Source organism: Helianthus annuus, chromosome 11 (assembly GCF_002127325.2).
Source record: "Helianthus annuus cultivar XRQ/B chromosome 11, HanXRQr2.0-SUNRISE, whole genome shotgun sequence".
Classification (NCBI taxonomy): domain Eukaryota; kingdom Viridiplantae; phylum Streptophyta; class Magnoliopsida; order Asterales; family Asteraceae; genus Helianthus; species Helianthus annuus.
This window is the reverse complement of record NC_035443.2, coordinates 117569698-117641786: the sequence shown is the minus strand read 5'-3', so window position 1 is coordinate 117641786 and position 72089 is coordinate 117569698. Positions and strand designations below refer to the sequence as shown.

General features: G+C 37.7%; 1 protein-coding gene and 2 long non-coding RNA genes across 27 annotated transcripts; 1 reads left to right on the top strand and 2 right to left on the bottom strand.

The window, feature by feature from the left end:
* Positions 1-20177: 20177 nt before the first annotated feature.
* Positions 20178-25488, bottom strand: LOC110869786. 21 transcript variants are annotated; one of them, XR_004871630.1, is made up of 9 exons: positions 25292-25487; positions 23220-24883; positions 23069-23131; positions 22768-22975; positions 22614-22692; positions 22245-22516; positions 22069-22168; positions 21649-21690; positions 20178-21534 (listed from the first exon to the last, which is right to left on the bottom strand). It is a non-coding gene; the product is annotated as an uncharacterized LOC110869786 (long non-coding RNA). The 21 variants fall into 21 exon arrangements; XR_004871633.1 differs by having other exon boundaries at positions 21649-21687; XR_004871636.1 differs by lacking the exon at positions 22069-22168 and having other exon boundaries at positions 21649-21687; positions 25292-25488.
* A 19757-nt stretch (positions 25489-45245) lies between these two features.
* Positions 45246-46919, bottom strand: LOC110937399. The gene is made up of 3 exons (XR_002590769.2): positions 46777-46919; positions 46133-46198; positions 45246-45457 (listed from the first exon to the last, which is right to left on the bottom strand). It is a non-coding gene; the product is annotated as an uncharacterized LOC110937399 (long non-coding RNA).
* A 20493-nt stretch (positions 46920-67412) lies between these two features.
* On the top strand, positions 67413-71417 carry LOC110895983. Of its 5 annotated transcripts, none has more exons than XM_022143384.2 (6): positions 67416-67609; positions 67699-67820; positions 68696-68777; positions 69278-70085; positions 70164-70262; positions 70865-71417. In XM_022143384.2, the coding sequence occupies exons 4-6, from the start codon at positions 69669-69671 to the stop codon at positions 71270-71272; spliced, it is 924 nt and encodes a 307-aa protein (XP_021999076.1). In that variant the 5' UTR covers positions 67416-67609; positions 67699-67820; positions 68696-68777; positions 69278-69668; the 3' UTR covers positions 71273-71417. The 5 variants fall into 5 exon arrangements, 4 of the variants coding, with proteins under 4 accessions (XP_021999075.1, XP_021999076.1, XP_021999074.1 ...); XM_022143382.2 differs by having other exon boundaries at positions 69197-70085; XR_004871617.1 differs by having other exon boundaries at positions 67413-67609; positions 67699-68777; positions 69197-70085; positions 70860-71407.
* The last annotated feature ends 672 nt before the right edge of the window (positions 71418-72089 follow it).

Here is a 72089-nt window from a genome sequence, read left to right as displayed (position 1 = left end):
CAGCCCTGCCCTAAGACTCGAACTAAGATGTAGTCGACAGACAACTGCACCAACACTGTGGGAAGTCAGGTCATCTTACCGATGTTTGTCGGTTTGCTCAAAATCGCGCAGTTCAGAACCCGGCTCAACAAGTTGCTCAGCCTCCTGCTCAGCAACAGGGTCAAGCTGCACAACCACACTACCTACCAGGTGCTTGTTATAATTGTGGGGATCTGACCCACTACAGAAATCGGTGCCCAAGGCTAGCCAACCAGAATCAGAATGCCAATCAGAATCAGGCTCAGGCTCGAGGTCGAGTCTTCAACATGAACGCACAAGAGGCACAAGCAGATGATAATGTGGTGAACGGTACGTTCTTTATAAATAATCGGCCAGCATCTGTTCTTTTTGATTCGGGTGCCGGTAAGAGTTTTGTGTCGTTATCTTTTGAGCCATTGCTTCGCGTGTCTAGAACGAAACTAGGTAAACCATTGACAGTAGAAGTGGCGAGCGGTGAACCCATTGTTCTTGATTCTGTTCTCCGCAACTGCCAGTTGAACCTTAACAACCATCTTTTTCCTATTGACCTCACGCCTATGCAACTTGGAAGCTTTGACGTTATTGTGGGTATGGATTGGTTAGCCAAGTATCGCGCAGAGATAGTTTGTTTTGAGAAGATCATTCGCATGCCACTTTCGTCAGGTGAGATCCTATAGGTTCGTGGTGAGAAACCTGCTGGTGGTCTCAAACTCATGTCTTGTTTTAAAGCTCGGAAGTATCTGCGAAAGAACTATGTGGTATTTTTGGCACATGTGGTAGCAGATAAGGGCAAAGGTAAGTCTATTCAAGATATTCCTGTCGTTCGGGATTATTCAGAGGTTTTCCCTGAAGAGTTACCTGGTCTACCCCCAGCACGCCAAGTCGAGTTCCGTATTGATCTCGTACCTGGTGCAAATCCCATTGCCAGAGCTCCATATCGTCTTGTACCGTCTGAGATGCAAGAGTTGTCTAAGCAGCTACAGGAACTCTCTAACAAAGGTTGTATCCGTCATAGCTTTTCACCTTGGGGTGCTCCCGTTCTCTTTGTCAAGAAGAAGGATGGATCTTTTAGGATGTGTATCGATTATCGTGAGCTTAACAAGCTTACCATCAAGAATCGATATCCCCTACCTCGCATTGATGATCTCTTTGATCAATTGCAAGGCGCTTCTTATTTTTCAAAGATTGATCTGCGATCTGGATATCATCAACTCCGTGTGCATGAAGAAGATATTCCAAAGACAGCATTCCGCACTCGTTATGGACATTATGAGTTCACAGTCATGCCATTCGGTTTGACTAATGCTCCTGCTGTTTTCATGGACTTGATGAATAGGGTCTGCAAACCTTATTTGGATAAGTTCATCATCGTTTTCATTGATGACATTTTGATATATTCTAAGACGCGAGCCGATCATGAGCAACATCTTCGTCTTACGTTGGAACTCCTAAAGAAAGAGCAACTTTTCGCGAAATTCTCCAAGTGTGAATTCTGGCTTAAAGAGGTTCAATTCTTAGGATATATTGTCAACGAACAAGGTATTCATGTAGATCCCTCCAAGATCAGTGCGATTAGGGATTGGGATACGCCAACTACTCCTACTGAAGTTCGTTCTTTTCTTGGTCTAGCGGGTTATTATCGCCGCTTCATTGAAAACTTCTCAAAGATTGCAGTTCCTCTAACTGCCCTAACTCAGAAGAACAAGCCATTTGATTGTGGAGTCAAGCAAGAGGAAGCGTTTCTGACTTTGAAACAAAAACTTTGCGACGCGCCTGTTCTAACTTTGCCCGAGGGCAATGATGATTTCGTCGTTTATTGCGACGCATCTAAATTAGGTCTTGGTTGCGTCCTGATGCAAAGAAACAAAGTCATAGCATACACATCGAGGCAGTTAAAGGTACATGAGAAGAACTACACCACTCATGATCTTGAGTTGGGTGCAGTTATCTTCGCTTTTAAGATTTGGAGACACTATTTGTACGGTACAAAATGTGTGGTTTTCACGGACCACAAAAGTCTTCAGCATATCTTCAATCAGAAAGAACTCAACATGAGGCAACGACGTTGGGTGGAGCTTCTAAACGACTATGACTGCGAAATTCGCTACCATCCTGGTAAGGCGAATGTCGTAGCCGATGCTTTGAGTTGTAAGGAACGTACTAAGCTTCATTGTGTTCGTGTCCAGTCTGTTATTCAAGCTCAATCTGATATCCAAGCCCGTATTTCTCAGGCTCAACAATCTTGTGTTTCACAAGGTTTGATGGATAAGGAATTTCCTTATCACATAACTCCTGCTCTAGAACTGAAGGACAATGGATCGTATTACTTCATTGGCCGTTTGTAGGTCCCAAGCCAAGATAATCTTCGTACCTTGCTTATGGATGAAGCCCATAAGTCTCGTTATTCTGTTCATCCTGGCTCAGATAAGATGTATAAGGATCTTCGTATTCAGTATTGGTGGCCTGCTATGAAGAAAGACATTGCCTTATATGTATCGAAATGCCTTACTTGTCTAAAGGTTAAGGCTGAACATCAGCGTCCTTCTGGCTTATTGGAGCAACCATAGATCCCAGTTTGGAAGTGGGAAAACATTACCATGGATCTCATTACTAAACTCCCGCGCACAAAGAAAGGTCACGATGCCATCTGGGTAGTTGTTGATCGTCTTACTAAATCAGCGCATTTCTTGCCAATCCGTGAGGATTTTTCGACTGACAAACTTGCTCAAATCTACGTGGATGAAATTGTAGCTCGACATGGTATTCCTTTGAACATTATTTCCGACAGAGATGCTCGTTTCACTTCTTATTTTTGGAGAACCATGCAATCTGCTATGGGGTCCCAACTTAATCTGAGCACAGCTTATCATCCGCAAACGGATGGTCAATCTGAAAGAACAATCCAGACACTGGAGGATATGCTTAGAGCTTGTGTGATCGATTTTGGTGGTAGTTGGGATTCACATCTTCCATTGATTGAATTCTCCTACAACAACAGTTATCACTCCAACATCAACATGGCTCCTTTCGAGGCACTCTATGGTCGAAAATGTCGTTTACCAGTCTGCTGGAATGAGATCGGGGAGGCTCAGCTTACTGGACCTGCCCTCTTTTTAGAGACAACAGATAAGGTTAAGAAAGTTCGTGATAACCTTCAGACAGCTAGAAGCCGTCAAAAGAGTTACGCGGACCTAAAACGCAAGCCCTTGGATTTTCAAGTCGGTGATCGTGTATTACTTAAGGTCTCACCTTGGAAAGGTGTGATCAGATTAGGAAAGAAAGGAAAACTTGCACCTAGATACGTTGGACCATTCAAGATCGTCGAAAGAATCGGTAAGGTAGCCTACAGACTTGAGTTACCTCCTGAACTTGGAAATGTTCATCCAACCTTTCACGTGTCCAATCTCAAGAGGTGTTTAGCTGATGAGAACCTCCACATACCGCTTGACGAAATTCGTGTTGATAAAACACTGAAATTTGTTGAAAAATCAGTAGAAATCATGGAACGTGAAGTCAAGTGGCTTAAACGCAAGCGCATTCCTTTGGTCAAGGTTCGCTGGGTACCGTAAAGATAGTGTCTCCATATTTTCAACGCAAAAATAACTGCGCCTAGCTCGAGGTCGTGGGTTGTATAGTTCTTCTCGTGGATCTTGAGCTGACGAGATGCGTAAGCAATAACCTTGTCTCGTTGCATGAGAACACAACCAAGACCAAGGTTCGAGGCATCACAATAGACAATGAAGTCATCGTTTCTGTCGGGTAAAGCGAGAACGGGAGCATTGCAGAGCATATGCTTGAGAGTTTGAAAGGCAGTCTCTTGTTCAGTTCCCCAAACAAAAAGCTTGTCTTTATGCTTCAAGGAAGTAAGCGGGACAGTGATTTTCGAGAAGTCAATAATGAATCGACGGTAATAGCCCGCCAATCCGAGGAACGAACGAACATCGGATGGTGATTTTGGAGTAACCCAACTCTTAACAGCTTCGATCTTCACGGGGTCGACATGAATACCTTGACTATTGACGATGTGACCGAGGAATTGAATCTCCTCTAGCCAGAATTCACACTTGGAGAACTTGGCATAGAGTCGATTCCCTTGGAGTAGCTCGAGAACCAAACTGTAACATTTGTGCTCGAAATCATTATGAACAGTTCAATTATCAATAAAACAATGTTATTTGATCCCAATGTTTGTTTGGTTGTGTTTTACATTTTTCATGTTTTGACTTTTGTTCGATTTTAAACTCTACATCGCTTTCTGGAGAATTATACGCAAACTGGTGCGTAAACGTACTCAGTTTAATGCGACAAATACTCCGGAACATCAACATATACTCAACATACCTCAAATAACCTTTACATAACTTAGAAATAAGTTTTGAAGGCTTTGGTATGGCAAAAACAAGTTAATTCGCTTACAGGGACTAAACTTGACAAACTGCGAAAGTATGCCAATTTGAACTGTAACAAACATTCCGGAACATGTCCATAAGTTAAACATACCATAAATATCCTTTACATAGCTTAGAAATAGGCTTTGAGGGGTTTGGTATGCTAAAACAAACTTTTGGATCATTCAGGGGCTAAAAGTGTCAAAAAGTGTACAAGTTTGCACTTTTGCGCATAACTTACGTTCTGACTACATCCGGACATCCAAAAATTTATGTAAGCATCCTTATATTATGCTTTAGTGTTTGGCATGAGAAAAATCCATTCGTCGTGCAATTTGGATCATTTTACGCGCTTATGCGCATTCCGTCGTAATTAAGCGAACATCGCGTTCGTACGACCAAACGAACTGACATCCGGAATATTTTTGAGCATGCTTCATGTCCACAATGTTTAGGCATCATTTTAGGGCCTTAAAGTTGTCTTTACGGGCCTTAGAAGTGTTGGAAATGGCTTAAATATGCAACAGGGACTAAAACTGTCATTTCTGAAAGTTTATGCAGATCAGACAAGGCCAGGCGGCCCGCCTGAGTTTTGTCTGTATCCTGACGCGGGCCGCATGAGCCCTGCAGATGCAGAAACTCGTTTTTTGATGATTTTGGCCTTTCAATCACTCCAAAGGGCAATGCCCTTTCACAATCTCTGGAGTTAGGGTCATTATATGATACCACAACATCTTGACAAGTGTACGCATGAGATCGTGGCACGATATTCAAGAAACGATCCTAACGGTCTTGCTTTTCCTATAAATACCCCCCCCATTTGTGTTAAAACCCACAAAACTGATCAAAGAGCTCTAAGTTGATGTCATTGCTTCATACCTGAGCTCCTGGATCAAGTTTAGCTTTCGGGGACCCTTCGTAAGTGTTCTTTCGTTCTTTTAATCGCTTTTTAGTGCTAAAGTCAAACTTTGTTTGACTTTCTGCGTTGACCAGCTTATGGTCAACACGAAGTTCGTTGGAACTTCATAACGTGAGTGTGATCACGATGGTTATAGTCCTTAGTGACTACACCTACTGATTACCACATTATCTAGGCTCAGTGACGAGTCGTAGTTTCGGCCAAAATGCGCATTCTTGCGTATTTTGTAACCAAACTACTCGTGGGTGTCAAAACCGTTTGTTTTGATACCAAACCTGTTTTCTAAACTTAGTTAAGCATGTTTTATGATGCTTAGCTCGTCACTTTTAGTTTAGTGCTTATATAGGGTCGTAAGGTAAGCGATCTAAACAATCGCTTACACTTTCGAACCCGACCCATTTGGTCGATCATTAGGATCCGACCAAACACATTAGGTGACCATAGCTGTAACCTTCCGAGGTTATACCTTATGGTCACGACGTTAGGCGTTCCAAGCGCGTTTTACGCGAACGACGCGTTAAAGTAGCATAAGCTACCTAAACGGCTCGTAATGAGTCGTAAGCACTTAGGTTAGGTTTCATTTTAGTATGTAGGCTTTGTTAAATCATATTACACGAGTCTCCATACTCGTTTGCTTTACATTACATTTCATGCTATGTATGCCCATTGTGTGCGTACTTTGTACAATGTTTCACATTACATTTCATGCTATTTATGCCCATTGTGAGCATACTTAGTACAATTGTTTACATCACATGCCTTCATTTTGGTATGACATTTGGTTTGCTTAACATGGAACAATACATTCATTAACATTAGCTACGCCGTTCGTTAGTAGGTAGTGGTACCATAGGAATTGACAACTCCCGTTCCGGACATCCTAGGTTGGTTTGGATGAAAGGAATTACCGAATTTGATACATATAACTTAGATAAACCTTTAATTTGTTTAAGGGTTTATCGCCACAGTCTCAAGGCTTGGATGTATGCATTTTCACAATACCGCATAAATGTTTGTATCAGTATAGCATGCATTTGTTCCACAAAACATAACTTTGATTTAAACCATGTTTTACTTCAATACCTTGTTTTTGTGCATTTTACATATGGTTTAGTTAATATATTTCACTTACCATACATGATATATTTTGGGTACACATTACATGATCTACATTAAACATAAACATTTTAACATTGATATACACATTTGGTGGTTTACATTGAACATAGACATTTCGATATGGTTTACACAATAACACTTGACAATTGATTTTTACATGAACAATTTACATGGTGGTTGGTTTGGGTAAATGGTTTGAGTAACGTGGCGTATGTAATATGATATAAGAATGGTGGATACGCCGCTGGTACTTCCTATATATAAATGTTTGTATAATATTACCTATCGTAGCATTATTTAAATCATTTCAGTATAGACATGTTACCTTTTTTCACAAATAACAAATTCTTCACAAGACATTGTTTTACAAATAAACTTATCTTATACAAATCTCATTTTTTTACTCTCATTTAACCTTACGTTTCACTTATACATATCATATGATCTTATCGTTTCTCATAAGATTTACAAGACTAAACAATTTACAAGGTTCATGACTGACTGTTATTAAACTTTTTCTTTAAACTCATGTCATGAATCCCATTTTCACAAAACCTATGTATCTCACAGGCATTTTTATGCTGACGTACCTACTTTCGCATGTGTTTTCAGGAGCTGTTGCTTAGTATGATGACTGTGATACTAGGGCGGACTTGTGCCTTAGAGACATAAAACGAAGATAGACTAGTTTAATTTTGTTATAAACTCTTTATTTCCTGTTTAAAGACAATGTAATACGCTTGTTTGATAAATAAAATGTAACTTTAATTTCCATGGGTATGAAACAATTAATTCTATCCCAACACTCCCCGGCATTTCCGCCGCGGTTGCATGTTATACGCGGCCGGGGTGTGACACAAACGTAGATGTTGCGCATGTTTGGTTTTCGACTTCGAATAGATAAGGATATCATCGATGAACACGATGACAAAGCAGTCAAGAAATGGTTTGCATACACGGTTCATCCAATCCATGAAAACCGCGGGTGCATTGTTAAACCAAAGGGCATTACGATGGATTCATAATGGCCATAGCGGGTTCGAAAAGCGGTTTTCGGAATATCTTCCTCCTGAATGCGTAAATGGTGATAACCTGAGTGTAAATCGAACTTCGAAAAACATGTAGCACCTTGCACTTGATCAAACAAATCATCGACTCGGGGCAGGGGATAACGATTCTTGATTGTCAGCTTATTCAACTCCCTATAGTCGATGCACATCCGGAACGACCCATCCTTCTTTTTGACGAAAAGGACTGGTGCGCCCCAAGGAGAAGTGCTAGGGCGAATAAAGCCTTTGTCAAGTAATTCCTGGAGTTGACTCGAGAGTTCGCGCATTTCGGACGGAGCGAGGCGATAAGGAGATTTAGCAACAGGGTTGGCTCCAGGAATGAGGTCGATACGAAAATCAATATCATGACTCGGGGTAAACCAGGTAGATCATCAGGAAAGACATTAGGAAAATCACGAACTACAGGCACCTTATCGATTGCCTTAACTTCCTTTTTCTCCGCTACTACTCGTGAGCCAAGAAGGCTTGATATTCTTTGCGGAGATACTTGCTAGCTTGGACACACGACATGAGTTGGAGTTTCTTCGACGCGACTTCACCGTAGACACACAATAGATCACCATTAGTGAGCGAGAAGCGAATCATCTTATCGAAAAAAACAACATCAGCACGATTCTCACGAAGAAAATCCATGCCTACTATGATGTCATAACTACCGAGCTGCATCGGAATAAGGTCGATAGGAAAGATGTGATTGTTGAGTTCGAGAGTACAATCACGAAGAACAGAATTTACAGCGACGGTTCTTCTGGTGGCAACTTCAACATTGAATGACGAGGGGAGATGGGCGTGCTTATGATTAAGGAGCTTTTCGAATTCTAACGACACAAAACAGTTATCGGCTCCAGTATCAAATGAACATGAAGCATATATACCATTCACAGGGAACGTACCATTAACCACATTGTTGTCGACTTGAGCTTGACGGATGTTGATGTTGAAAGTACGTCCGTGTGCTGCTGCTGCTGTTGTTGGGGTTGCTGTTGTTATGGCTCTTGTTTCACCACTTGGTTTGGGCACATGTTTGCGAAGTGGTTGGGATCACCACACGCAAAGCAAGCTCTAGCATGGATCACGGGTGTAGGAGCCGCATGTTGGCCTTGAGGAGCGGGAAGTCGAGCTTGTTGAGCATGAGCTTAACCTTGAGCTGGAGCTGGAGCTTGACGTGGACCTGTACGGCAGTTGGCGCTGAAATGGTCGTACATGTTGCAATGTACACAGTATCTGCAAGCGATTCCCACTGGGTGGTGATAAGTACAAGTAGGGCAAGCCGGGTGAGGACCAGCATATGCACGCTTGGCCAGCGGTGCATGGGTAACCAGTGCCACTACTTGTCGGTGTTCAGGCTGCTGCTGGGTAGGTACTGCTTGGAGAGGAGTGGCAGCGGTGACAGCACAATTTTTGCTACTGTTGTTGTTCTTCCTCTTGCGAGGAGAGGACTTTGAAGACTGCGGTGCGGCGGCGGTTTCCGCGGCTGAAGCAACGGTAACTTGATGGAGATTCTTGGAGGCTTTTTCCCAGTAACCAGCCTTGACTAGCTTGTCGTTTATCTCAGAAGCGAGTAAGAGAGTTTCCTCAATCGTTGACGTCTTCGCAGCTTGAACGAAATCAGCCACGCAATCCGGAAGAGCACGGATATACTTCTTGATGGTGATTTCGGGCGTAGAAACTTGGCCTGGACAGATTATGCTTAGCTGCTTGAAGCAAGCAGTCAAACCAGCGTTGTCGCCATCCTTCTTCTTGAGATGCCAGAACCCGTCCTCCAACTTTTGGAGCTCTTGGGGAGGGCAGAACTCTTTCATCATCAAGTCCTTCAACTCGTCCCACGTTAACCCGTAAGCTGCATCATTCCCTCGTTTGTTTCTCTTGGTCGTACACCAATCTAAAGCGCGGGATTGGAAGATGCCGGTGGCGTTAACAGTTCGGAGATTATCAGGACAGTTGCTCTTACGCAGGGTGACTTCAATAGAATCAAACCATTGAAACATGGCCGTAGGACCATCTTCCCCGGTAAATTCTTTCGGACCGCAAGCTTTGAACTGCTTGAAGCTAAAAGTAGCTTTGGGCGAATCCGTCCGGGACTCTTCAGACGACTTGCTAGTGTTTTCATTCAACTCACTAACAATATGTGGGATAACTTTCGCAATCTGCTTAGCGACCAAAGAGGCGATGCTTTTGTCATCATGATTGCGGCGAGCTGATCAGGAGTGTAACGATCCAAATGACGACATTGTCTGCAACAGACAGCGCCATAGGATTCAAAACGCTATAAAATCGGATCTCACCTCACATGTACTACCACTAAAGCTCAGGAACACAACCATTCACATAATCACACAGGCACGTATTCACAGAAACATAGAAGCACTTAAAGCACATAAGGTACATAAAAACATGTATGGCATCGAAGCACATGAGGCAGTCAGAACACAGAAACCATACTATATTTTGCACGTACTCACCTATCATTCAAAGTCCGCGAGTTCGAGAATAGCGATTGCGATTAGCGAGTACACAGTAAGTATTATAGCATATGCGAGTAACATGCTATGCGATTATCCACAAGTACCAACGATTTGTTAGCGTATTGAGGTAGATGGGTAGTGCGATTCGTGTGTGTCGATCAAAGCGAGTAGCGAAAAGCGTATAAATCACCAAAATCGTAACATACATAAAAAAGCATAAAATCTCACATAAAACGACAAATATCAGAGTCAGCAGTTGCGGGCTCAGAATCGAAACACATAGAATTAGTGATTGCGAGCTTGAAATCGAAAGTAGATTGTCTAAGGCTTGATAGACATTGACTACCCAAAGTGATTTGACTATTCTCAATGACTACAAGTATACGTTTTGGCCTAATAAACTGTGCTCTATCACCGACATACGGTGAATGGCACACATCCTTTTGGTTATTTTCGCAACTCAAGTCGTTGGAATCCATCGAGACTTTGGTGAGAGTTTGTAAAATCAAATTGAAGAACGGAACGAGTCATCAAGATTCGGGTTTCACCCCTAACTTAGCGACTACTTTCCTGTTTGTGTGATGAAATTACGAGATTGAGAGACGAATATGCGTCGAAGTACGGATTTCACTCCCGATTCCACGTAAATTCTCGTGTTTTTAGTAAAAAAAATGTGGGTCGAACAAGCGATTTAATTGAGAGTTTGTGGTTTTCACACCTAATCTCGATCTAATCACTCGTTCATTTTCGAAAACAGTGCAGTGCGACTGCCTTAGGAAAGTAGTGTGATAGTATAGCGTGAGTGCGAGTCGTTCGAGGGATAGCAATATGCTCGTACGTAACCCCTAACGAGTTCGCACAAGGCAGTCTGTTGGTACTTAGACTATAGACTAGGTCGTTTCTAAGACATCGACCTGGACTAGGTCGAGTCTTGCCTAATTCCCTATAGTTATGGCTATGATACCAATCTGTCACACCCCAACCGATGACGGAAACATCGGGGCGTGGCACTGAGCGAAACAGATTGTCCATGAGAATCTATAACAACTATTAGTTATAATATATTAAAGATTCATGTCCCATACCACAAACAATAAAATAAAAACAGTTATTACAAACGATGTTCTCATAGACAAATATCCATTCCGACAACTCAGATTTATTTAGGTTTGTTTCAAAGACTCCACCCTAGCTTGATTCCCACATAGCAGCAATACACAAGCATCCTAAACACCTGTCACATACGTTAAAATAGAGGTCAATACAAATAGTGTAAAGGTGAGCATACAAGTTTAATAGTATAATAGAGTTCGAAATCGTTTACGCATAACCAGCATGTAACATGTACAAAGTGAAGGCAAGTAGGTTATCAACAGAGAAATATGCACAGACGTGACTGCGAGTTGTAGAATGCGCAACACATATCTCCACTGGGACACATGAAGTAAAGCCCTTAACAACCCATGTCTATGACAGGTGCTGAGTCCCAACTATAGTACTATCGTTGCTAAGGTGTCAGGCAACAATCACTGTGTTAACATAACATACAAGTATTCATCGAATAATACGTAGCATGCAATAACGGTCAGCGTATAAATAGTGTTTGCATTGTGTGTCGATTGTGATTTAGAATAAGTAACGTATGTAACACCCAAAAGTGCGTAAAGCAAAAAAAAAGGGTTCGAGTATACTCATAGATAACGTTTAAGTTAATAAACACTGTCTTGGATTGAAGGGGGCACTGAGAGATTAGCCTGAACAGTTAACGATCGCATAAGAGATGAACGACGCGTAAGACGGTGAACAGTGACTAAGTGTCGAGTGGCAACCCGATCGGATGGCCATTCGATTGGATTGACATTCGTTTGGTAAGGATGTGTTTGTGTATGATGCCTTTGAAGTTTTTATTGTAGCATTTTTAAAACAGAGAGGTATCTCTACCCTTCAGGTCGATCGATCGAACGGTCGTTCGATCGGATAGCGATCCGATTGGCAGGACACTTAGTGAGAACAAGCTCACAGCAGGATGGTCACTTGATTGGATAGCAATCTGATCAGTTGGTAGTCCGTTAGTTACTGTTGATCTTTGAAAATTAAGAAAATGATTAAGTGTCGAAGTTCCAAATGCCATATCATCGGATGGTCGTTCGATCGGATGGCTATCCGATCGAGTGGCAATCCGTTCGACCTTCAGATCTTTGAATGTTTGAATAAAAAGTTTAAGTGTGGAACCAAGTGCAGGCCAATCGGATAGTCGTTCAATCGGATGGCTATCCGATCGGGCGGCAATCCGTCCCAACGAATCTGATCGTCTTGAACCTGATTATTTTTGAAAGTTTTGCAGTTTGCTCGAGACGGTATGACAACGTACTAAACAACGGAACCTCGCCCGATCGGATAGCCGTTCGATCGAACAGGGATCACCCCAATCCGATCGGTTGACTGTTCTTTGACAGTTGTTCATGTTTATCCCGAAATCGGTTGTGTAACAACCGGTAGTTTACGCCCTTAATTACGTGATTAACAGGCGATCAATGCGATAGTAAATAGTGTTTAAGACGTAAATAAACTTAATTAGGCCCTTAGCGAGCTTAGGAATATTCTACGAATAGTTTATATTTATGAATTTAATGTGCGTGTGACGATCTGCGTATAGATTGCGGAATATTAAACGATTACGAAACGAAACCGTACGAAATACTGACAACGCCGACAAATACGGATTTTCTACGAATAGTTTATATTTATGAATTTAATGTTGTGAATTTATTGCGCTTCCGTACATCGCAAAACGCAAACAGGAACGAGAAACGCGACTGCAGGAAACGCACCGGTAACGAAACGGAAGCATCAGACACGTGTGTTACCTTCAAAACTTAAAATTTTTCGATATATTTTGTTTCGTAATTAAATTTTAACAATCACAGTTGAAATCGGATCGAAAATCGGATAAGAAACGACAAACGAGGCATTTACATGATTTTAACGAAACCGACAAACGTACATGATTAATAATTAGTACTGACACTATTTTACGTATCTTGACCCCGAAATAACGAACCTCGACCATTTACGACGCGCAGGAATGAAAACGGGCCTTCAATAATGAGTTCGGTCCACTCAAAACGCAGGGACTGGGCTTGTGGGCCTTGGGCCCAAGCCCAAAGCCCATTACACATATCCTACATATAAAAGGGTCCATACTCCTTTGATCTTCATTTTGTGCAAACAACAAACAACACACACACACATACCCACAAAGGCTCTCTCTCTCTCTCTCTCTCTCTCTCTCTCTCTCTCTCTCTCTCTCTCTCTCTCTCTCTCTCCGGCGAGCAGGAGACGGCCGGCCACCGCCCACGGTGGTCCGGCGAGGTGTTCCGGCGGCGGCGGCGGTGACTTTTCCGGCGAGCTTTTCTTGGAGTCTATACCCTACCCCCACTAAAAAGAACCTCCCCGGCGCGATGGTGACCTCCGTTTTCGAAGATTCTTAGTCGTTTAGGCTCACACACAACTCCGACGAAGTTCCGGTCAATATTCCGGCGAACTTATTTTGGATTTTTAACTTCGTGAATGCGTAGATCGGCCTACTAGGAGCATTTCTGCTCATTTTCAAGACTTTAATTTTTCCGGCGATGTTCCGAGATTGTAAGTGATTCCGGCAAAGATGGAGGTGGCGACAGTGGGGTTTTGGTGGCGGAACAGGCGACGTCGGCCACCCCCTCGCGATGGCGCGACAACAGTCGGCGACGGACCGACGGCGACCGTGGTGGTTGCTTGTTGTTCTTCTCATTCAATCTCAGTTCAGCAGATGCGGGTTAATTTGTGGTTTCGGGTTCGGTTCAACTCAGTGTTCATGAAAGCTTCGGTTCAACTTAGGTCAAACGGTTCGAGTCGGATCATGAAACAGTTCGGTTGACTCGGTCAAACCGAGTCAACTCAGTCAACAGATGGGTTCGGGTCAACTCGTCTTCAGCTCGGTTCGGGTCAGCGGAGGTTCGGGTTCGTGAAACGGGTCGACTCGGTGCAACTCGGCTCGACCGATTAACTCACTAATCAACTAGGTCAAACCGAGCCAAACCCAATCAACTCAGTCAACCGTTTCGGCTAGCGACGCGAGAATTGTTGGTAAAGTTTTAACGGCGAACACATTGGTTTTATATTGTCTTTATATTATTACTGTGAAACGAGCTCGAACCGAATAAATTGACGAATTATTAGTTAAAATTATTTGGAATTACTAATTAATTTGTTTATATAAAATTGATTATACGTATTCATGGTTTGCTAAATTATTGAATTTTGAAAAATAACAACAACTTGCGTTGTCGGGGGCGTCCAAAAACAGAGGAAACTCTGCCCGTTTTTTCGAGAAAATACGTAAAAATAGCACGTTTTTATTATAAAACAGAACCATCAGATTCAAATAACCTCTTAGAAAAACAAATACAAACATATAGTTTCTTTCGACGACGCTTTACAACTTACGAAAATGAATATTCGGAAATTATTTTAAAACAAATAAATATAGTTATTATATTTATTTTAAAACTTGAAAATTCTACAAATCTGTTATAAAAATCAATATAATTACTTATATTGTTTTAAACGACGATAACTTGAATTTGTTATTACAAATAAATATAGTTTATACATTTATTTCGAACATCAAACAAAACGACGGTTCTTTTGTAAACTTAAATATAGTTTATATATTATTTCAAATATCAAACGACACGAATTCGATTTATGAAAATAAATATAGTTTTTATATTTATTTCAAATATCGTACCACACGAATTCTTCTATAAAATAGATGTAATTTATCTATTTATTTCAAACATTTAACAACTCGATGATACTTTTGTAAAATAAATATAACTTTTTATATTTATTTCAAACGCCGAAACGGCATATACGTATATGTTGGCAAATATATACAAGATGCGATATATATAATACAAGTTTATTATATATTACTTGCATACGAATATTCCTATATACACATACGACTTCTCGAGACGACTAACGCGATGATAACGTGTGAGTTCAGGATCGGATCGTAAACGATCACTATATCTGCGGTGGATTCGATTTAACGTGCGGAATCCGTTAAATCGAACCGTAATCGTGCGCGAAGACGTAATTAAACAACGTTTATTACGAAACGACGACAACCGGACAGAGTTTCGACTCGATCTACATACTACACACTCGAAATCTGATCAACGTGACGTAAACGGAGTGTTCTTGATGTTGTTGTTTGATGAGATCTTGAAGAACAGTAGGTTTGAAGATGAACGGATGGACTGTGTTCTCTGATTGCTTGTCATCTGATCTCTAATCTTCTAGTTTCGCTTATATGACCACCTCATTTATATAATTTGGTCAATGCTTGCATTTCAAGCGAACCATCTTCATGCATTTTCAAGCGGAACCATCTTTTATGTGTCCATGCATTACGTACATAATCAAAATCCTGTGCATGCCTTTTCTTTTTTTAATGATGTCATGATGTCATCAATAAGAATGATGACATCATTCTTGTTCAGATCCGCTCCTTTCGTATCGTGTCATACCGTATACTGACCTAACATTACCTAACAACACCTAGCGAAACCTAGCGAAACCTCTGTCCGGTATTTTACAGACGCAAGACACTAGACTTTACATGTACATTTAGATTTCTATCTATGGCCACACAAATAGTGCACTAACAATCTCCCCCTTGGACATAGCTAGAAATCTGTGATGTTTAGTCTTGAACTGCCTTGGATAACATCTTCAAGTGAAACCGCAGTCTCCCCCTTGAATGATGCCCCGAAATTCTAAGATTTGACGTTTAATCTTGCTCCCCCTTTCATTTAGCTTCCTGCACATTCTCTACCAAGAAATTAAAATCGAAATCTTTACGTTTTGGGTAGAAATTACTTGAAACATTCTCAAATTTTATCTTCACTTTACATTACAAACACACTCTCCCAACCCTGTTATTCATCATGTTTAGCACTTGAGATTTTGAATATCAGCTCTCCAACATCAGTTGTCGAAAATATTTTTGAATTTTTCAAAATTTTATGCTAAAACACACTAAAATCTTTTTGGATATTGGGAAATAAGAAACATAAATGCAAAGACAGAAATTAAATGCAGAAATGAAATATGTACAAACATATTTTTGTGAGTTTGTGTAAGAGGATCATATCAGTTTTTGAGACAAACCACTAGCACCGTTAAGCTTCTAATCGTTTTAAGTTCTAAACGATTCACGTTGATTGACGATATTGTTGTCCACTTAAGCTCAATCTAAAAACTTTCGAAATGCTTACCGATACGTTAAGGTATATTAATTATGCACTAAGTTCTTATAGACCCCACGATCTCAACATATCCCCTCATCATGCAATACGCTAACTCAAGTAATGCCTTTAAACTTTCATCAACTGTGATTTGTGCGAAAACAAAGCAGAATGTTTAAACATTAACAATCAGGTCGATACTTCCGTATACGCAGAGAAAGTCCAATGTTTAAACAAAATAAGAAAATAAAACAAGTTGAAGTTGTTTAGGCTTTAACCACCAGGTCGATACTCCCGTATACGCAGAGGAGGTCCAAAGCTTAAACGAAACACCAAAGAAAATAAAGCAGAACGTTTAGGCAACAACATCCAGGTCGATACTCACGTATACGCAGAGGATGTCCGATGCTTAAACAAAATAAAGAAATCAAACAAGTTTAAATCTTTGCAAAATGAAATGCACAATCACAGCGATTTTTCAGCAAAGTAGTGAAAGTTCACAAATTTAACCAGTTTTATGCTTTTTGGCATTCAGCGATTACTGAGTAGGCACACAGTCAAGAAGGACAAAACTAAGTACTATGCTTTCAACCATGTTTCCCACTAGAACTAGGCTTTTACATTTAAGTTTGTATCGTTATCGCAAATCTACTAGTCTAGTTGAGCCTATCGTCACATCTTTAGTGAGATCGTTTATCACATTTGACATTTCATTTCTTTAGCATGCTGTGATAGTCCACTGATTTACTATCATTTCCTCTTTTTCACAACAAAACTCATTTTTAAATTTTTCAATGTTTTTGACATTTTCAAATTTTCTAATTTTTTTAAAATTTTTCTCCCCCTAAAATCAAAATTATATTTCAAATTTTGATTTTCTGGGAAAATTTGAAAACAAACTGTACAAGAACATGACAACATGATGAGAATTGCATCAATTCTCCATCCACATGGCGTAAACAATCAGAACTCCCCCTCACAACAAACTATTTTCCCATTATGATTTCAAAACACTTAAGTTTGTTTTAATCAAAATGGTTTTTCCGGAAAAATTAGTTTGTTTACCAAACATTTGTAGGTTCGGGGTTACTTCATCACATTGTTTTCTTCATACACATGACAGATTTTACAATTTCAGTTTTAAATCTCAAACATCATTTGTAGAAAATCAAGTACAACTTAATGTCCCTGATTTACCACATGTAAAACGAAATATCACCAGAGTGAAATTTCTCAAGAAATGTGCCGATTCATGTTCCACGCTTACCAACCTGGGAACTCCGGCAAGTCGGGTTTTTCATTTGAACAGTTTCACCCAAGCCTGACTGTCCTTGGGTGATTTTGAATTCTTGTTCAACAATGGTGGAAAGTTTGCATCATCTATTGTTAAACCTGAATTCTCAGATTTTACCTCAACAACCTGCTCCTCTGGCTTTTCCGTACCAGAATCATTGCCTGAATGTGGCTTGTCTGACTTTGATGAGCCAGATTCATCGCCGACATGTGGCTTCTTTGTTTCCGAAGAAACAGATTCATTGCCACAAAATGTTACCTTCTTCTTGTCCTTTTTCGTCCTCAGATTTGTATCTGATGAATTCATCTTGCTTGACTTTGTCGTCGAGGAAGTTGATTCATTAGAACTCTTATTCAATCTGTCCGGTGAACCCGAGGACAAAATTTTCTCGAGATACTCTCTCGCCTCTTCCTCTTCTTTCGCAGTCTGTCTTTCTGCCCCTGAGAAAGCTTCACTTTCATTTCTTGAACTTTAGGTTCTTTGACTTTCTGTTCTGAAACTTTCAGTTCCTTGGACTTTTCTTTGACTTTGACTGACTTCATCACCCGTTTCTGAGATACAGCCCTCGATCTTTCATTTGATCTCATTGGGCAATCTCTGGCAATGTGACCTTTGATTTGACAATCATAACATCTTCTCATCTCATAACTCCAACTCTGGCAGTTAACAGCAATGTGTCCTTGATGACCGCATCGGTAACACACTCTGTTATCGTACCAATCACCATTGTCACACCAAACGCTCAGATCAAAGCACTGTTTGGCTTGGTGATATTCTTTCCTCCTCTTGATTGTTGGATTTGACTTTTGAGCACTGTGGTCAAACCTGCACCACTTATTACCAACAATTTTTAAGTTTACGTTTTTCAATTTTTGTGATTTTTTATTGCGATTGGATGATTGATCTGATAAGCTTTTATTTTTGTTTTGAACATTTTTCGACATTTTAACAATTTGTTTTTGTTCAACAATCTTCTTAACAGGTTTTTGCTTTGAGCATTCTTCCTTTTCAGTCGATTGCAGAACAGTTTTCTGAAATTTTTCTTTTAATTTCAAAAACAATTTTTGTTTTTCAATTTTTTTCTTTTTCATCATCAGATTTCTCATCACAATCTTCAACTTTGACATTGTCAAAGTTTGTGACACTGTCACTTATTGGAATTTCATTGATCGGTTTTGGACATAATTGATTTAGGATCGCTGATGTGGTCACAAAACCTTTCAATTTCTTCTCTAAGTCATCAATTTTATTTCTAGCAATCTCAACTTCTTTCTCAAGTTGAGTGATTTTCTCCAGATGAGAACTTATTGCATTTTCATTTTCAATTTGATTTTTAACAAAAATAGATTTTTCATTTTCTAAAATCTTTATTTGCTCTTGGAATTCAGTTTCTTTTTCTTTTAAAACTTTATTCTCCAATTTTATCCAAGAAACATCTTTATTTTCAATTTTAATCTTTTCAAAATCTTTTTCAATCTTCAGTTTTTCATTTTCTAAAGATGTCATTTTATTTTGAAAATCTTTTACTTTTTCTTTTAAATTTTTGTTTTCCAATGTAAAACTCTCCACATCCTTCAAGAGTTTGACATTGTCTGATTCAAATTTATCACATTTTGAGCACACTGGTTCAGAACTTGAAGCTTCATTTTTCTCGGATTCTTCATTTTTCGACACTACCTCTGTCTCTGTCTTGTATGTGTCTGCACAAAAAATTTTAACAAAATCAAGAGGATTCATACTTTCATCAATGTAACAACCCCTCTTAATATCATATTTCATAACATCTTTTGCTACAAGACACATGTTGATTCTTCTTCTCATTTCAAAAATGACATCCAAACTTATTTTTTCTAAGCTCTTTTCTATTTCATTCATCAACTCCTTCTTTTTCTTTTCATTCTCATACTTGAGTGTTTTAAGCTTATTTATAAATTCATTTGGATAAAAATTTGAGAACCTAGAATCCTTTTTTAATTCAATCAAAAATTCATCCCACTCTGAAGGTAACGGGTCTGCAAATTTTGATATTTTTTCAGCATTTGACATTCTTATCTCGTACCTGTTTAAATTGTCAATTAAGCTTTCAAACCGGTTTTCCAACTCATCCAACTTTTCATTTTTCTTACACAAAAAACATTCAAATCTTTTAACCCAACCTTCCTTTTTCACATTATTATAACTACTATCCAAATATCCACAATACCAATTATTTAATCTTTCAAGATCAGCGTTTTCCATTTTGTCAAACATTTTAACTACAATTTCTTTGTTAAATGTGGGTTTAAAAATTGTTTTTAGCTCAGAATCCACAAAATTTCAATTTGCACGAAAACAATCAAATCTAATGGCCCACTAATCAAAACCCGTTTACACTAGAAGCCCAAATTCCAAAACACTATCCTCGGCCCACTTATCAAATCGGTTTCACACTAAAAGCCCAAATTTCAACACACGGTCCGAATTATGCAACACACTCCAAAATCTTATACAATCCAAAAACTTTCAACTTGATCTCAATAACTTCGGCCCAAACCCAAAAAGTAGTCCAAAATTTTAATCTTTTAAATTTGAATCACATTAGGCAACTTTGATTTTTCTATTTTCCATATTTTCAAAACATTAATCAAAATTAATATTAAACTAGGATAATAACCCGCGGGCGTTGCGCCGCGGACAACACGTGCGGACATCACGTTAAAGCGTGCGCATACGTCATACTAAATCGAGCCGAGTCGTTGCGTCTCTCAGCTTTTATTTAGCGCGGATTATAATAAATCCATTGTGTACACATATTAGTAAGAATAACTATTCATGGCATGGTATTCTACATATCATCTAGAAGCCGAAAAATGCGGCTGAAAAATGTGGTGCCAGTGACAAAGGCGTGAATGCTTATTTAGCGTTTAACAAAGCCTCCCATAATTACAAAAGCCCAGCCTTTAGACCACCACCAGACGTCCCACCGACGGTAGCCACAACATAACCATGTTAGTTGTTTTTTTTGTATTCCAGACTAACACCACCGCCAACATAACCATATGAGAGCCACCTACCCGCCTTTGTCCATCTCTGTCTCGATACCTAAGCTCCCTCTCTCTACCTTAGCCCATAAGCTTCACATCCTGAATACTTCTGGTAAATTTTGAAAATCAACCACTTTGTCTCCTAAAAGGTAGTAAAACTTTGTTAATGAAATATTCAAACGACACTGTACCAATATGATCCAAAAGAGTACCATAAGAAGCTCTCAACTTGTTATAAACACACTCTTTATAACATCTTTCAATTTTCTACACCCCAAAACCTCAAAATCAAATCCCCTCAACAATTTCCCGGCCGGTTCCAGCACAATTCATTTTTTAAACCCCAGTTTGGCCAATGTACTCACCCTCTTCTCCATTTTTGGTACACGCAACTACCATCATCAGTATGTGTGTTTCTTTAACCGAACAAAGATTACTAAATACTCACCTTATGAAGCTCGCCACCAAGCCCAACAACTCCAGCGAACACCATCAAATACATCTCGGAGAATTCATGTACCCTGTTCGAGCTCGAAAAGTTGTGCTCTATCGTAATGTTTATATTTATTATTTTCTTAAATCAAATGGGTATTTGACTCACTAAACCTAATGCCAATAGGCAAACTTATAGACCATAAAAACTGTTTTGTAAATGGGCATATCTTAGAGATGGTATGGGTATACTATTTAAAAAAAACATGTGCCCCTCAAAATCACAGGCCCTGTGCGGTGGTCTCCCCACACACACTCATCACCACCACTGAACACCATGTTTCTAGGGATAGGAAACTCGAGAAAACTGGCCCCCACAAAACACAAATGGATTTTAGATAAAACATTTTGCAGATTTAAGTTGTAAAAACAGAAAACTATACAACATGCCTGCTACATATTTGTTGTTGCTGAAACTTCCAGATCAAAGTTTCAGTTAGTGTAGCCCTACTGTTAACATTCAAGAAAATCGATTGTAATTTACAACTAACCAATATTTAGCTTAGAATGAAAAGAACTTAGAATCATTTCTATCAAGCGGATGGAAAGAAACAACAATCTTACATTTGACTGAAGCTTGGGACAGGCTTGCTTCATAAGGACCTACTGAAAACATGTATGAATTAGTAAAAGAAAACAATACAACTTTTAATATAAAACAAATATATTACATATGTATAGGAAAGTTAACAATCTTTTTTTTTTTATCAGTGACGCCACCTGATACATACAAGAAAGTAAACAATCTTTAACCAGTGTCACCTTTAGGAAATATTAATATGACGTGAATTAGTATCATATATATGTTACACTTTAAACTTAAAAGATAAGTATCATATATGGTATAACATATAAAAAATTTATCGGTTATTACTTGACACCAAGATGTGCTTAATATATATGCCCTGCGTTTATATTGTAACTATTCTCGAATGCCTATTTTATTATGAAAACACTATCTATAATTACAACCAATTGCAAGACCTGCCAAGAATTCCGAATCTGAGCTTCTTCACTCAAAAAAATCTCGCTGGGATTCTTGGCCGTTTTTAGTCCACACGGAGACATTTCAAACACTCCAAAACTGAAATATAAAGCAACATATCTAATTTTCAACTACCCGGATGTTGATGTAATACGAAGAGTAAAAAGAAAAATACCTTATCAGTGGAGCGAAAACGGTTCTTGAATGCACGAAGAAGACGTTGTGAAGAAGGCGATGAGATAAATAGTGCCCCCTCGATGATCATGAAATAGCATTGTAAGCAAAAACTAATTCGTCGAATGAATCTTTTATATTTATAAATAGTTTACTAAACTATAAATCAACAGGGTACCAAACTACGTCAACAATACGCTCCAAGAGGTAAAAATTATTAGCCATAAGTCAACAGAGAACCCATCTTAGACATCAAATCCAAATCGCTCTCTCCTACAATGACAACAATATCAGACATAAGTCATAAGTGAAGCTATAATACATTCAGAGACAAATGTAGATTTCTGTTCCAAGCCAATAACTGACTGACCCTGAAACCGTAACTGCAACCGGCACTGAATTTCATGGTCTCGATACCCAGCCTACTTAAAATTGACATTTACTAACCCCTAAAACTCAAAACCACAACAAAAATCATAAATAACAACTATTAAATGTCAACATGCATGAAAGAAAATCGTTACCTGAGACGTAAATAAAAAGAATTTGATGACTCGATGATGGTTTCCGGACCTATCTGATGTCGACATTACGGTAGCATTATTTTCATTGGCCTACAAAGCCAACAAAATTAACTCAAACGATCTGTATCCAACAAATAAACAGAGCCTAACCTGGACAAACACCAGCGTCAAAGAACACACTCAGAATCTAAAGTATCTACCAATGAACCTGCATTAGGCAATAGCCCATTTTACAACACACCCTAAATCAATTATCAAGTTACCAAAATCAAGCAATTAAAAGGATTGAAGTAGAAATTACCTGAAATTAGCGCAGTTTTTCACTTTACGAAGCTCAAAAGCATCTAGGTCTGCGTGAAATTGCCTGTGTTGGCGTCAAAAAAAAGAGAGAAAAATCGAGAGGTGAGTCGGTGAGTCAAAAGCTGAGTCGGCGCATAAAAAGTTGATATTACTTGATGTCGTCGGAATGGTGAGGTATGTCGTCGAAGTGGCGAGGTGAGTCGCTGGTGACCTCCGTGTGAAAAAAAAAGAAGAAGACGACTTGGTCCGCGTGGAAGTGGAGAAGATGATGTCGTCGGAGTGGAGAGGTGGGTCGTCGGAGTTGAGAGGTGAGTTGGCGGTGACCGTGTGGAAGCGGAGATGATGTCGTCGTCGGCGGTGGAAGCGAGGAGAGTAGGAGACTCTCAGACTCCTCTTTTTCTCTCTCAAATCCACATCCCATCATTTTTCCTCCTGTCTTGGTTACACGTATATGATGAGTTAAAAGTAGGGCTTCTTCGGCAAACTAAATCCAGTACAACTAACACAACACACTGTATAATATATATGAGCAAAGAAAACAGTTGATGCATAAAGTATAACCACTTATTGCCCAACTATGTTACAAAATGATAATGATAATGAATTGATTCTATCAAAATTTCCTTATCTCTCGAGATTTTTATAAACTGTCAACAATTATCAAACCTTTTGTCTTATACCCACCTTTCGATTTCACAATATTACCTACTATAATGTCTTTTCAAAAAACTTTCGATATTATGACCCTACAATCGACACAAGCAAACACACAACAGATTTTCTATTTTTCCGTTTTAAAAATACAACTTCTTGTTTTAACGACCAACTTCAAACCACTCAAACAATCATCACTGCTACTTCTTTGATTTGAACAGAAGAACAATCAACAATTAACCCTGATATCTATCTCTAATTTATCGACTCACACCAGCAACTTCTATTCGATTTTTTATTTCACAAAACTCAACTCAGACCTGAATTATCAAAAACAATCCTTCAACAGTCACAATCAACAAAAATCAGATCATACAACTCAATCTTCAACTGATAAAACTTTTGATTCAAACAACAATGAAAATCAGCCCAAAAAAAATGATCTCTACAAGCTGAAATATGTCCGATTTCACCGAAACTCAGATTCAGTAACACGTTTACTAACTGTTTGTTGATTATATATGATTTTATACTACGTTCATCTACCTTCAACTGATTTTGATCAAGAAAGACAGTTTGTGAATCACTAATACAGATTCGAAAACACTGATACAAATCAGAAATGATTGAAACTTCGATATAAAATATCCGAAGTGATCGAAATTTCAATCGAATCAAACCGATAATCAACGAAACACGTTGAATCAGTCTGGAATCTACAAACAATTCGTCGAAAATGTTCAAAATTCACCGAAAGTCACATAAGACAGTCCCAAATTGATTTAGTTCAGTTGGAAACTTTAATCGAAATTCACAACAACAATTCAGATTCAATTTCGTTTTTAATTTGAACAACACATGCGATCAGATTCAGATTTGTTTTTTTAAACCAGCACAGATTATATCACAAGAACTAATCAATTTAAATCCAGCCAAAATTGATGTAAAGTTTCGAAAATTTTAAGAACTTAATTCTCAGATTCAGATCTAAACAGTCCAAAACTTACTAAAACTTGATTCCAATCACACCAAATCAAATAGAAATTCGATCAAAAACAGTCCGAACTTAACAAAATTCATCAAAACAGATTGAAATCAATCAGAATGTTCAAATCATGATCCGAAACTAGTCAAAACCAATCCGATTTTTAGTCGATTTTATCTGTGAAAACCAATCCAAAAACAATGTATCAGATCTGATATGTATAAGATTCAAACTGAAACAAGCCTAATCAGATCTAAAATTGTTTGAAACACATCATAACACAACCGAAACAATCTAAAAATTCACTGAATCAGATTGAAACTTGATCGGAATCGTTCGAAACTCGTTCGATTCACAAACGATTACACGCAGAGCTATCCGTAGCTCTGATACCACTTGTGAGTTCAGGATCGGATCGTAAATGATCACTAGATCTGCGGTGGATTCGATTTAATGTGCGGAATCCGTTAAATCAAACCGTAATCGTGCGCGAAGACGTAATTAAACAACGTTTATTACGAAACGACGACAACCGGACAGAGTTTCGACTCGATCTACATACTACACACTCGAAATCTGATCAACCTGACGTAAACGGAGTGTTCTAGATGTTGTTGTTTGATGAGATCTTGAAGAACAGTAGGTTTGAAGATGAACGGATGGACTGTGTTCTCTGATTGCTTGTCATCTGATCTCTAATCTTCTAGTTTCGCTTATATGACCACCTCATTTATATAATTTGGTCAATGCTTGCATTTCAAGCGAACCCTCTTCATGCATTTTCAAGCGGAACCATCTTTTATGTGTCCATGCATTACGTACATAATCAAAATCCTGTGCATGCCTTTTCTTTTTTTAATGATGTCATGATGTCATCAATAAGAATGATGACATCATTCTTGTTCAGATCCGCTCCTTTCGTATCGTGTCATACCGTATACTGACCTAACATTACCTAACGACACCTAGCGAAACCTAGCGAAACCTCTGTCCGGTATTTTACAGACTCAAGACACTAGACTTTACATGTACATTTAGATTTCTATCTATGGCCACACAAATAGTGCACTAACATAACGATATACTTATATATTTTTATATAAATATTTATACACTCTAAATCTCTCGGGAACTAAGTCTTTGTAAGACTTATTAGTTATTACCGACAATAAACAAACTAAACAAAGCTTAACTTAGTCGTTTTCGTCAAACTAACAACACCTTTATAGAATCGTTTAGTTAACGATTCGGTAGAGCTCGGTGACACGTAGCTTAGTTACCACGTTTATTTAGAAACTTATAAGATATTCCGTGTTTGGAATATTGTAGAATGCACGCTAGCGAGTCATGCCTTGGAAACGACATCACGAAGTCGTATATAGCTACCTTTGCACATGGAAATCCAGGTGAGTTCATAACCCCACCTTTTTACGGTTTTACATTTTTATAAATGTTTTCGGGGTGGAAAGACATGCACGTTTTGTAGAAACATACAAAGTTTTCGATGAACAAAGATTGCATATATTTAGACAAGTACGTTTTGCAAGAACATACGAGGTTTTTGAAGGAACGAAAACTATATATTTATAAACCATGTTACAACACGTTTTAACTAACACAAATGATTTGAGATTTTCATTGAACTCAAATGGTTTACGAATGGTTCATACTAAATATGCCGGTTTTACAAAACAAATCCGTACTATCGAAATGTGAATGATTTTCATGACTAGGGGTGGGATCGTCTTAGTTATAATATTGGGACTAGGTTGGTCTGCGTTTGAAGAACGGGACACCCAGTGAGTTCATGTCCCCATTTTCTTTTAACTGTTTTCTGTTTTATAACTTCGGGGGTGAAGTACATGTTACAAATGATTACGATTACAAATGGTTAACTAAGAAATGAACTATTAGATCATGTGAATGGGTAGGCGTTAACTTGAGACCATTAATCCTTTATAAGGACCGAGGGGCATGAGTGATAGATCTATTTGGGTGTTGCGAGCCCCACCCGTGGGTCCGCGAGTTGACTGCATGTGGTGACTATGTCGCTCCAGCCGGGAAGCCCGGTACGAAATACGCAAAGGATTGAGCCTTCCTACACCATTGCACACATGTTAATGGCCTTGCAAACCACTAATTGATCTGTTCATATTCTCTTTCATACCAGGATTTACAAACATACATACATACATACTTACAATAATTACAAAGTTTATTGGGAGCTCACAGTGTTTATATATATCAGGCCGAGAAAAATGATTTTTTTTACTGTATTTACACGACAACTTTAAAACCGGTTATCAAAAAAAAGATTTGTTTTAAATCTTTTCCAAAACAAACTATGAACTCGCTCAACTTTATATTGATTTTTCGCATGTTTCTTTCTCAGGTTACTTTTCAGAAATTATGGCACAGTTGGAATAGGAGAACCATAGGAGACTGAAGTACTTAGTGGCGTTCGTTACCTAGAAGTCTTAGCTTATTTACTTCCGCTGTGCAATGAAGATACTGGTCCGGTCCAGTCACGCCAGCTCTGATAATTTCGGGGTGTGACAGGTTGTCTCTTTGATAGAAACCAGATTTTGAACCAACACATCACTAAGAAAGAGTAGAAGGTCTGTACAAGCTCTGATTCTATCGATTTTGAGTGCATTGAGTGTAAAAGAGTTGAGAAGGTTGGAAAACTATCTTTCAATCCTTTTAACCATGAGTATGTGTAGATCTATGCGACAACATTGCTTATTCATGTGGAAATCCTTCAGATCTGAGTTGTTCTTGGTGGAATGAGGTCAAGGCTTGAAGTTCATAAGAACTTCATGATGACATCATCCTAGAACACCTCAAATCCACTGATTTCACGGTTAAAAGTTAGGATTCAAAGGTGAAAAAGATGAAGAAGTGTGTGTAGATCATAGAAGTACAAGATTTAGGTTGAAAACTTACAAGAATCGCGAGAAATCGAGAGAAAGAAGGCTTGGAACGTTGCTGGTCGAATGGGGGAGCTGTCACATCAAGTGATGTGACAGGAGGGGTATTTATAGGTTGCCAAAAAGGGAAAGTGCAAAGGTGTCGAACAACACTTCGATCGGATGGTCATCCGATCGGTTGGCCATTCGATCGGTTGGCCACTCGATCGAGGTGGTTCAGTGAGTTGAGTTTCGGTGTTTCGTTTCGTGCTGAGCGTTGCGATGCGTTTGAGCGAGTATCGATTATGCGATGCGATAGAATAATAAACACACAAATACTATATCTAACATGCAATCACTATAAATAACTTGCGTTTAGCGTTTGCGATCAAATTGCGTTGCGATAAAGCTGCGATTGCGTTTTGATTAATCACCACAGACATAAAGTAAGCATGCACAAGTAACACATAAGTAACACGCACACGTAAAACAATATTAAGAATCTATCAATCAAGGCGCGACTGCGTTTACGATGCGATTAGCGATAAAACATGCGATAATCATCGATTAAACCTCGATTATTAATAGATACTCCACATAATACAACTAAAGCGATTAAATAAAAAGATTCGATTACAAGTCAAAGGAGTCAAAACAGTAGTTGAGCAAGGAGTGACAGATCGCAATTAGCAATCTTTTCTTCCTTTGACTTCAATCTTGACTTTGACTTTGACTTTGACTTTCGTAACACGGGGTATTACACCAGTCGTCGCAACGCTCTCACTCATCGAATTTCAATTGATCGCTCGTGTATTTTGACGCTTTTATCACTACTCTCACTCACATCAATTCTCGCAACCCTTCTTGTGGATTAATTTCTGGACGAAATTTCCTGAAGCAGGGGAGACTGTAACAACCCGCGTGTTCGTGCGCTGTTACTGTTCGCTATACTCGTTACGCCTAGCACTAGAGATTCGAATCATAATGTCACCATATCAAATACATCGCTACTTCGAAGTGTTTTCACATATTTCGCATACTTTATCGCTATAACACATCATACCACATATACTAACGCTCACATTGACGTTGAGTGAGGACCTATTCTACCCTCCACGATAGCCGTGATGTGTCGCAAAGTAACGCATATTCGAAACGAAACCCGATTAATGTATCGCAACTTGGAAATGTAGATATTTATACGACCCTTTGTGACTAATTATAATAAATATGAGAATGTGGGTACGAAAATGTGTAACCAGACTATCGCAACGCTTAACGAACAAAACGAAACATCGAAACACAATTCGCCGGAGACCACCGATCAAATGACCATTCGATCGAATGGACATCCGATCCATGGCACTCCATCACCTTCTCTCCTCTTCACCTATAAATAGCACTTGTCACATCACTTAAACAGTGATGTGACAGCTCTCACTCGACCAGCACGTTTTGGGGCTATTTTCTCTCGATTTCTCACAATTCTTGTAAGTTTCTACCTCAAATCTTGTAGGATCGTTGTCGGACCCGAGATGAGTCGATCAGAGGCGCTCTACTCAGAATGAAAGACGGAAACAGACATAATGAGTTGAATTCAGCTAGATTTACACTAATAACTGTCTTTGTATTGATTCTGAAACGATTACAGAACTGAAGACACTTCGACAGAGCTTCGCTGTCGAAAAACACACCAATAATTTCGTATAGAATGACACAGAATAACAACTATATATAGGCGGATTAATTCTGCATGAAACATACCCACACGGAATTACATACTCGTGTGGAAATATACTACAAACGATATTACTGGACACAAACGAAATTACATGTTAATTCCGTACGGAATTAACCTGTAACACTTCATGCGGAATTAGTGTCTTCGTGCGAAATTAACCATTTGTCTTGATTTCTCGAACTTCGTGTCATTAGCAATGTAAGACTCGAACCAAGATGAAGTTGACAGACAACTGCACCAACAGACTCCCCCTTGAATGTTGACGGAATCTTCAGTGAGAGTCTTCATCATGTCAACTCTTCGGTCTTGATTAGTCTCTTTTCCTTTTCAGCATATTCCAGAAACTAACACTGGCTCTATCTTCTAGCATCCCAAGATCTTGATCTTGATCTGGCTCTTTTCTATCTCCAATTCTCTCGATCAGATCTCTTGATTCCTTAAGTTAATCAGCATCCTCAGCTTGCTTGAACTTTAGCTTCAGAAGTATAACCTGGCTCTTATCATCCACAAGCTCCCCTTTGGCAAGCAGAATCCCCCTCAAGTTATGCTCGTAATCAGGATCGTCACCTGACATCCATTCTGATCTTCAGGTATCGGAACTTGACTCTTCTTAAATTTCAAACCTGCATTGTCTCTACCACAAACATAAGTTTTGATTTTAAAATTTGACAATCACAGACACCACTTGTAGATCTCTTTCTGATGAACCACTTAATGATTTAATCAATTTAAAACCTTTTAAACATAAACTCCCCTCACAAAATGTCATCATGTTTAGCACTTGGAATTTTGAAAATCAGCTTTTCAACACCAGTTGTCAAAAATCTTTTTGAATTTTTCCAAAAATTTTATGCTAAAACACACTCAAAATCTTTTTGGGATTTTTGATAAAGAAATGCAGTAAAGAAATATTTACAGACACTATTTTTGTGAGTTTGTGTAAGAGGATCATATCAGTTTATGAGACAAATCACCAACACCGTTAAGCTTCATTTCATTTTAAGTTCTAAACAATTCACTTAGATTGTCAGTATATTTGTCCACTTAAATTTTCACACAAAGTTCAACTATTCTGAGATACGAGATTAGTGTTTTAATAGACTTAAACTTATTCGCGTGTCCCACCACTTGAATATACTCCCGTATCCAGATCCCAATATTCAGTCTTACAGGTGAGTATACCTAGATGATATATGTAAAAGGGTTAAATGCGAAACCGTGAGAGCTCAGGTTAGAACTTCTGTTCAGCAAAGAGATGACGGCTCGACTTTTGGTGTGTTCCCTTTAGAGAATCTTTTCTTCAACAGCACATGATTAGCATTTTTCAATGTTTCATCATTTTTGTACTGAGGGCAAGCTATATTTCAAGCAATTTGTAAAGTATTATACAGGGACTATGCTATTGCTTCCGCAAAATCAGAAGTCCCGGGATAATACCCCAGATATCACTGAGTATAAAGACCTAGTATCTAAAAAAAAATGGACCTTTCAAACAAGATTTCGGGGGTTACCCATACATCCAATAAATGTTCCCCACGATATAAGCAAGTTTGAATATTTAGGTTTATATCTCGAAAACAATCTACTAAATGTATAAAAACCTACTGGCACATCCACAGTGAGATTGTTTATCACATTTATACTTTCCATTTCTTTAGCGTGTTGTGATAGTCCACTGATGTACTATCATTTCCTCTTTTTACAACAAAAACTCATTTTTGATTTTATCATGTTTTTGGCTTTTTTCAAATTTTCTAATGTTTTTAGATTTTCTGAAATTTTTACTCCCCCTAAAATGCAAACACATTTAAAAGAATTTGAAAACAAACTGTACAAATAAAATGACAACTGTTGTGAATCGCTTCATTTCGTCACCCACTTGGCATAAACAATCAGAACTCCCCTTTACAACAAACTATTTTCCCATTAAGATTTCAAAACACTTAAGTTTGTTTTAATCAAAATGATTTTACCAGAAAATAAGTTTTGTTAAAACCAATTGTAGGTTCGGGGTTCATCATTTTGTTCTTTCAGAAATATCACATGTATGAAGATTACATCAAGTTCAACTTAATGACCTTGATGAATTACTAATAAGATCAAACTTCTCTACCAGTTTTAGGAATAACACATCTGCACAAATTCATTTTACCAATAAAGATGCCAATTCCTGCTTCACACTTACCAACCTGGAAGCTCCGGCAAATCCTCAACCTGTAAAATTTATCAACTTTAAAATTCATTCATAAAATAAATTTTTATCAAGAATGATGCCGATTCCTGCTCCGCGATTACAAACTTGGGAGCTCCGGCAAGTCAGATTTTTAAGGAAAAAGAATTTCCACCCAAGTCTGACCAACCTTGGGTGATCTTAACTCTGATTCAGTTGGGTTATAAGTTGCCTTCTTTGTAGCATAAAAATCTTTAACCCCTTTTGCCTTTCCCTTGATCATTTTCACAAAAATCTTTTTCACATTTCCATTAAATGCTTTCTCGACATCAAATTCTTTCTTCTCAGAATAGAATTGATTCGAGATCTCAACCTTACCAACTTTTTGTTTAAAATTTTCATCCTTCAATGATGGAAAATTAACATCATTCACTGAAGGCACTGAGTTCTCCTTTTTAAACTTAACCTGTGGCTCTTCTGGCTTTGTGAAACCAGAATCATTGCCAGATTTTTCATCAGACTTCTTAACAACCCACATTTAGTTGTCTTTGGCTCTCTTTTTATAAAATTTTTTCTGTGAACACTCACCAACTTCATAAGTTGAATTTTCAAAAATTTTGAATTTTTCAGTTGGTGGTTCATTTTTCTCAACAACCTTTTCTTTAAGTTTTTCAGAAACTCCCTGTTTTTTCTTTGTATCCAACGGGCAATTCCATGCAATGTGACCAGCTTCATTGCATTTAAAATAGATTCTCGTATCTTTTCTATGAAAAACTCCAGTTCCCTTCCTCTCAACGAGAAACTCCTGGTTTGATTGTCTCCAGAAAGGTTTCTTCTGTTCTTCTTCAGCACTTCCTCCTGAAACAAATTTTGTGTTTGTTTTAGAAATTTTATCAGTTTTATAATTTTCAAGTGGAATAAAACCTAAACCTTTCTTTTTGAAATTACCGTTATGGTTTGGTTTCTTTTGAAAACCAGAACCAGAACTGTAACCTTTTTTCTTGTTTAACCGTTGTTGAACTCTTGAAGTGTATTTTTTAGGTTTTTCAGTGAGATTTAAATCTTTTATTTCAGAAATATTAATTTCTGTCATTTTGAAAACCTTTTTGATCTTTTCAAATTTAACACTTCTTATTGGAAATTCTTTATCAGAATATAATTTGTCAGAATCATTCAAAGTATATGCAACTTCGAATGTTTCATCATCCAAATTTGATTTTGATAACAAAATTCTTTACTGTAAGCTTGTTTAACCGACGTCTTTGGACTGTCGATCGATGAACTCGAATTTCCAGACTCAGACTCCTCATCTTTATCCAACACTTGATCGACCACCTTTTTTATTAACTCGGACTCATGATCAATGTCAGACGAAGTAAAAGTAACATCAATATTTTCTGGTAAATCATCGGTTATATCAGACTTCAGTTTTATATTGACTGCCTTTTGAACTTGCTCCTCATTTGGTTTTCTAGGAGAATATCCTTCCCATATCAGAGGCGGACACTTGTTGTAACTAACACTCTGTTTCTTACCAGTATCTTTCTTCTTCGGCTTTTCATCATCTTGAAATGCTTCCAAACCTGCAACAGTTGGATAAATTTGGTCAATTATATAACGTTTAGGTAAGTAGCGGAAGCATAGACAGAACAATTTATAACAAAGTTCATAGTTCAAGTTTATTTAGCACCCAACACAGGGGTAGACGACCACTACACATCCCCAAGTAGCACGCTCCTGAGTCACTGGGTACCTGCAAAGCATGCAGTAGGGTATCAACAATAATGTTGGTGAGTTCACGAGTTGTCTAGTTTTTATTTACCAAAAACTTGTTTCACTAATTAATTTATCCGTTTATACATGCCATGGGGAGCTACCCCATAAGTAAGCGACTAACTAGAATAACTTTGTAATAGTCTTCTAATTCTTACATTTTCAACCCTCTCAGTCTCCAACTCTTGCTTTAGCTTTGCACATTCCTCAATGTAGTAATTGATAACTTTTTGCTTCGATATCATCACTACATTCATCATTGTCAAAGCATCTTCTCTTTCAGAATTTGTCTTCTGTAAACCAGTCAGTGTCTTATTCAACACATCATATGACTCTTTTACATAGTTGAGATTGAACAGTATTTTTTCTTTCATCTTGTCTTGTTCACTCAACTTCACATCATTTTCTTCGCATTTCTTGCAAGATTCTAAGCATTTTTCACACAGCTTGATAACTTCAACAATCTTTTTGACTATTTTTTCGACTTCAACAACTTTCTCAACCTCAATCACCTTCTCAGCTTCATCATTTTTTCACCAAATTTAACTTCATCCTGTTGAACAATCTCTTCCTTTTGAACAACACTCTCACATATCTTCTTCTTTTGTTCTTTTGCTGCTCGTTTCTCCTTCAACTTCTCCACACGATCTGCAAAATAAAATTGAAAACTTTAAGGAGATAAATGAGTTCTTGCAACATCAATATGCATTTCTTCTTCATAGTCACTGAAATCATCAGATTCTATTGTTTTCAAAATTCTAAGTGCTAGACATGATGACAAATTCTGTGAAGGAAAGTTTGTTCTTAAACAAATATGTTTTTAATCAAATCTTCAAGTGATTCATCAATATTGTCATTGATAAAGTTTCTGTTTGGTTTGAGGGAGAGTTTGTTTTAGTGCATACATTTTTATTCTAAATTTTAAAACTTATGATTTGGGTAGAGAATTTGCAGGTGATCCAGGTTGTTTTGCTTGAATTTGTAATTTGCCAGACTACGATCCTGAAGCAGATGATGCTGATGAACTTAAGGAATGCCAGCACATTATTAGGGGGAGTCTGTTGATATTGATTGGAAAGAAAAGCCCAAAGACTGATAAAGACTGAAGATAAAAAGACTCGACACTGAAGACTCGTTAACATCTGAGGGGAAGTCTGTTGGTGCATACATCTGTCGACTTCGTCTTGTATCGAGTCTAGTACTAGATATGTTAGATCAGGGCGCATTGTACGGGAAAATAGAGTTTTAGAGTTGATTTCCCACAAAATGGTGATTTCCCAAGAAATGTTGATTTCCCACGAAATGGACATGTCATTTCGTGGGAAATTAGAAAATTACACTTTCGTGGGGAATTAGAAAATAGTCATTTCGTGGGGAATCAGAAATACCATAAATAGGCTTGTGACATTGTCATTTGGTGGGGAATCAGAAAATCATACCGAGGTGCTGCCAGTTTGATTCTTGAAGGTACAAGCTGTAATATCAATCAAATCAGTGATTTAAGTGAATTGTTAGCTGTTTCTTCATCAGTTACTTGTTTTCCACACCTGTAACTGATTAAAACTCCTCTGAACGACTCGTTTGGGACTACAAACGATCCTACAAGTGGTATCAGAGCTCAAGAGGAGGAGTTATGTCGAATTCAGCTGAAAAATTCTTATTTCTACTCATTCTTTCACGTTTTTTCTGTTTTTTACAAAATCGAACGGGTTTTTACGGTCCAAATCGGCTGATTTTTGGATATGTTGTGCGTAAACATGTTTTAATCAATCCTGAAAGTTTCAAGTTTAAAATCGACCTAAAAACTTGCATTTTTCGTGATTCCGCTTGAAATTGTTCGAAGTTTGATGACATCAGCAACAGATTAGATCTGATTTCGCTTGAAATCATGGGGTTATGCTTGATTCCGCTCGAAATCTCGGTTAATTCCGCCTGAAATTGAGGTTCCGCTCGAAAATAATGTGTTGATTCCGCTCGTATCATGATCCCGCTCTAAATTACATTTTGATTCCGCTCCAACAGGACTACTTTGTGATTCCGCTTGTAAATCACACGTGATTCCGCTCCAAGATTTAATCTGATTTCGCTCCAACAAGTATTATCTTGATTTTGCTTGTAAAACAGTAGACTGATTCCGCCTGAATCAGTTGTGATAGTTGATTTTGCGTGAACTAGTAATATCGGTCCAATTAAATAAAAGCAATCATAAGTGTTGGCCCAATCACATTGTCAAGGTTGTCGGCTCATTCATGTTTGCATGTGAAGCCTTGCATGTGAATCAAGTTGTCAGTCCACCTCATGCTTTTGAATGATCCAATAAGATTGAATTAATTTGTCGGCTTAGTGGATCTTACGGCCCAATAAGATTGAAGTTTGAATAAATTTTGTCGGTCACTTTTGTCGTTGGTTTGTAAAAGGCTGCATGTGATATATACAAGTTTACAGGGATCACGTGAATCATTTTTTTGGCGGCTTGAGTTTAAAGGTCCAATCCATGTGAGTCATATAAAGGCCCAATCACAGGTTGATCGTATTAAGTTCCTTGGTCCTATTGAAGGTGTGCATGTGATAAGTCTTTTACATCGGCCCAAGCTTAATTAGTTTGAAAGTCTATTGTGCGGCCCATTTCAATTGATTCATCATTTGTTTGTTATCGGCCCAAGGTTCACCATCATTGACGGCCTAATCATAGTTGCTTAACATTTGAGAGTTGTCGGTCACATTCATTGTTACAAGATTCTTGGTCTATATCATTCTAGGCCCATTCATTCAGAGATCTCACGTCAACAACATTGAAACGAGTCAACGAGTCTTCGACACGAGTCCTAGATCGATTCAATCGTCACACACATTTCACATATTCAGTCCATTTAAACTGATTATTTTGTTTGATTGTTTGCAGGTATTTTTTTACAAGGTGATACAGGTGTTTTACGAGGTGAACCAGTTAGTTTGAAAAATTCTTCAATACCGAAACATGGATTCTGAATTCTACAAAGCGTTTGCTACTCCGACTACTCCAACTGCTGTGGTTCAAAAGATAAACATGGAATATGAAACCGGAACATTGCAAAAACCCCCCCAAAACTTATGAATATTGAAGAATACCATAGCTGGAAAGAAAGATTTGAAAACTGGATTCAGGCGAACCATCTGAAAGCTTGGGAAAGCATTGAAACTGAATATGTTAGACCACAAAACGCTATGAGATAAAATCATTTCAGAATTCACAGACCAAGAGAGAGAAAGCTATAAAGGAGAGAAAATGATGATAAGTCTGTTGCAACAAGCTGTCAAAGAAGATATATTTGTTTTGCTTCAGCATAATGGAACTGCGTTTTCAATCTGGGAAGCACTTAAGAAAAAGTTTGAAGGAAGTACCGAGATGCTACAAAGCAAAGCTTCTTTGTTGAAAAAAGAATTTGAATTGTTCACGAGTATGCCAGGAGAGACTAAGAAGAGTATCATAGAAAGATATTGCCATCTTGTGCGTACCATGTCTTTGTTGAAAATCACTAAAACTCCAGCAGAGTGGGTCGAGAAGTTAGCTGATGCTTTACCTCAGAAAGAATGGGGTACATATCTCATGATTCTAAAGAATACAGGAGTGTTTAGTAGATTATCAATTGCACAATTTATTGAGAAGCTTGAAGGTCAAGATCTTGAACAGCAGAAAATTGCAAGAATGAATAGTTCAAATGCTCAACAAGACATCAAGTTATATTACAAAGGAAATGTTGAGAAGACTGAAGCAAGTCCAAAGATCCAAACCGCGTTTAGTGCAGGAAATTCATCCGGATCAGACAGTCAAAGTTCAGTCAACACTAGTGGGTTTTCAAATGTTAATCCTCCAAGTGTTCAAAGTGCAAGTGTTGGAAATGGGCATATGATTCAGTGCAATGTAGCTTTACATCTTCAAAATGGTCAAAAATTTTCTGAAGAAGTGGTGAAAAATCATATGGGTTTACTAGTTACTGCATTGGAATCTTATGAAGGATTGATTGCTGGAAAGATCGGAAATCCGATGCTAACAAAGGAAGATTATGACCAGATTGATGCAGAAGAACTGGAGCTCATGGACATCAAATGGTGTCTAGCTAGTGTTTTGAGGAGAGCAGAAAAATTTAAAATGATTACAGGAAGAAGTGATTTCTTGGATGCAAATCTTTCTAATTTAGGATTTGATAAATCTAAAGTTGTCTGTTTTCGTTGCAGGGAGAAAGGTCACTTTAAAAGAGAATGAAAAAATCAAGAGCCTAGTGGAGCCAAGAATCCTTTTGGAAAAGATGATTACTATCGGAAGGCTATATATCAGCAAATCACTCATCAACCGCATCAACACAAGGAATCTCAAACTGTACATGGAAAAATGATCGAGGATGCAAACAAGAAAGCTTACTATGGCATCATTGATCAAGATGATGAGAAATTGGCTGAGGGTTTTAGCCGGGACAAGTATATTCCAGCTGATCCTAATGTTAAAGCTTTCATTGCTCAGATTATTCAAAAACCAGAGTTAATGAAGGAGTGGATGGCTGTGATGTCAAATAATGAAGAGAGTCAAGATGGAAAATCTGCTTCTTCAGAAAGCAGTGATGACGATGAAGAGCTTGAACAGATAAATCTTGGAAAAATGCATTTATCTTCTGACAGATTTGAATTTTATTTTGCAGAAAAATGAAGAAATTCAAAGAGAGAATAGTTGCAAAAGAACTGAAAGAGGTCAAAGTTGTTGAGAAGATAGTGGAAGTTGAAAAGGTAGTTGAAGTAGAGAAGATTGTGGAGGTCGAGAAGATTGTTGTAGTCACAAAACCATGTCTCACATGTTTGGAATCTTGCAAACAGTGTGAAGTAAAAGATGCAAGATTTAGTGAATCAGAAAAGATGAAAGAAAAATTGTTGTTTGATGTGAAGAATTTGAAAGAATCATACGATGTATTGAATAGAACAGTGAATAGTTTGCAGGAGACAAACACAGAAAGAGAAAAAGCTTTGAAAATGTTGAATGCAACGATGATGTTGAAGCAGAAAGAAATAAATTTCTACATCGAAGAATGTGCGAAATGGAAGAAAGAGTTGGATGGTGAAAGAGTTGAAAACGAAAGAATCAGACGATTATTGAGAAGTTATACTAGTTCTAATAACTTAATTGACAGAATTTATCCTACTGTTGCATGTTTCGAGGCGTTTAAAGATGAAGATAAAGACAAGAAGTCAAAGAAGAAAACGGATACTGGTAAGAAACAGAGTGTCTGTTATAATAGGTGTCCGCCTCCATTTGGGAAGGGTATTCGCCTAGAAAACCAAATGAGGAACAAGTCAAAAAGGCAGTTAATCTTAAGTTAGAGTCCGAGTTAACAGATGTATTGCCAGACAACATTGATGTCACGTTCACAGCGTCCGACACAGATCATGAGTCCGAATTAATAAAAAGAATAGTCGATCAGGTGTTGGATAAGGATGAGGAGTCAGAGTCTAAGTCCAAGTCCGAAAGTTCGTGTTTGTCAGTCGGAAGTTCGAGTTCATCTATCAGGAGTTCAAAAACGTCGGGAAAACGGGTTTATAGTAAAGAATTTTTGTTGTCAAAATCTAATTTGAAGGACGAAACATTTGAAGTTGCATATACTTTGAATGATTCTGACAAATTATATTTTGATAAAGAGTTTCCAATAAGAAGTGTTCGATTTGAAATGATTAAAAAGGTTTTCAAAATGACAGAAATTAATATTTATGAAATAAAATATTTAAATCTTATTGAAAAACCTAAAAGATACACTTCAAGAGTTCAACAACGGTTAAACAAGAAAAAGAGTTACAGTTCTGGTTGTGGTTTTCAAAAGAAACCAAACCATAACCGTAATTTCAAAAAGAAAGGTTTAGGTTTTATTCCACCTGAAAATTATAAAAATGAAAATTTTTCTAAAACAAATACAAAATTTGTTTCAGGTCCAACTGCTGAAGAGGAAAAGAAGAGCTCATTCTGGAGACAATCAAATCAAGAATTTCTTGCTGAGAAAAAGAAGAATGAAGTTCAGAGAAAAGAAACCAGAACCTGTTTTAGATGCAATGAAGTTGGTCACATTGCATGAAACTGTCCTAAAACAACCAACACAAAACAGGGAGTTTTTGGAAAATTGAAAGAAGTTGTTGTTGATAAAACCGAACCACCAACTGAGAAGTTTGAAGTGTTTAAAAACTCTACATATGAAGTTGGTGAATGTTCGAAAAGATTTTACAGGCGAAGTGTGAAACTTGACAACCAAAAATGGGTTGTTAAGAAATCTGAAGTAAAATCTGGCGATGAATCTGATTCCACAAAATCAGAGGAGCCACAAGTTGATGTTAAAAAGAGTGAAAACTCAGTTCCTCCAATGGATGAGGTGAACTTTCCATCATTGAGGACTGAGAATTTTAAACGAAAAATTGGGAAAGTTGAGATCTCGAATCATTTTTTTCCTAAAAAGGATGATTTTGATGTTGAGAAGGCTTTTAATGGAAATGTAAAGAAAATTTTTGGAAAGATGATCGATAGGAAAGTTAAAGGGGTAAAAGACTTTTATGCTAAAAAGAAAGCAACTTACGCCCCAACTGCTGATGAATTAATTTCACCCAAGGCTGGTCAGGCTTGGGTGGACATTTTCTTTGGGTAAACACCTGACTTACCGGAGAGCCCAAGTTTGTAATCGTGGATCAGGAATCGGCATCTTTCTTAAAAACTGATTATGTAAATGAATCTTAAAGTTTGTTAAAATTTTACAGATTGTGGACTTGCCGGAGCTTCCAGGTAGGTAAGCGTGAAGCAGGAATCGGCATCTTGATTGGTAACATGTATTTGTGTAGATGTTTATTCTTACATGTGGTTAAATGTTTTGGAAATACTTACAAGTGGTAAGAAATTGATTCTGATAAAAGGATTAACTCAAGGTCATTAGTTTAAACTTGATGTAATCCTGATACGAATGATTGAATGGATAAGATGATGAACCAATCCCTACAAGTGGTTTTCTATCAAACCTACAAACAAACTTATTTTCCAGAAAAATCATTTTGATTAAAACAAACTTAAGTGTTTTGAAATCATAATGAGAAAATAGTTTGTTGAAAGGGGGAGTTCTGATTGTCTATGCCAAGTGGATGGCGAATTGAGGCGATTTGATATCAGTTGTCAATTTTCTGTATAGTTTGTTTTCAATTTTTCTTTAATGTGTTTGCATTTTAGGGGGAGTAAGAAATTTCAGATTTCAGAAAATCCAAAAACATTAAAAATTTGAAAAAAAAAAGCCAAAAACATGATAAAATTCAAAAATGATTTTTGTTGTATAAAAGAGGAAATGATAGTACATCAGTGGACTGTCACAACATGCTAAGGAATTGGAAAGTTAAAATGTGATAAACAATCTCACTGCGGATATGCCAGTAGGTTTTTGCACATTTAGTAGATTGTGACGAGATATAAACCTAAAATTCAAACTTGCTTAATTCGTGGGTAACAACTCCTTGGATATATGGGTAACCCCCGAAATCTTGTTTGAAAGGTCCCTCTTTCTGAGATACTAGGTCTTTATGCTCAATGATATCTGGGTTATTATCCCGGGACTTCTGCTGTATGGAAATACTGACCTAGTCCCCGTATAATACTTTTCGCAAATGCTTGAAATACAGCGCCGCCCTCAGCAACTTGTTGAAACAATAAAATTGATAGTCATTGCTGTTGTAAAAAAGATCCTCTAAAGGGGACTCACCTAAAGTCGAGTCGTCATCTCTCTGCTGAACGGAAGTTCTGACCTAAGCTCTCATGGTTTCGCATCTAACCCCTTACAGGTATCATCTAGGTATACTCACCTGTAAGACAGAATACTGGGATCTGGATACGGGAGTATATTCAAGTAGTGGGACACGCGAATAAGTTTAAGTGCTTAAAACATTAATTTCGTATCTCGGACCAGTTGAAATTTGTGTGAAAATTTAAAGTGGACCGGTATACTGACAATCTAGGTGAATTGTTTAGAACTTAAAATGAAATGAAGCTTAACAGTGTTGGTGAATTGTCTCAAAAACTGATATGATCCTCTTACACAAACTCACAAAAATAGTGTCTGTAAATATTTCTTTACTGCATTACATTTCCTTTATTATAAAATCCAAAAAGATTTTTAGTGTGTTTTAGCATAAACTTTTGAAAACTCAAAAAGATTTTCGACAACTGGTGTTGGGAAGCTGATTTTCAAAATTCTAAGTGCTAGACATGATGACAAATTCTGTGAAGGAAAGTTTGTTCTTAAACAAATATGTTTTTAATCAAATCTTCAAGTGGTTCATCAATATTGTCATTGATAAAGTTTCTGTTTGGTTTGAGGGAGAGTTTGTTTTAGTGCATACATTTTTATTCTAAATTGTAAAACTTATGATTTGGGTAGAGAATTTACAGGTAATCCAGGTTGTGTTGCTTGAATCTGTAATTTGCCAGACTACGATCCTGAAGCAGATGATGCTGATGAACTTAAGGAATGCCAGCACATTGTTAGGGGGAGTCTGTTGATATTGATTGGAAAGAAAAGCCCAAAGACTGATAAAGACTGAAGATGAAAAGACTCGACACTGAAGACTCGTCAACATCTGAGGGGGAGTCTGTTGGTGCATACATCTGTCAACTTCGTCTTGTATCGAGTCTAGTACTAGATATGTTAGATCAGGGCACATTGTACGGGAAAATAGAGTTTTAGAGTTGATTTCCCACGAAATGGTGATTTCCCACGAAATGTTGATTTCCCATGAAATGGATATGTCATTTCGTGGGGAATTAGAAAATTACACTTTCGTGGGGAATTAGAAAATAGTCATTTCGTGGAGAATCAGAAATACTATAAATAGGCTTGTGACATTGTCATTTGGTGGGGAATCAGAAAATCATACCGAGGTGCTGTCGGTTTGATTCTTGAAGGTACAAGTTGTAATATCAATCAAATCAGTGATTTAAGTGAATTGTTAGTTGTTTCTTCATCAGTTACTTGTTTTCCGCACCTGTAACTGATTAAAACTCCTCTGAACGACTTGTTCGGGTCTACAAACGATCCTACAGTATTGTCATCTGAAGAACCAGAATCAGATGGTGTTTAATCAAAAACTGTTGTTCTTTCTGAAACCAATAGCTATGGAACTTGGGTGTGGGTCTTTTGTCGAAATGGAATGGCCTTTTTCTTTATTATTTATCGTAAATGAGTGAAGCATTACACTTTCATCCATTCTGTAAATAAATCAGGTTCTTCAATGGCTTTTGCAATGAGAGCAACAACTTTTGAATCTGGTGGAATATATTTGTCCCAGCTGAAACCTTCTGCCACTTTTTCATCATCTTGATCAATGATACCATAATAAGCTTTCTTATTTGCATCTTCGATCATTCTAGCATGAACAGTTTGTGGCTCTTTTTGTTGTTGTTGTTGTGGTTGATGAGCAACTTGCTGATATATTGCTTTCCGATAGTAATCATCTTTACCAAACGGATTCTTCGCTCCACTAGCTTCTTGATTTTTGCATTCTCTCTTGAAATGACCTTTCTCCCTGCAACGAAAACAAGTAACTTTAGATTTATCAAAACCCAAAGTAGAAACATGTGCATCCAGAAAATCATTTCTTCCTGTAATCATTTTGAATTTTTCTGCTCTCCTCAAGACACTAGCCAAGCACCATTTAATGTCCATGAGCTCCATCTCTTCAGCATTGATCTGATCGTAATCCTCTTTTGTCAGCATAGGATTTCCGATCCTTCCAGCGACCAATCCCTCATAGGTCTCCAAAACTATAGCAAGTAGTGTTGTTAGGATCTGAGTTTGGATTGATTGTGATTTGTGTTTGAATTTAGATGAACAAATGAAAGAGTAGTGCAGCGGATTTTAATGGAACCAAACTTTTCACAATCAAACAGAAGAAATGCTATCAATCATACATTTTCAAACACTGAATCAAATGATTAAATTTATTTTTAAACTCTGATTACAATGTGTGTATGATATGCAAACTCCCCCTCAGCCTGAGCTCAGTGTTTGTTCGTGCAGAAAGAAGATGGTGAATGAGCTGAACAGAACAGTACAGAGTACTGTTCTATTTATAGGCACTTGCAAACCACTGAGCATCAAAGCTGACGTCACCATGAAAGTGACATCTAACCTCCTAACAAACTCTAGCCTCTGATCTATACAAACACTGCTATGCTAACTACTGATATTACATTTCAATACATAAAACAGACTCAAACTGCTGCTGCTTCCTTCCACTGCTGTGAACCTAGCAGTACTTGTTATGATCAGCAGTGCTTGAACCAAGGCAGTAGATTGAGCAACAGAGCTTTAGTTCTTCTATCAGACTTTGTCTTGATCAGCAGTTGTAGGTCAGCAGTTTGCATGATCAGCAGATAGGAGGTCAGCAGATGTTGAAACCACTTTCAAGGGGAGAGACTTGCAACCAAACATCTGCTTATTTTGAATCTACTGTTGTGATCCAGTTTTGGCTTTTATTATCTGTTCCTTTGGTAGGGTTCAATCCCAACAATCTACCCCTGGAACAGATAATGCCAAAACTCTCCATTATTGTAGATTTTTATTGCCTCAACAACAGTTCCCTTATTTGCCCTTTGAATTGTAGTTCAAAGGTTAAGGCATCTGTATCATCTTCATCCCTGCTAAGTGGAAGATCAAGGAGATCCTGCAAATCTTCAAGTCTCAGGCCAAGAGCTTGTTCCCTTGTAAATTTCTTCACTTCGCCATCTGCCCTGACCATAGTCAATACGTGGTTCTGTTTATCAGTTTTCCACTCTTGTATTTTTAGGCGAGATGGGTTTCTTGGGAGATTTTTATTTGTTGAGGAGTTTGGTGAGGCTGGCCTATTCATAACTGGCTGAGTAGTGTTTGCAGATTTTTCCAATTCAGATTCTTCTTTCAACATTAACAAAAGGCCCTTTTTCACAATGGCATTTCCAGTAAGAATCTCTTGAACTGTTTCAGAACCTAACTGGCTTTGTCTCCTTCTTTTGTAGATGGCAGTACCAGCAGGAGCAGTGGTTCTTTTGGGATGTGGCTTTGATGATCCTTTCGAAACCTCTTCTTTGGAGTAATCAGGCTTTTGTGTAGCTGTTGGATCTTTCTTCCTTAGCTCTTCCAACCTTTTGTAGGTGGCCCTGACCCTCGCTTCTCCCCACTTAGACACAGAGTTCTTTGACCCATATTCAGCAATTATCAGTTCCTCTTTCATTCTCTTCAGCTCTAAAGCCTTATCAGCTTCAACCTTTTTGAATTTTTCTGGGGGAGTCTGCTCGACCTTATTCTTGATCATTTCATGAATCCTGGCTACTTCCTTTTCAAGCTCAGGAATGGTCCAGTTTCTGAACATGTGTTTCTCCCCCTTGTATGTCTTGTAGGTCATGATGTTTTCAATGTAGTCTTTCCTCAAGGACTCATCTGCCTTCTCTGAGATTTGCTTACATACATTTTTTGCAAACTGTTCCAAAGCTCTGACCTGTGTAAGTAGAAACTGATAGTTTTGTTGATACTCTCTATCAGATTTCCCTTGTTTGTTTTTTATTGAGATATCCTCTGCTTGCTTGGCCTTGACTTTCAAGTATTCTTCAAATGGGCCTTAAGAGCCTTGATGTCATCGTTTGTATCCCTGAACCTAGACTCCATTGCCTTTTTGAGATTTTGAACATGTTTTTCATGTTGTTGCTCGGCCAACTGAAATTGTTGATGGAGAAAAGGTTGAAAGAGGTTCCAGAGCTCATTTGTAACATCTGCTGGTGGTGGAGCAGGTGTTTGAGATGGAACAGCAGTGGATGGTACCTTTTGAATTGTTAACAACTGTTGCAGCATTGAAACACCCATGATTCAAAAAGAAATATAATTTTAATAATGCGGAAGTAAGTCCCTAAAGGATAGTCATTTATATATATATATTTAAAAAGGTTCACAAATCTTAAAATATTACAACACGTTTTCATCAAATGTAGAAGGTAGATTGAACCTTTACAAAAGTATAAAAACATTGATTTCCTAATTATAAAGACCATGAGTACCAAAATAACATGAAATTTATGATTTTACAAAAACTTGGATCCATTCTTTCAATTCTGAGATCTTCATTCCAAAGCTATTACATGTGAGCGTTACCTATACATAATCAATGTTGTACATGATTAGTAATATTGTAAATGATCAAGACATTATCATTCAATATATATATATAGCTCTTTTTTTATCGCTACAAAAAAATGAACAACTTAGTTGTTTCAACGCATTCCCAAGACATGAAATGATTTAAAAATCACATCACACTTTTTATGGTTAACACACACTTTAAACAAGTCAAATTACCCAACACACTATATATGATCTTACAGATCACACCACACTTTAAACGGGTCAAAATTACCCAAGCACACTATATACGATCATAAAGATCAAAACACACTTGAAGCGGGTCAAAATTTCCCAAACACACTATATACGATCATACACACTTGAAGCGGGTCAAAGAAAATTACCCAAACACACTATATACGATCATAAAGATCAAAACACACTTGAAGCGGGTCAAAATTACCCAAACACACTATAAATGATCTTAAAGATCAAAACACACTTGAAGCGGGTTAAAATTACCCAAACACACTATAAATGATCTTAAAGATCAAAACACACTTGAAGCGGGTTAAAATTACCCAAACACACTATATATGATCTTAAAGATCAAAACACACTTTTAATTGAATAATACGATAATGCATATAAATAAATTGGAATCATGACATAAGTCAGTTTAATCATTCTGGTGAAAGTACATACCTTTGTCAATTAAAGACGATGATAGCGGTGCCCCTTTCTTATCTTCAATCTTAATCACTTGTGTTCCTGTTTATAAACCAATTTATTTACAATCATCATTCTTTGCACACATGTGTCATGGAATTAAGCATTCAGTTGTATCTTAGCATCCTCTAAAAATATAAACATACTCATCTCTAATTAGTTCTTTTACACCAAACTTGATTTAATTTACCAACATGGTATTGTTTTAAGCTAATATTTTCGTGATTAACACAACAATCTGGTGTATTATAAAAATCCCCCAAATTTAACAAAAGAATCTTAATCTATTAATTTCATTCTTTGTTAATTAATACTCAAGTAATGAATTTCTTTTCCTTTAATATAATTAGTTTCTGTAAGTTTCATATTTAACTCTAACATGAATGTCTCTTTGAATTTAATACCTTACTCCCACATGCATCGACATATATGAAGTAACAGTTTAGGACTTGAGGATGATTTTAATCAAGTGGCAATAAATCTTTGAATTTAATATCAATCACACACTTAACATACAAGAATTAAAAGCATTAAATCAAGATTACTAACTTACACACACATGCATCCACATTCATGAATTACAAGCCCTAAATCAAAATTGTGAACTTACAAATTAGTACCTGGAGATTTAACAATCAAGTGGGCATTGCTACTAATGTCTTTTTCATCAAGATTTCCATAATTTTTTAGAGATAAAAATCAACTCTCCTTCTCCCTTCTTGGTGTCGCATACAGTACACACACACACACTTTACTCTGGAAGTTTTTTCTTCTAATTTCCAGCAACAATTTGACTCACATCCTTTTTACTAAACATAGAGACTAGTTTGTCATATTTGACCCTTCAAGTATATTAAACTTTTATTTTCTAAGTGTTCTAATATTTATGTTTATATAAGTTATCATGAGTATGTGTGTTTACTAATAATTCTATTTACCCCACAATTATATACACATATATATATATATATATATATATATATATTAACAAGATAACAAAATTCTTCTTTTTTTTTTAAAAAAAAAGGGATGTTACAAGCATGTCTTTAATTTCTGCAACAGATGTATCCAATTTTTCAACACGTTCCATCAATTCTTGGTACTTTAAACCATCACCCAATTTAATGGGATCATCTGATTTCCCACTAGCAGTGGTTTTATCAGAAGTGGAGGTAGGGAGTGTACTCCAAACATCAACAACTGATGCCCCTTTTTCTTGGTACTGGGGTCTTCTTCCTTCAACACTTGATAATCTTTTAATGTTACCAGTGGTTAGTACAAACTCACTAGCAGATAACAGAGGTGTTATAGAAGGAATTGCCTCCAAGGAAGTCTTATTGATGTAACCACTGTCCAAGTGTAAACCTGCAGGTTCAACACTTGTAGTGGCTGCTTCACTTGGAATACCACCAAGAGTTACTTGTAACTCAAGGAGTGTAAGCTCCTCAGGTTGTGTTGGTGGGTTAGCAAAGATTGATACATCAAGCCCAGTCTCTTGTTGAGGTATTTTCTCATGAACGGGTGATTGATAAGGACTGGTTTGTGCTAGGTTCAAATCAATTGCATCCAACAGTAGTTTGGTGTTTGGTGGAATCGGGGATGTGAAGGTAGGTTTAGAAAGCGGAATTGCCCCGGGTATTGGGCTGTGGAGGATGGAAACGAGTGCTTCCAGAGCCTCATGATGTGGTGACCCTATTTGTACAACCTGTTCTTTTTGTGAAGAGACAGAAGGAGTTTCAGGTATTGGTTGAGATATTTCTACCAACTGCTGTGAGGAAGTAGCAGCAGTGGTTTATTGTGATTTTTGTGCAATCACAGGCAGTTGCTCTGGTATCTCATCCTCCAGAGTTGCCTTGTTGATGGGTTTGGGGGGGTTTTTTATTTTTCTTTTTCTGTGGCTTTTTGGTGATTTTAGGTGTGGGTTTCAAGGTAGTTGTTTGGCTGCCTTCATCACCTTGAGCAGTGGGCTCAGCAGCAGATACCTGAGGAGCAGTGGTAGCTGCTAAAGTCTGCTCAGGCACCTCTGCTTGTGTTTTACAAGGTGCTAACATTCTTGAAAATGTTTCAGCAGTTAAGCTGTTTATTTGAAAAGATTCACCTTGGTTTATTACTGCAATATCATCCTTACTGAACTTTTTCTCAAAATAATAACTTAAGAATCGTGGAAACAGTAAGAATGATTTTGTTTCAACATTTTTAACCAAATCATTGAAAATTGCCTTGGAATAGTTAAGATTTTCTCCTTGTAAAATAGCATACCCCAAGTTTTGAATTTTCATTGGTATTTCATTAAAGGAGGTGGTTTTGTTTGAAACACACATGAGAAGGGTATGAAATAAAAATCTGGTTGCAGAAGGGAAGAAACCTTTTTGTAAGGTGTCCCTCTTCATTGTGTCTGCATACCCTCTCTCAATGAAGTCAGTTTTTAACTCGTTTTTAGGGAAAGAATCTTTACCTTGCAGATCATCGAGTTGAAAGACTTCAGATATGGATTGCGGTGTTATTCGGACTGCTTTCTTCTGCAGAGTAGAGTTAATGGCTATGACATCTTTTCCTTGTTTTTCAAGGATGCAATTTTTCCAAAACTCTCTCTGAGTTTGCAGGTAAATTGGTGCATCAGCGGTTAACAAAGTTTTGTACTTTGAGGCGTTGAGCATATCGAGGATGGAATCAAATGTATCGATGTTGCCGGGTTTTGTGAGAAGACCCAGTAGATTGTGAGATGGTTTGTGTGGGATGTCGGTGGAGGTAGCCTTTTGAGAGGCCCCTTTTGAAGCTTTTGCGGATGATTTCGATTTTGTCATTTTGAAGATGAGGATCGAAGATGAGATTGTGGAGAGATTTGACGAAATGTGATGGAAACTGCTTTGAGAAGAGAATTTTTGAGAATTCAATTCGATAGTGAAACCCTGTTTGGGTGTTGAAAAGGGGATTTTATAGAGGAAGAGTGAATGCTGACGTGGCAGCAGTTACAAAAGGTCTGACCCCTAAGTACTGCCCGCATGTCATCCCCTGGTGAAGTGAAGGACAGTACTTTTAAACAGTACAAGTTGTGAAAACAACTGGTGAAGACAGCAGTTCTAATGAAAATGGAGGACAGTGGATGCTTTTTACCATCAGTAGATAGCTCAGCAGTGGATGCATCACTGATTTTGACCATCAGTGGTTAACCAAAGAAAATGAGAGCAGGGGATGACTTTCAGCAGTGGACAGACTTTTGTAGCAGCACTGACTTTTGAAACCATCAGTGGTTATGGCAGACTTTTAGGATTTTAATGAAAAATTCATTTTTAGCTATTTTTAAGGATGGATTTTTGATTTTCTGAAAACATTTTAATGCTTTTATTTATGGAAAAACAGGATTTTGCATGTTATTCCATGTTCAGCATACCAATCCTAGAGATCAAGCTTTCAAAGGTAGATGTGTCTAATGCTTTGGTTAGCACATCTGCCAGCTGATCCTTAGTTGGAACATGATGCAGAGAAATCAAACCTTTTTCATAGCAATCCCTCACAAAGTGATGTCTGATGTCGATATGTTTGGTGGTTGAATGGGAAACTGGATTTTTGATGATATTTTCTGCTGCCTGGCTGTCCAACATGAGTGGTGTCTTCAAGGCAGTGATACCAAAATCTAGTAACTGATTTTGAAGCCAGAGCAGTTGGGCTGTACAGCTTGCAGCAGCTATGTATTCTGCCTCAGCAGTGGATGTGGAAACAGCTGCTTGCTTTTTGCTTTGCCAAGACACTAAGCAATTGCCTAGGAATTGGCACCCTCCTGAAGTGGACTTCCTTGTTTTATCACATCCAGCAAAATCACTATCTGAGAAACCTGAAAGCTCAATTTTACCATCAGGTGGATACCAGATACCTAGTGTGGGAGCACCTTTGAGGTATCTGAATATCCTTTTTACAGCAATAAGGTTTGACTTTCTAGGGGATGATTGGGATCTTGCACAGACACATGTTGCAAACATGATATCTGGTCTAGATGCAGTTAGGTACAATAAAGACCCAATCATGCTTCTATATAAGGTCTGATCAACCAAATCATCCTTTTCTTCAGACATGACCAATTTATTGGTTGCAATGGGTGTACTACATGGCTTACAATCATCCATATCAAATTTCTTTAAAAGTTCTTTTGCATATTTGCCTTGATGGATGAAAGTGCCATTTTGCAGTTGCCTTACTTGGAGACCAAGAAAGCACTGGAGTTCACCCATTGCACTCATTTCAAATTCAGCTGTCATGAGTTGCCTGAACTCTTCACACATTTTATTACATGTGCTTCCAAAAATAATGTCATCCACATAAATATGGACAATCATCAAATCCTTTCCTTTCCATTTTAAAAACAGTGTTTTATCAATCCTGCCTCTGGTGAAACCAATGGAAAGTAAAAAGGTGGAAAGAGTTTCATACCAGGCTCTGGGTGCTTGTTTCAAGCCATACAAAGCTTTGTTTAGCTTGTAGCCATGATCTGGATAAAATGGATACTCAAAACCTGGAGGTTGACAGACATATACCTCTTCTTGAATCTTACCATAGAGGAATGCACATTTTATATCCATTTGGTACACCTTGATATTGTGGTTGACATCAAAGGCCAGAAAGAGTCTGATTGCTTCAAGTCTTGCAACAGGAGCAAATGTTTCATCATAATCAATTCCCTCTTCTTGTTTGTAGCCTTGAACCACAAGCCTGGCTTTATTCTTGACAACAATGCCCCTTTCATCAGTTTTGTTTTTGAAGACTCACTTTGTGCCAATAGGACTTACATTCTCTAGCAGTGGTACAAGCTCCCATACTTGTTGTCTTCTGAACTGTTGGAGCTCTTCTTGCATGGCCTCTACCCAGCTGTTGTCTTTCAGTGCCTCTTGGTACTTGACTGGCTAATGAAGTGATAGAAAGCCAGCAAAAAGACAAATGTTTTGGGACTGCTTTCTTGTGAGCACCCCTTCATTGATGTTGCCAATGATTTGATCTGGTGGATGAGATTTCAAGAAGATTAGCTCTCCTTGGTAGGGAATGATGGCATTTTGTGGTGAAGGCTGCAGATGTGTATCATCTGAGCTAACCACTGCTGGTGACTTTGATGACCCAGCAGTGGCTTCAAAAGGTGGAGGCATTGGAGGTAAAGGTGTGAACACCTGCTGACTTTGATCCACTATTTGAGGACTTTTGTCAGCAGTGTTAGATGAGATGGAAGCAGTGGTTAAGGGGCTACTTTGGTCAACAACTGTTGAGGTAGCAGTGGTTGAGCTTTGACAACTGTTTTGAAAAACTGATGCTCCCCCTTTTGAAGCAGACTTTTGAGGAATGATGATTTCATATCCATAGTCTGGTGATGAATCCTCTGATGGACCTGCAGTGTTAGTCTTGACAGCAGTATTTTCAAAGGTGAATTTTTCAAGATCAAACAATTCTGCAGGATTTGCAGGGATTTTCAATGATGAAAGTTCATTGAACTTTACATTCAAGGTCTCTTCCACTGCTTTGGTCCGTGTATTAAACACTTTGTAGGCCTTAGCAGTGGATGAGTATCCCAAGTGATATCCCATATCGATTTTGGCTGCAAACTTTGAGATAGAATCTTTTAAGTTCAAAATGAAACATGGACAACCAAAAACTTTGAAATATGAGATTAATGGCTTTATTTTATACAGAATTTCATAAGCAGTCTTTTTGTGCCTGGGGTTGATCAAAACTCAGTTTTGGACATAGCAAGCAGTGTTTACTGCCTCTGCCCAAAAAGTTAATGGCAAACCTGAATCTGCAAGCATGGTTCTGGCAGCCTCAATTAATGTTATGTTCTTTCTTTCAACAACCCCATTTTGCTCTGGTGTTCTAGGAATGTTGTACTACCTTACAATCCCTTTCTTCATACAGAAGGCATCCAACTCCTTATTTTTGAATTCTGTGTCATTGTCACTCCTGAAAACTTTTACTGGAAGGTCAAATTGCTTTTCAACCTGTATCACAAAGTCTTGAAAAATACCTGCAGTCTTATCTTTGGAGTGTAAAAAGAAGGTCCATGTAAACCTAGAGAAGTCATCAACAATAACCAAACAGTATCTTTTCTTTTTGAGACTCATGACTTGCAGTGGGCCAAACAAATCCATGTGCAGCATTTGCAAACACTGGGTTGTTTTGGACTCTTCAATGGACTTAAAAGAGCTCTTGTGATGTTTTGCTTTTAAACAGGAAACACAGTGTTCAGGACATGAAAACATTTTTTGTGGTAAGCCTCTTACTAAGCCATTTTTTGAAATTTCATTGATTGTTTTGAGATTTGTGTGTCCCAGTCTTTTGTGCCATAGCTCTGTCTCTTTGTTAGAGGCAGCTGAGAATAGACAGGCATCAGCTCTGGGACACTCTCTTGACATGTCAACAACATAAACATTGCCACTTCTTTGAGCAACAAGTTTTGTTGAGCCTTTCTTGATTATTGCTTCAATCTTACTAACCATTTCTGGTCCGACAATCCTACAACAATCCTTTGTGAAGAATGATCCAAACCCTTTATCACTCATTTGAGATACACTCAGGAGGTTGAATTTCAGATTATCAATAAGATTGACATTTTCAAATTTTACATTTCCAGACTTTACAGTACCAGACCCTAGAACTTTTCCCTTACTATTATTACCAAAGGATATATCACCCCCTCCATGAATTTTGAAATCTTGAAGAAGGGCTTTACATCCTGTCATATGCCTGGAGCCTCCACTATCTACAGACCAAAGACTATCTAAGCATGCAGAAGCTCCCTGCACAAGAAGTAAATGGATTAGTTCAAAAAGGTTTCCAAAGCCAACAGGGCTTTGGATGGGGTCTCAATAGTGTCTGGGATGGAGGCAGATGCATGGACAGTGGTTAGCTCAGGGGTTTGGACATTTTTGGGAATGTTTCTCTCTAACCACTGTTGGGGGTCTTGACCCATCATCTGTTGGTACCCAAAAGGATGTCTGTTCACTTTTGGTTTAGAGGGCTTTTTGTAAGCCTCATAAACATGTGGAATCCTTTGATATGATGCTTTTTCCTTGCCTTTTCTGAATTGATTGGCAGGGGGTGCATCTGTCACCTGTACATCCCTTTGAACAGATGTTTGGTTCAACTGTTTTGTGACAGCAGTTTGGACAGGGACGAACAGTGGTTGTTTCTTGGTGAACTTAACAGATGATGCTGATGAACTTAAGGATGTTTTTGCGGTGTACTTTTTCTTCTTTTCATCAAAGTTTTTGAGATACACACACTCCTTAGTTTTGTGGTTATCTTTACCACAGATGGTGCAGCTTGCAGCAGGTAAAATGATGCTTGTTTTGTTTATATCATATGCTTTTAGATGAAAACAATCTTTTGTTAGATGATTCTTCTTTTCACAGAATTCACAAAACAAGTTTTTGATCTTTTCTCTTTTCTTCCTTTTCTCAGATTCCTTTGCAACAGAGTTTTGAACCTTTGTTGGGATATCTTTGATAGGAATGACTCTTGCTTTTGGAGCTTTTACACCATCAGTGGTTGTGAAATCCATTGGTTTCAAATTTTCAAGGGTATCACACTCATCAGACCATGTGGGTTTAAATTGGTATTTCTCAATTTCCTCAAAAGTTGAGGATCCCACAAATCTTTCCAGAGTAATTTTGTTACCAAGTTTGTCGGTTATTTTAACCTCTTGGCCATTTTTGTTGGTTGGTATGATTTCAGAAGAAACAGCTTGCATTGCAGCAGTGCTTGCAATATCATCATATTTTCTATGACCTATACCAAACTTGACATTGCTTTTAAGCTGTTTCTCAAGCATAACCTCATACCCTTTGCAAGACTCCACCCATCTTTCACAGGTGATTTGGATGGACTCTAACTCCTTTTTGCAAACTTGGTATTTTTCTACCATAGTTTGGAGTTGAGTTTTGGTTATGCTTTGTTCTTCTTTCAAACTGCTGATCTCTTTATCTTTTTCAACCAATTTGTTTCTAAGTTCTTTCAATGACTTTTCAAATTTGACCTCATCAGACAAGATTTTATCTCTAAGGTTTTCATTCACCTCTTTAATGTTAGCAAATGCAATAACACAATTGTCTGAACACAGTTTTTCAAGAACTTGAGGTGATACCTTAGCAGCAGCCATCATGGCACAATCACATTGATGATTATCTTCTTTATCAGCTCTCTCTTTTTCATCACCAGCTTTCTTCAACTCTTCTTTTTCTTTGTCTTCTTTGGACCAGGGTTCGGTCAGTGGTTCAATCAGGGTTTCTGAATTTTCTTCCAGCAGTAGTTCACCAGCAACAGCAGTAACCACTGCTTCAGCAACATCATCCACTGTTTCAGCACTTAGCTGTTCACCCTCAGCTTCATCCCCTTCTGGTATTGACTCTAATGCCATCAAACAGTATTCATCATTAAAAGCATCATTAGAAGCATATAGAGCAAAATTTTCATCACCAAGTTCATCAGGCATGCTGCTCCAATCAACAAAGCCTTGTGTGAAAAAGCTTTGCTGATCTGGTTGTGTCACAGTTGGAGCAGCTGTATGAGGTGCAGCAGGTTGCACTTGTGCCTGAGGAACAGGGGCTTGAATGTACTGAATTTGTGGAACAGTGGTTTGAACATAATGCACCGGAACAGGGGTTGCAGCATAATGAGCAGTGTAAACAGCACAGGGGTTGCAGCATAATGAGCAGTGTTAACATGTGCTGCAGGGGCATATTGGGTATAGTGCACAGTGTTTTGTTGTTGTGGTCTAGGATTTGTGCTAGGGTGAGTTATTATGGGACCAGTAGTTTGACTCCTACATTCTCTAGCAAAGTGACCTAGCCTACTACACTTGTAACACTTGATTTTCGATTTATCCAATCCCACCCTTAAATTTCCATGAAGCCCTGGAAATTTTCTCCCTGTTCTTTTGTAGAACTTGCTTATTCTTACACTAAGCAAGGCCAACTGATGCAAGATGTCCATCTCCTCTAAGTCAGTGGGATCAAAATGTTGCAAATCATTCAGCTCAAAACACAAATTATCTGACACCTGGTTTTCAGTATTTGGTGTGAAAGCATAATTTGTAGAGTGAGAATCAGAGTTGACAAAGTTACCCCCAGCTGTTATGTCAATAAAATGATCATAACTCTGATCCTTACTACTACTGCCAGATTCTTCCTGACCAAACAGAGCTGTACTGCCGAATGAATAGTCATCAGCAACTTTACCAGACTCTTGCAACCTCCTTTTTTGGTTCAACTCCCTTTCATAGGTCAGGAGTCTACCATGGAGTTGGGTCAGGGTAAGATCTTTAAATTCAGCTGAATTCCTGGTGACAAAAGCAATTGTGTCCCATTTTTCTGGCAATGATCTAAGGAACCTGCTATTTTGGGTTGCATTTGGAAATGTAACCTTAACAAGCCTTAGTTCACTGATGAGACAACTGAAACGTTCAAATTGTTGGGTTAGTGATTCCCCTTTGATGTGACAAAACGTTTCATACTGCTGATTCAGAATTTTTCTATTGTTTTCGATAACCTCCTCAGTTCCTCCGAACTGTTCCTTCAATGCATCCCACAATTCTTTTGCATTGTTACAATGTAACAGTCCAGCATAGATTTCGTTGGGGAGTGCAGAGGCTATGATGCTAAACGCTTTGGCATCCAGTTCAAACTTCTGAAAATCCAACTCAGTGTAATTTTCAGTTGGTTTAGGAACGGATTTTTTGGCGTCCTCTACGCTTGGCACCATAGGAACATGAGGACCGAAAACGACAGACCTCCAACATCCAGTGATTTGTGTTTGAATTTAGATGAACAAATGAAAGAGTAGTGCAGCGGATTTTAATGGAACCAAACTTTTCACAATCAAACAGAAGAAATGCTATCAATCATACATTTTCAAACACTGAATCAAATGATTAAATTTATTTTTAAACTCTGATTACAATGTGTGTATGATATGCAAACTCCCCCTCGGCCTGAGCTCAATGTTTGTTCGTGCAGAAAGAAGATGGTGAATGAGCTGAACAGAACAGTACAGAGTACTGTTCTATTTATAGGCACTTGCAAACCACTGAGCATCAAAGCTGACGTCACCATGAAAGTGACATCTAACCTCCTAACAAACTCTAACCTCTTATCTATACAAACACTGCAATGCTAACTACTGATATTACATTTCAATACATAAAACAGACTCAAACTGCTGCTGCTTCCTTCCACTACTGTGAACCTAGCAGTACTTGTTATGATCAGTAGTTCTTGAACCAAGGCAGTAGATTAAGCAGCAGAGCTTTAGTTTTTCTATCAGACTTTGTCTTGATCAGCAGTTGTAGGTCAGCAGTTTGCATGATCAGCAGATAGGAGGTCGGCAGATGTTGAAACCACTTTCAAGGGGAGAGACTTGTAACCAAACATCTGCTTATTTTGAATCTACTGCTGTGATCCATTTTTGGCTTTTATTATCTGTTCCTTTGGTAGGGTTCAATCCCAACAAGTGTCATGTGATCTTTTGCAACTTCTTCAGAAATACTTTGACCATTCGGGAGATTCAATGCAATGTTGCACTGTATCACACAACCATTTCGAGTTTTTGAACTTTGATGCTGAAAGCTTGTAGTTGAACTCTTTGGATTCACACTTGGATATGAAGAAATTCCACTACTGCTGTTTGGACTTTGATTGACTGGATCAGATGAATTTCCTGCACTAAAAGCAGTTTGAATTTTTGGACTCATTTCAACCTCTTGAACACTACCTTTATAATACATTCTCACATCTTGTTGATTACTCGGATTATTCATCCTTGCAATCTTTTGCTGTTCAAGATCTTGACTTTCAATCTTTTCAATGAACTGTGAAATAGTCAATCCATCATATTCCCCAGTGTTCTTCAAAATCATCAAAATGTACACCACTCTTTCTGAGGTAAAGCATCAGCTAACTTGTCGACCCACTCATCTTGAGTTTTCTCTATTCCTAACAAAGACATAGATCGAACTAAGTGGCAATATCTTTCAATCAGCTTCTTTGATGTTTCTCCTGCCAAGCTTGAAAACAAATCGAATTCTTTCTTTAGCAATGCTTTCTTGCTCTTAATCATTTTCTCATTACCCTCAAATTTAACCTTCAAAGCATCCCAGATTGAACGCGCAGTGTTATTATGTTAAAGCGGAATAAAAATGTCTTCTTTTATAGCTTGCTATAGAAGACTGATCATCATCTTTTCTGCTTTATACATGTCTCTCTCTTCGTCATTCAATTCAGAAATTGCTTTTGTAACACCCAAATCTGTACACGGTCTAACATACTTCTTCTCAATGCATTCCCAAGACCTCAAGTGATTAGCTTGTACCCAGTTTTCGAATCGATCTTTCTATCCATATACTCCTCGATTCCCATAAGCTTCGGGGGCTTTTGCAAAGTTCCGGTTTCATTTTCCATGTTCATGCTTTGAGCAATAACAGCCGGAGTAGTCGGGGATGAAGCAAACGCGTTGTAAAATTCTTCGTCAGACATTTTCAAACGAAATTACTGCTTTCAAGCGAAATTACCTGAACACAACTTTCAAACGGAATTAAAGGTTCAAGCGAAATTATACACTTCAAACGAAAATACCTAATTTCGTGCGAAATTAGATATCAGTTCAAATGGAATTAAGACCTTTGGAGCAAAATTACTAATTCCGTGCGGAATTAGTAATCTTTTCAAACGAAATTATCTAAATTTATTAATTCCGTGCGGAATTAAAGTACACTTTCAAACGATATTAGGATGATGTCATCATTTTCGCACAGAATTTCATGCGAAATTACAGATTTTGTAAATTTTAGATTGAATTATGGTCCAATTCTCTCAAGGCTTTGTTAAAACACTGTTTTGCATGTTATATGTGAAATTCAGATCATTTTAGTTGTTCAAACTTGTTCAATTGATAAAAGAAGATGTAGAAGTAAGAAACTGAGATGAAATCAGGCTGAAATCCGCAGAACTCCTCCTCCTGTGCTCTGATACCACTTGTAGGATCGTTGTCGGACCCGAGATGAGTCGATCAGAGGCGTTCTACTCAGAATGAAAGGCGGAAACAGACATAATGAGTTGAATTCAGCTAGATTTACACTAATAACTGTCTTTGTATTGATTCTGAAACGATTACAGAACTGAAGACACTTCGATAGAGCTTCGTTGTTGGAAAACACACCAGTAATTTCGTATGGAATGACACAGAATAACAACTATATATAGGCGGACTAATTCCGCATGAAACATACTCACACGGAATTACATACTCGTGTGGAAATATACTACAAACGATATTACAGGACACAAACGAAATTACATGTTAATTCCGTACAGAATTAATCTGTAACACTTCATGCGGAATTGGTGTCTTCGTGCGAAATTAACCATTTGTCTTGATTTCTCGAACTTCGTGTCATTAGCAATGTAAGACTCGAACCAAGATGAAGTCGACAGACAACTGCACCAACAAATCTTGTACTTCTATGATCTACGCACACTCCATCATCTTTTCCAACAACAAATCTCACCTTTTCATCGTAAAATCCTCTGATTTGGGGCGTTCTAAGGTGATGTCATCATGGAGTTCTTAGGAACAATGAAGCGTGACCTCACCTCATCAAGAACAGTTCAGATCTAATGGATTCCACTGTATGAAAACACTAATCGCACCTAGATCTAAGCCGAATCTAAGTATTTCAAGTTTCTCTCAAGCTTTCTTAACTTTTTACTCAAAATCGATAGAATCGGAGCTCGTTCAGACCTTCTACTCATTCTATAGTGAAGTGTCGGTTAAGAACTGATTTCTATCGACGAGATGACTGGTTAACGGGTTGAACATGAACAACCGTCAAGGACAGTTAACTGATCGAACGGGGTGATTCCCATCCGATCTGATGACTTAGCCTTGGTGGAGTTCCATTGTCTAATATGTTGTCACACCATCTCGTTCAAACCGCAAACTTTCGAAAATAATCAAGTTCAAGACAATCAGTTTCATTGCGACGGATTGTCGTCCAATCGGATAGCCATCCGATCGAACTGCTATCCGATTGGATTGCACTTGGTTCCACACTTAAACTTTTTCTTCAAACTTGCAAGGCTCTGAATGTCGAACGGATTATCGTTCGAACGGATTGCCATCCGATCGAACGACCATCCAATCAGCTGACGTTTGGAACTTCGACACTTAAACATTTTCATAATTTCCAAAGAACATCAGTTTCTAACGGATTGCTATCCGATCGAGTGACAATCCTACTATGAACTTGTTCTCACTAAGTGTCCTGCCAATCGGATCGCTATCCAATCGAATGACCGTTCGATCGACGACCTGAAAGGTAGAGATACTTCTTTGTTTTCCAAATGCTACAACGAAAACTTCAAAGCCATCATACACAAACACATCCATCCCAACGGATTGACATCCGATCGGTTGAACATCCGATCGGATTGCCATCCGATCGGATTACCATTCGACACTTGGTTCACTCGCCACCGTTCAACGCTTACGCTATCATTCTGTGATCAGGCTAATCTCATACGCGCTCCCTTCAATCCAAGATTGTGTTTACTTTGTGAACACGAACTGTGAGTATACTCGAACCCTTTTTATCGCATTTTGGGTGTAACATACGTTCCTATCAAATCGAAATTATCAAAACGAATTATTCAATCAAACTGTTTATCACTTGCGAATAACTGTTATGCATGTTTTCACGTGATGCTAGTTACATATGTGTTAGGACTTTTACTCGCGAGGTCCCGCCTTAACTAGTATAGTACTATAGTACCCGACAGGGTCTAGTTAGGATGAATAGCAATCGCAATCGCAGCTCAAGAGACTTAGCTGGTAGTATCTGTCTAATAAATGTGTTGAGGTATCTTGTTTATGTATTTGGTAATTCGCAGCACTTTTTATTCATTTACGCTATTCTATTAAAACTTGTATACTCGCCAATACTTTTGTATTGACGTTGTTTTAACATATGTTGCAGGTTTAGTCGCAGTCTACATCAAATCAAGCTAGGAAGTCTAGAAACTCACCTAAAATCTAGGTTGTCGGATTTGTATTGTTCGAGAGGACAAGAAATCTGTGATAACTTATGTGATTGTATCGTTTGTTAGTATGGGATACAAATGTAATAAATACTGTCGCTTTTAGTATGGATTCTCTTGAGCAATCTGATTCGCCTAGTGCCACGCCTCGATGATTCCGCCATCGGTTGGGGTGTGACAATTGTATCCTTAGACCTGTGGTACACGGTAGAACTAACTTAAATAAATGGTTGCTCTTTAATTCTATCTAATGTTGTACGTAAGTGCCAGTAATAAGGATAGTTTTGAGAATGATCTAAAGTTTAGTGTGAATTGTTTGTAGCCAAAGGGATATGTGCTTCTATACTTAGGAGAGGAACACTCGGGCGCCTTTCGTACTTTGAACTGGTGTTAAACGTGTGGTCACGCTCGAACTAGTAGTAGATGAATAAACCACTTCAAATCAGGAACGAAATTAGAAAGGGTTGAAGGAGTTTACGCGTCTAAAACTCATATGTACAATGTTTGATTTGGAATTTGAATTAGTTTTTGTTGCTTTGATTACGATTAGCTAAACTTTTCATGCTACCTAGCTTAGATGAACTATGATTTGATACTTTGAATGTTTAGTTTCGATTATATGGTCGAATTGCGATGATTTACGTATTCTTGCTTTATAATTGTTTATGAATATGTGTACTTGTCTTAATTTAGGTGATCTTGTTAGTCCGGTCTAGAACTATTTAGGTCATTCTAGGTTGTTAATTTGTTAGGTTTTCGGTCTAGAGCTTGAGATTAGAGATAATCCAGGATTTCAGTTATTTTGCAAGTTTAGCTTCATGACCGGAGGATTTTAGCACCATAGTTACTATAAATCTGACAGTCGTGGGATTCGGTATCAATAGGTCGAGTCGTTTCCAATTTGGCACTTCATCAATCTGTTCCATCTTCTATTTTGGTTGATCATCCTTAGCGGGAGGTTTTCTGGGTAGATTCGGAGCTTTAGCCATTGGTCAGGACTAGAGGCCATAGGTTGGTCATAGGGATTCAAAACCTTGGTAGTTCTTTCTCATCATTGTCTGCTTTTAGTCAGTTCACCATCTTGCTTGCTTGCTCTATTATCTTGTTTATTTGCTGTAATAGAATTAGAAAAAAATCCCAAAAACACAAATCAAAATTGGCTAGTATACGATAGAGCTTTATTATTGAGAGTTTGCCCATAGTGTCCACGGATTGATATACGGTCTTGCCATCTACACTACATTACGATTGGTACATTTGCCGTTTATGTGTGGTTTAGTCTGCTGATTCTTTTTTTGAAACTTGTTTTAAATTAATATACACACTTTTCACACATCAATTACTTATCTCTTTGCTTTGCTTTGCATTGCATGTGCGGATGGACTTTGCCTCTTTGGTGTAAGTACGAAGTTTGCCTCTACCAAGGGAGGCGTGAGAGTTCCTAGATAACTATTCTGAGAAGTGATATCTAGTTCATAGTGTTTGACCTTTATGATTTAGGTCACTGTATGTAGCAAGATGTTAGATGCTACTAAGCTAGTGAGCTAAGAGGCTATTGCGTGTAGCTTCTTAGCTTCTCGGTTTTTTTGTTGAGTGGGGTTTGGGTACCTACGTCATCACCAATCAATGTAACACTTGTGAACACTTCTTTGTATGGGCTTAAGTGTATGTAATCTGATAAGAAAAAGGTGGTGATCATTAGCAACACTAGTGAGAAGAAAGAATGGTGATCGCTACCAAGATTCGTGAGGCGGTATTGATCCCTACCAAACTTAGTGAGACGAGAAGATGTGGTCACTACCTTTTCTTAGTGAGACATTGTAGCACCAATCCTTAACATATAAAGAAATCTTTAGTGTAGGCAAACTCTAAGTTGAAGGTCGAGGAATGGACGTAAGGTGGTTTCATTAACTTACACTTGAATCATTTATACATCAGGTGTCACCTCTTCCTTTTAGTAGTCAAATATAGTCGAGAGGAAGTTGTTAAAAACACTACATAGATTATGTTTGAATCATATCATAGATCATAGAAAATAACTTAGACAACATAGAAAAGCTTCCAAACCCATAAAGCTCTTTATCAGAAAGAATTATTGTATTTCACATGCTTGAAGGCTTGCTATGTTGTGTGTCGTGGTACTACTGCTATATTTTGGGTATGAAAAAAGGTTTGTTTTACTTCAAGATGAGTACACTATGCCTTAAAGTAATCGTGTCCCTTTCGTTTGGCAAACTGCCTCCCAGTCAATGAAGCAACGTATGTACAAGAAAAAACACTTTTAGGGACAAAATTTTTAGGGAGGACAAAAGTGGTCCCTATAGAACACACTATGGGGAGGACTTTTGGTTCATATATGGTTTTCAGTATTTGAAATAAGTTTTTTCTATAGGGACCAAAAGTCGTCCCTATAGCTCGAAGTTAAATTGTTTTTTGTTTTTTTTAATTCTAATATTATAAAAAAAACAAATAAATGTTTTAACTTGTAGAGACCACAAGCTCTATAACTTTGAATATTTTTTAAAAATTTTCATTTAATAATGACGAAAATAAAAAAAAAAAGTTAAAAAAAAAAAAGAAAAAACACTTGTAGAGACAAAATCTATAGGAAGGACAGTAGTCGTCCCTGTACAACAAGCAATTGGGAGGACTTTTCGTTTATATAAAGTTTTCCTCCATTTCATTTAAGTTTTTTCTATAGGGACCAAAAGTCGTCCTTATAGCTCAAAGAAAAATTGTTTTTGTTTATTTTTTTATTTCTAATATCATAAAAAACCTAAAAAAAATGTTTCAACTTGTAGAGACTATAAGTCGTTTCTATAGCTTTGATTATTATTATTTTTTAAATTTTATTTAGTAATGACGAAAAATAAAAAAAATAAAAAAAAGACTCAAGCTATAGGGATGATAAATGGTTTCGAATAATTTTGACTATTCAATTTTTTTAGCGGCAAAATCTCCGACATTTTTTTTTAAATTTTCTTACCACTTCACAACTTAGAGGGACCATAAATCGTCCCTATAGATAAAGTTTATGTAAGTTATTTTATTTTACTTTATCCTTTTTGAGAACTATTATTATTAATAAATTTAATTTTGTAATTATAATAAATATATTATTTGGTTTTTCATTTATAATAATTAGGTTATATACTAAATATTAATTTTAATTTGTTTGTTCTATTCTTCATTGATAAATAATAATAACAATAACAATAATAATAATAATAATAATAAAACGTTTTCAGTTGTATATGTATATTTGTGGGTATGTGGGTGTATATGTGTATGTGTATGTGTATTTCTTTTTTTTTTGGCAAATTGGAAATAAATAATCCCAACTCACTGTTATTGGCCAATAATAATCCCAACTCATTTAATCACCAATAATAATCCGAACTATTCACTTTTGTTTGTAAAATACTCCCACGTTAAAAAAAACACTAACTAGGTTAAAATATTGCTAATGTGGCTTAACATGTGTGGACTGACGTGGCTGGTTAACATCTTACCTGCGTATAAAATGATTATCAGCCTCATTTGCACACACAATCGACTGAATTTGCCCAATTTGTAGAATTAGGGTTTTGAAGGAGAGTGCGATTGTGTGTGCAAATGAGGCTGATAATCATTTTATACACAGGTAAGATGTTAACCAGCCACGTCAATCCACACATGTTAAGCCACATCAGCAATATTTTAACCTAGTTAGTGTTTTTTTTAATGTGGGAGTATTTTTACAAACAAAAGTGAATAGTTCGGATTATTATTGGTGATTAAATGAGTTGGGATTATTATTGGCCAATAACAGTGAGTTGGGATTATTTATTTCCAATTTGCCTTTTTTTTAAAACGCTTATTTCGTTGATTAATTTTCGGATCCCCTCAAATGATAATAGAGTCAACATCCGCTCAATTGCTTGGTTTGACCGTCAATGACTGCCTTTAAGTTGTTGGCCCATTTGACCATCATTTTGTTTATCGTAAAAGACAAACCTACCACCAAAGACGATCACAATCTCAATCCTTTTTACCACAACTGGGAAACCAAAACTAGTGGATGACCAAATGCTCATACCGGTTTTGGATCCATAACCTTCTCAACCACGTCATGAGGGCTTTAACCGAATGCCACACATAGTCACCGGAAACCCCATATATGACAAGTAAATGGAGCAACAATTATCACACTAACTTGAATCGTCAAAACTGACCTAGGAAGTTAATGATCTACTCGAATAAGGAACTTGTAACTGGAAAGCTACAAACCACCATGAGTCAAGTGTGCTTGCCTGATTCCTCTGTTAGCCACCACAATTTGTGGCCACCGTTGTCGTCTGCCAATTCTCTTAAAGGTATGTATCGTATGAAACTTCTACCTTATGCAGTTAATAAAGCAAATGAGGCAGGCAATTATTCCATTAGAATTAATAAGGATTCAATGTTACACCATCTTCAGGGCCATGAGCATGCATGTGCATTTTACGTGCGTGTATGTGGATGTGTAAGTGTCAATGGACGTGTATGTGTATGTATTAGTGTATATGTTAGTGTGTATGTGTATGTAATTATGTAGAGTGTGTATGTGTATGTAATTATGTAGAGTGTGTATGTGTTAGTGTACGTATGTGTGTACGTGTTAGCATATGTGTATGTACGTGTTATTGTGTTAGTATGCATATATGTGTGCATGTGTTAGTATATGTGGATGTGGATATGTATGCATGTATACCCGTACGTATCTATATGTGTTTGTTTAGTATGTGTCTAAGTGTTAGTATATGTGTATGTATGTGTTATTGTGTTAGTGTGCGTATGTATGTGTATACGTGTATGTATGTATGTACGTATCTATGTGTGTTTGTGTTTGTATATGGAATTGTGTATGTATGTGTGTACTATGATATGGGTGAGCACGAAGCGGTTCGGTTTGGTTTTGGGTTTTTCATAACCGAATCTGAAAATTTGGGTTAATTGGTTAATAACTTAATTTCGACATAAACATAAAACACAATACATAAATTTGATTTAGTTTTTATAGGGTTTATAAATCTTCTTAATCAAAACATAATATATGGACTAGTATTCTTTGAATAAAAATTCAACGTAAAAACCCACTATATTGATTCGGTTCAGTTTTTATCGGTTTTATACATCATTCTAATTAGGCCTGTCCAAAAAGCTCGCAGCTCGGAAAAAGCTCGCTCGGATTTAGCTCGGAAAAAGCTCGCTCGATATGGCTCGGTTTGAAAGTGAGCCGAGCCAGCTCGGCTCGGTTAGAAAGTGAGACAGCTCGACTCAGCTCGTAACGAGTCGAATTGGCCCGATTTGGCTCGTTTGGTAGCTCAGCTCGACTTCGTTCAAATTTTTTATATATATATATACATTTATTTTTATATATATTATAATATATTACAAAAAACTTGTTATTATTTATATGTGTTTAGGCTTGTAATTTGATATCCATGGCATATTTTAATCTTAATTACCTTGCTAATGAACTAATATTGTATTTCAGCTCCGTTTCAAATCCGAGCCGAGCCGAGCCAGCTTGGTTTATAATCGAGCCGAGCCCGAGCTTACCCTGGCTCGGCTCGGCTCGGCTCATGAACAACCCTACTTCTAATATCTTTGAATAAAAATTCAACGTAAGCATAAAACCCACCATATCGATTCGGTTTAGTTTTTATCGGTTTTATACATCATTATAATATGTTGGTTAGTCTTCTTTAAAGAAAAAAACAATATATTCTTTAAGAAAAATATACATAACTTTAAATAATATATTCTTAACTATAGATTGTAAAAAAAATATAAAAAATAAATAATTTAACCTATAGGGACGATATGTCCTTGTAGAATTCTTAACCAGAGACTAAGGTAGTACGTGTTTGGTACGAGGGAATGAGAGGTGGAATGGAATGGATGATTACGAGGGAATGAAGAAAAGGATGTTTGGTTAGTCAATGGAATGGAATCACCCATTCCAAAAGACATTTCATTCCCTCAAAATCAGTGTTGTAAAAATCGCGACTAGGCGACGATTAGTCGGCGATTAATCGCTAGTCGTCCAGTTACTTACTGAGTAATTTTTCTTAAATCGGTCTATTAACCGACTAGGTCCGACTAGGCACGACTAGGTCCGACTAGGCAAGCCAAAAGTCGACGATTCCAGCAAAAAACCTGTATATTCCGGCCAAAACCTCTAAATTCCGGTCAGTTTCCAACCAAATCATTTGAATTCCAACAATTAATCATGTATACTTAAATAAATGAGTTGAGTAAGATTTAAAACCTAGCTACTTAAAATATTTACCTATAAAAATGTATATATTTATACATAAAACTGAAAATTACATATAAAAAACCCGATCCGATTAATCCTGATTAATCCCGAGTAATCCCGAGTAGTCGCTAGTCCTCACTTCACCGGCCGACTAGCGACTAGCGAGTTCTCCAACCTTGCTCAAAATCATTCATTCCACCCCCCATGTTTTTTTTCCATTCCATCCCCTCTTGCACCATTCATCAACAACACCACAACCCACCACCTTCGCCAAAACCCACCACCACCACCACCACCCACCACCGAGGCCATCGCCGCCACCCGCCACCACCTCACCCGACAGCCACCGGCGCCGCCGACACCCACTCGTCACCGTTATCACCCACAATCGTGACCAACCGCCAACGCCACTCGCCACCACCGCCCACCACCATCGTCAACGCCACCACCACCGTCACCACCAACCGCCGTCGTCGCCGCCACCCACTGCCACCTCTGCTGCCACACACCACCAACAGCCACCTTGCTGCCACCACCACTCGTCGTCACCGTCGCACCGCCACTCGCCGCCACCACCACCACCCATCGCCACCACCGACACCCACCACCGCCACCTATAACCACCCACAATTACTACCACTGACCACCACCACCACCACTTATTTTATTACTCCGTTTTTTTTTTTTTTTTTTTTGTCTACCGAACAATACACAATAATAATTCATTTCATTCACACATGGTAATCAAACAAGACATGGAATGGTAATGGTCCATTGCATTCCATCGTCCATTCCATTACCTCGTTCATTCCATTCCTTCGTCCATTTCATTACCCCATATCAAACAAGACATGAAATGATAATGTTGTCCCGATAGAATTTAAAAATTTTGCCACAAACAATTATACCGCACACCAAACACCATTTGCCCCCAATTTCATTTCTTCCACTCTCACTATCACAGTGAGCACCTCCCAGAATTTTGCCCTAAATCAACCACCACCGTTGATAATCCGGACCACAATACCCCTGGTTCTCCTTCTAACTCCCCGCGTGCTCTCATTATAGGTTCTCCTTCTAGTTCCCCTCGTGCTCTCATTAAAGGTAGACAGTTCACAATTGTATATGTTTTTATAGGAAGTTTAGGATGACTTATTTATTGGTTTGGTGAATGGCATAAAATTTTCTTTCAGGAGTTATTCCCAAGTATTTTACCTCTGTATGGTCATTGGCTCAGTTTCGCTTGGTTGAGTATATTGCTGCTGCATTTGGTCATCAAAAGAACACAGTGGTCATTCTTGGCTTGGATGGAAATGTTAAGTTTCATGACTATTTTATTCTTATTTTTAGTAATTTCGTTAAATCGAATTTACCAATACCACCATTTCACCAAATTAATGATCTCTTCTCTATGAAGAAGGGATACACTATTGACTATCCAAATTCCTTTATTGGCAAGTACCAAATAGAATAATGCTAGTTAGTGGTTTACAACGTTCATATTAAATTATCGAGAGTTATAACTTGTAAATTGTTGTATAATATTTGTCAATCCATGTAACTGATAAGTCTGGATCAAAACACCTTTTTCACTTGAATCCTGCCGAAAATGGGCGTGATAGATACAGAAAATGTGGGTGGGGTATACATATAAGAATAGATGGCTTTTGTCCGGTTTTAGTCAGTGGGTCCTCATGTGGAATTCGTGTAAAAGTTTTTTAACCGATCGGTTTCGGTTATGATTTCCCTAAAACCGAACCTCGGTTACCGGTTACGTTTACGTGTAAAAACCGAACCGACATTTGCTCACCCCTATCCACAAAAGAATCACAGGCCCGAGCCCAGTAGTCTCAAGTGGTCACTGGCAATATGGGCTCAGGTCTTCAGCCCATCCAAACTCCTCCAAAAGGGCCAACACAACCCGTTCAACATTAAAATAGTAATAGCATGTGGCTCGAACCCACCGGGCTCAAGTTCTAAACCACTAATGCACCCAAGATAGTGTTACAGACTTACAGAACCGCCACTTACCTTGTGGTTAGAGCTAGCATTGAGCCAGTAATCGAACCATTGTACCTTCTCTTCGTCCCCAAAAAACAATGTCCAGAGACTTCTTTCTTGATTCTTAAGTTTATATATAATTTGTATGTATGTATGTATTTATAAAAAGAAATTATATTTTTCTGGCAGTTGTGCTGGCATGTGTTGTTGTTGCCTCTTGGATATATGCTTCTAGGTAGTTGAAGGAGGTGATATCTGACTTCTCTATCAGGTGTGTTTTTTCGGTTCTTTGTTTCAAAGAATTTCGGTCATCGGGTAGGGTAATTGTCGGGTCAAGTTTATGCTTATAACCTGTTTGATGTTGTCAGTTAACAACGTGTACGTTGCTTATAAGGTTTTTTGAGCGTAAAATGGCAAAAAAGGCCAAAAATCTGCAGGTTTTTCCAGCAAAAAAAAGAAGGTTTTTATCATTAAAAATGTCAAAAAAGTGCAGGTTCTTTCAGCAAAAAAAAGGCCTAAAAACTGCAGGTTTTTTTCAGCAAAAAAAAACCCAAAAAAATGCAGATTTTTCAACAAAAAATGTCAAAAAAGTGCAGCGTTCAGAAGCGTTTATTGTATGTACATTTCTGTCGAAGTGTATTTATGTTTATACACACACACACACATATATAATTCTTAATATTGAAACAGTTATGACAATTGATAAGAGTTGGATTAAATTGGGAAACCGGAATTCTCCGGATTTCTTAAATGGTATTCGCAACTTTATAGAGATTGCCAAGAACCATGTCAACGATCAAGGCAAAGCGTTTTGCCCATGTAGACGATGTTGCAATGGGATACGACATGATTTGAAAACAATAGGAAACCACATACACGAGAGTGGGTTTCTGTCATCATACCGAACATGGCATTATCATGGTGAGGAACATCCACAGGCTGAGGAGATAGCAGCCCTTTTTTCTCACCGAACACATACTCTCACAACAAGCAATGAGATGTTTGACTTAATTGATGATATTATGGCGGAACAACCTACTCATACCCCAGGAGCTACACCTACTGAAGGAACAAGTACTCCAGCAACAAATGATGGAATTGGTTTAGACCCAGAATTTGATGAATTGTTCTCTATACCGAGTTATACCCCGGTTGTAGTTGGATGTCTTCCCTAAGCGGCCTAGCAAAATTAATGCATATGAAAGTCATCAATAAATGGACAGATAGTTCATTTGACCAACTTTTAGAGTTTTTAAGAGTTGCATTGGCATTGCCAAAAGAAAATAAGATTCCAGCCTCACACTATGAAGCTAAGAAGAAGATGAGTCGCTACAGCAGTCGAAAGAATAAACTGCATGTTCATTTTCGGGCAGTTGGAGGTGATAAGGATGTTGATAGAGCAAAGAGTTGCCCACCAAAGAATTATGATTCGCGAAAGTGGGTTGACCTTATTGATATATTGTTCACGGATCCTGACTATATAAGACGAAGCAATGCAAATACAGAAAACAGAAAAAAGCAAAGATACCCTAGTACTTATCATGGTAGTCAATCTTATGCTCAAAGGCGATACATAGAGGTAAGAAAAACTGTTAGTTTTAAACGCGTATTAACATACCTATTGAATCTGAATAATAGTATACTTGTTGTTTACAAGGAGCAAAAAACAGGAAGCCCAAACTATATTGCTGTTTTTGAGAAGACACATTACAAGGAAGGGCGGGGATGGGCAAACGATATTTGTGCAGCAGATTGGGTGAGTAAAAAACATTTATTTGTTTCCTAGTAACGTTCTTTCTGGGTTAAAATCCCAGCAGCAACGTTCTTTCTGTTTTATACTTTGCTGGAAACTTAACTAGACCCGGCAAAGGGGTTGGGTCGGGTGAGGTTGCGGGTCAAAACTGGTCAGTTAAAAAAGGGTTGTTTTGGTTCGGGTCAAAACGGGTTTCGGTCGAAATGGGTTCGGGTCGGAACGGTCGGCGTCCCCAAATCAGAAACTAAAAAACTCCATATCAGACATGTGTGGTATATATTGCATATATGTAATATAAACTGTGTGTATGCAATATATATTGTGTATGTGTATTATATGCAGTATATAATATCCTCCATTTATGTAATATGACACATATAATAGAACAACCCTAGTGTTAATTCTGCCATAGGATTCATGCCTCCCTTAATCCAAAACATCATATATTGGCTAAATAAACTCCAGAATCGCCGATGCCCCTTAACTTCTCTACCAAATGAGTTGTTATTCTTTATTATTAATGATGGAACAGGTTAGTTTTATCGATTTTAATGCAGTTATGCTGTCGAATTTAGTAAAAAAATCTGATGTATCTTTTAGTGTAGGGTAAAATTCAAGACGAGTTAGCTAGAGCGTCGAGAGATGTTGATGATACTTCACCAGTTGATGAACTCGAGGTGCTCAAAAGTGCCTTGGGTCATAGGTATGGGCACGTACGCGGTGTTGGTCGTGTTGTTAAAAATGTCACCCATGAAATATCGAGCTCATACCCCCTGCCACGACAACAATTGGAAGAAATGCAACAAATGCGACAAGAAATACAAGAAATGCGACAACAACAAGTGCAAGTGCAACCATTCTCAAACCAAGCAATAATGGAACTACTACAACAACAACAACAACAACAACATGCGTTTCAAATGCAACAAATGGAAGCACAATTTCAATGCCGACTTAATGAATTGAAACGAAAAATGCGTCAAGTTGACGAAGATGATGAAGAGGATGATTAGAATTAGATATTTGCATTAAACTTTTAATTTGAAGTTTGTACTTGATAACTAATGTTTATTTTGAAGCTTGGACTTGATAACTATGACGAATATTTTGTATTTTGAATCTTTAGTATAATATGTAGTTTTGAAATTTCATGTTTAATTTCAGCTTAAAAAAGCAGGTTAATAATTGTAAAAAAAAAAACGCATTAAAAATAATAATATGTAGGGACGACATATTGTCCTTATAGAAAAAAATAGAAAAAAATGATTTTGAACTTGGTGGAATCAGATATCGTCCCTATACATTTAAACCAATTTTTTATTTTAACTTTATAGGGACGACTTTTGGTCTCTAAAAGTTTAAACCAACTTTTTTTTATTTTAACTCTATAGGGACGACTTTTGGTCTCTAAAAGTTTAAAAAAAAATTATTTTTTTTATTTTAACTTTATCGGGATGACTTTTGGCCTCTAAAAGTTTAAACCATTTTTTTTATTTTAACTCTATAGGGACAACTTTTTGTATCTAAAAGTTTAAACAAGTTTTTTTTTTTATTTTAACTCTATAGGGACGACTTTTTGTCTCTAAAAGTTGATCTATGGGGACAACACCAATACGGACCATCTTAATAACCTGTAGGGAGGGGCCTATATGAACAAAAGATGTGGATACCACATGTCGTTCCTATATGTTAAAAAGACCTATAGGGACGATAAGTCGTCCCTAAAAGTTTAAAAAAAAATTGGTTTCCACACGTGTTTTTCCTTGTTGTGTGTGAAGGGGTATGTTCCCAAATAGCACGCATGGCCATGCGCATATATGACCATACCCA

Excerpts from the sequence above, each read along its gene's own strand:
- LOC110895983 (XM_022143383.2), top strand. The coding sequence starts at position 69,669 with ATGTCTTCCCTAAGCGGCCTAGCAAAATTAATGCATATGAAAGTCATC. Across the intron at positions 70,086-70,163 it reads CTCAAAGGCGATACATAGAG|GAGCAAAAAACAGGAAGCCC; the intron begins GTAAGAAAAACT and ends GTTGTTTACAAG. Across the intron at positions 70,263-70,864 it reads ATATTTGTGCAGCAGATTGG|GGTAAAATTCAAGACGAGTT; the intron begins GTGAGTAAAAAA and ends CTTTTAGTGTAG.